The 71,657-nt window shown below is 43.3% G+C and overlaps 2 protein-coding genes across 3 annotated transcripts; one reads left to right on the top strand and one right to left on the bottom strand.

Moving 5' to 3' along the window:
- Positions 1–499: 499 nt before the first annotated feature.
- Positions 500–4,635, bottom strand: LOC127673553 (collagen alpha-2(I) chain-like). The gene is made up of 3 exons (XM_052169231.1): positions 3,867–4,635; positions 2,478–2,676; positions 500–1,465 (listed from the first exon to the last, which is right to left on the bottom strand). Exon 1 carries the CDS (start codon positions 4,583–4,585, stop codon positions 3,947–3,949), a length of 639 nt encoding a protein of 212 aa, XP_052025191.1. The 5' UTR covers positions 4,586–4,635; the 3' UTR covers positions 500–1,465; positions 2,478–2,676; positions 3,867–3,946.
- A 340-nt stretch (positions 4,636–4,975) lies between these two features.
- On the top strand, positions 4,976–52,269 carry Tab2 (TGF-beta activated kinase 1 (MAP3K7) binding protein 2). 2 transcript variants are annotated; one of them, XM_052169230.1, is made up of 8 exons: positions 4,976–5,068; positions 27,336–27,472; positions 32,969–33,156; positions 36,921–38,421; positions 45,893–46,053; positions 46,237–46,330; positions 47,278–47,358; positions 50,376–52,269. In XM_052169230.1, the coding sequence occupies exons 3-8, from the start codon at positions 33,055–33,057 to the stop codon at positions 50,516–50,518; spliced, it is 2,082 nt and encodes a 693-aa protein (XP_052025190.1). In that variant the 5' UTR covers positions 4,976–5,068; positions 27,336–27,472; positions 32,969–33,054; the 3' UTR covers positions 50,519–52,269. The 2 variants fall into 2 exon arrangements, with proteins under 2 accessions (XP_052025190.1, XP_052025189.1); XM_052169229.1 differs by lacking the exon at positions 27,336–27,472 and having other exon boundaries at positions 4,992–5,068.
- The last annotated feature ends 19,388 nt before the right edge of the window (positions 52,270–71,657 follow it).

The raw sequence follows: 71,657 nt of genomic DNA on the forward strand, positions 1-71,657 counted from the left end.
GAGCTTCTGTCACAATAGAGCGGTAACACTTCCTGGGGAATCCAGCTCTCCCTGCTGGAGGCTGCCCAGGCCTATCTGGTCTTTCAGAGAGGCGCCCAGAAGGCAAGCTTTAATCCAACTCCCCTCTCCCTTCCACTTGCACCCTTCCACCTGGCCAGACCCCCCAGATCTCTGTGGAAATCTGCAGGTGACTGTCTCATTCTGGTTGAGCCACATTGAGGTAGGGCTTTCCTCCAGTTAAACCTCTCGGAAACAACCCCCATAGAGATGCCCAGAGACGTGTCTCTTAGGTGGGTCTAAGTCACATCAAGCTGACAATGGAGATTGACCATCACAGGAAGAAAAAGGAGAGCTGTTTTGGAAAACATGTCCTCCTCTCGTTTCCTTCCCTTCCTCCTCCTCCTCCTCCCCTCCTAGACGCCTGCCACTAATAGGACATCTTCTTAGCCTGAAGATCCGAAAGCCCAGAACATCAGCGCAGGAATGGAAAGAACCCGGATGTTGATTGTATTGTTGAACTTGAAAGTCTTTCAGACTGAGATCTACCCTGTTTTGAAGTCCCCAAATCTGTGAGGTGTGGATTTTTATTTTATTTAATGAGATGTTTTGGGTTAGACTGCCCTCTAAGTCACCATGGAACCGGAACTGAGGATGCTGCCAAACGCCTGGCCAGTCTGCACCTCACAGGTGCGAGGATTCCAGGAGCGCACATCACAGCTCATTACTTACGCCATCTTATAAGTCAAGACTTGTTAAATGCCATTACAAATGATCATTAATAAATAACAGATCATGCCACCGCAACCGCTCAGTGCCTCTCACTTGGACTGCTGCACTGCTATATCAGCTGCGGCTCCACCCCTAATCCTGTGTCCTTGGTGGGGGAGGGGTCAACGCCCTGCATAGCTTACCAACAAACCCCAGGGGTCAGTCTCTCTGCTCCTCCCTTGCTTGGCTTAGAGACACATGCCTTATTGCCTCAGTTTTATTATGTGGGCCTAGAGATTAATCTTCAGGTTTGTCCAGCAAAAGCCGGGTGAGGTGTATGACAGCCGCAAGGACATCCATCTTAAGGAACCGTTTATTTAATCATGTCCTTCCTCTGCTCTAAACACACGTCGCTCTCATGGCCTGAAGAACAGGCCAGGCTCAGCATTTGCGGGTTTATGTAGCTCTGCCCCCTTTACATCTTTCGTGGCTATAGATACACCGAATCAAGCATTTCTCCCACGTCTCCTGCGTTGTTGAGGCTGCAGCTGCCTGGAACCCTCTGGCCTTGCCTCCATCTGCCACATGTAATCTTCCTCTTGAAACTTGCCCGTGTGCTTCTCCTGTGTTCACGCCCTGCAGAGTACAACCTCCTCTCTCTCCTAAGCTTCGATGGCGACTACCGCCGTCCACCCTGTGCAGATGCTGTTTATACAGTGTAATCTCGTCTGCTACCAGTTCTGTTGGACAGCATTTTCTGTAAAGGCAGAAAGCATGGTTTATTAAGCACTTGAAATGTGGGCAGTGCAACTGTGGGCATGAATTTTAATTTGATTTAAATAATCACAGGTAGCTAGTGCTCACTGAGTCAGAAAGCGCAAAACTACATTAAAATTTTTGAATGCCAAATGGGATTTTATCCAGTTTCCTGTAGCTACTACAGAGAATACTTGGAAGACAGTCCGCCCTTATTTTCAGTACAGTCTGTGGCTAAAAATGAGTATCCACCAACTCTATAAACAGAAATCATACTTATCAACAATATAAAGGTATTCCTAGCTATTTATGTTCCAAATCAAATAGATTGAAAATGTTAGAAAACATACCAAGATAACCCAAACCTCCAGTCTGTTTGTAGGAGAAAATACGAGGACGGATCATCTGTCTCAGCTCACTATACGCCTCCTCTTGCTGAGCTAAGGAATCCCTAGGAATTGACAGTCCTTCTATTCTGCTGTTAGTGCTGGGCTGAGGCTGAAGCCCAGGCCTCACACTACACTAGTCTCCAGCTCAGGTTGGTTTTCTAAAAGTCTTTGTTTTGTAATAATGTCATGCTTATCAGAAATTGCAAGGTCTTTTGGGTTTAAGTGATTTTGAGAACTGGACAGATATTGCCCGATAAAGGCCACACTCACAACCAAACTTTCAAAACATTTCAAGACACTACAAATGACCTAGATTCACCAAGTTTGACTTTTAAAATGCCTCTGATTGACCAAGATTTAAAACTTATCATCATTCTCTATGTGTACGGCAGATATGAAGTATACGTTCCTATAGAGATGGCATATAGAATATACTTTTTTCTGGGCCACTTGGGGGAAAGTTTTATACATTGTGTTCTTTTACCTCCTTAACACTGCAGTGTTAAGAATATTGCGATGCAGAACAAATTTCAGAAGGTTAAAGGTAACCTTTATGTCAACTAATACTATCTCTAGTCCATACCCAACTTTACCCAATTATCCCAATACAAAATACTTTGTAACCTTTTCTTTTCCAGAAAGAGATGAACGTTGGGGTTCCATGTTGCATTAAGATGTCGTGTTCTTCAGCATTTCATCTGGGGTCTTTGATTCTTACAAGATCCCCAGAGTATTTTTTTTAAAGGCATCAGTTCTTTCATAGAATTGTCCACTGCATAGCTGTCTGAGGCTTCTCTTCATTAGAGACCCAAGCTTTTAAAATCTGGGAAAGAATATATGGTTACATCTTCTCTTCCTTTACGCATACCCATTACATTTAAGTTTATATGGAAAATACTATATACTTCTATTAAAATGTGTACATTTCTTTTTTTTAAGGTTTATCTATTATACACTGTAGCTGTCTTCTGACACACCAGAAGAGGGCATCAGATCTCATTATGGATGGTTGTGAGCCACCATGTGGTTGCTGGGATTTGAATTCAGTACCTTAGGAAGAGTAGCCAATGCTCTTAACCGCTGAGCCATCTCTCTAGCCCTCATACATGTACATTTCATAAAACAAATTTTGAACAGAAACTATTTTTTACTTAACCCACTTCTATTATTTCAGCAGGATATGTTTGCATTGTGCCTCAGTTTAAGAGAAGTACAGTTTACTTAATAGTTTATTCAATTTATCTAAAATCATACTATGGAAATAATTCCTCGGAGGACTGTGTATATTAGGGTTCAATGACTTGTTACTGTGAATTAATGAAGACAGCATCTACTATGAGAATTATAATTTACTTTTACTTCGCACACACAAAAAATACTTTTTCAAAGCATATACTTTTATTTTTATTTTTTTATTTTTTTGTTTTTTTTCGAGACAGGGTTTCTCTGTATAGCCCTGGCTGTCCTGGAACTCACTCTGTAGACCAGGCCTGCCTCTGCCTTCCAAGTGCTGGGATTAAAGGCGTGCGCCGCCACCGCCCGGCTATACTCTTACTCTCTTAATGTCATCTCCAACCAAGAGAAAAATTTAAAAGTTCCAATGTAGTCAATCAGTAGCACTCTGACTTCTGAAGGGCTAAAAGTTTTAAAATTGGAGTTAAACCCCAATATTTCAGGTATTTTAAACTGAGTGTGAAAAAGGAAGTGAAAGGGTTATATTTAAGTGTTTAAAAAAGAGGCTTTAAAATCAATATGGAGGTTATACTGATAATAGAATAATAAAAAATAGTTCTTCAGGTTTTTCTCGGTGGTATGAATTTCTTCAAGGAAGAAATTGGTAGCGGCGACATGCACACTTTAGACAGGGTCAGGAACAAAAAAGCCTTTTTTTTTGCCATATGAAATTGCCAAATTTTTCTTTTAAAAATATTTTACGTTGTGAGAAACTTCTGAACGTTGACCACCACCACCACCCCGAGGGAAAACGGAACACATCTTTAAGAAGATAGAAACCTTAAGTGTCTTTGGCTCTGCTTCTAGGACTTCTAGGAACGTGCAGTCAAAATCGAAACAACTCCCTTGCATTATTTAGATCATTTTCTCTCCGGCCCCCGACTGCCGCTCAAGGAAAAGTCCAGCGCCCGAGCCAAACATCGGCTCGCGTCCCCGCGGCTTCCAGGACGAATCCCGCACCGCACCGCCCGGGCCGTCCGTCCCGCGGTCCCTCCCGGGTCACCCGGTAGCTCGCAGCCTCGGCGCAGAGCGGCGCGGCCCAGCCCAGCCCCCGGGCTCCAAGGGGGGTGTGTCCGGCTCGCAGGCCCCGCAGGCCCCGCAGGCCCCGCAGGCCCCGCAGGCCAGGCGCTTGCCTCCGCCTCAGGCCCACCAGCCCCGCGGCTCGCCGGGCCTGTAGGGTCCCGCCCGTCACCCCGAGCGGGGCCGCCGGTTCGCACAGCACGCCACCCGCTTCCGGACCCGCGAGCCCCTCGGCGGGGACGGGTGCACCCGTCGGCGCTCAGTTCCCCTCCCTCCGTCCCTCCAGCGCGGCCCGTCCGAGCGTCAGGAGACCCGCGCCGGGACACTTCCCCTGCAGCCACGGCGAGCCGGGCGGGCGTGGGGACGGCGGGTGCCGGAGGTGGGGCGTGGACAGAGCATCCCCGCCACCCGGCGGAGGGAGGCCTCGTCACGGCCGCCGCCTCAGATCTCGCGGTGTTTGCCGGCCGCCGCGCCGCCATATTGTGTGGCCGTATTTTGATGCGGACTGGGCTGGCGGAGCCGCGGCGCGAGCGAGCGAGAACTGGGGGGGTGGGGGGAGGGCAGGCGAGCGGCCGGGGGGTGGGGGCGGAGGGAGGCAGGGCGGCCGTGCGAGCCGGAGCCGAGCAGCGGGCCGCGGCGACGCCGCCCGGGCCATCGCTTTGATCCGCGGCAGGCGCCGGCGGCGGGGCGCCCCAGGCCGACCCCCTCCCCTCCCCCTCAGCCGCGAGCGGCGGCGGCGGCGGCCGGAGGGAGTTGGCGGCGGCGGCCGGGCGGAGGGGCTGAGCCGGGAGGGAGGGAGGGAGGGCTGAGGTGTCCCCCCTGCCGGGTGGAATCGGCGCTGGCGGCGGCCGCGGTGACGGAGGCGGCGGCGGCGGCGACGGGGGAGACGGCTGCCCAAGTGGGAGAGGCGGCGGCGGCGGCGGCGGACGAGGAGGAGGGGGAAGCCGCGGCGGCGGCGAAGGGTAAGTGGACGGCGCTGCGGGGCCTCGGCGGGATCCCCAGCCCCGCTCCCCGCCCCGGCGCTGGGGTCGGGGACCGGCTCTGCCCGGCGCGCGAGGCCCTAGTGGGGCGTCCGCGCCTCGCTCGCCTTCGTCCCCGCTCCGCCCGGGTCCTGCCCGCGGTGGCGAGGCGCAGGGAGGCCCCCCAAGTCCTGCAGGGAGGGTGGGGGCGGGGAGTCCGGGGCCTGGCCTGGGCTCCGGGGCGTCGGGGGAGGGGGACCGGGCCTGCCCTGGAGCCCGGCGCCGGAGAGAGCCGGGGGTGGGGGTGCCTTGCCCCCGGCCCGCCCCCAGGCCTGTGGTCTGGAAGTGGGAGGGAGGGAACCAGACGCCTTTGGGGGAGCCCAGGTCTGGATAACGATGACTTCGGGGCCCACGAGTTAAGGGAGAGCCGGGGAAGTTCAGAGCAGGGTAAAGAGGAAGCACCTCGGTCCCTTTCCTTTCCGAGTTTGCTTTTCTGCAGCCTTCCTCGAAATGGCCAGCACGCCCCGCTGTGAATAGGTGGCCCCCTTCGAGTCCACCGAGCTATTCTGATTTCCTTGGCCGATTGATTCACCAGGCCGACCATGAGATAGTGGTTGAAAGCGGGAGGCTTAACAAGGGTCTCTGGGTGTTGCTGACAGGTGACAGGTGGATCTGTCTGTTGCTGATGCTGTAGAATTTTTGGCTCAGAGTTGTAGACCGAAAGTGTCAGGGAGCGTGTGAGTTTGTATTTACGTGTTTGGCCAAGATTCATTCCATATATAGTCTATTCGAGATGCTAAGTTTCCACTCCAGTTAGCTTAATTGTTATGGAGGAATTCTTCAACTGGTTCTGATAAGAGGGTTTTTCAGGAGAGTGGTGGAGATTTGCAGCCACGTGAAGCTTTTATTCTAGTCTGGTGAAACTCCCCAAAGCACTGGAGGCTGTTGGTCGATGGGCTTTTATTCATTGGAAAGTTCTTGGACACAAATGCAGTATTGGAAGCAACAGCCAGGCACTCTAGCTTTGCATCCATTTTGTCAGTTCTAGGTAAGTTAGTAAAGTGCCAAACGTTAGGGTTAGGTTGATAGCCATTTTACAAAAGGAATTAGTTCATGTCCTAGCGTACTCAAAGAAGATGTTGCTCATTATGCAGGTTCAGATTTTGCCAGGAATTTCTCTGGGTAGAAATGAGGGATTTTTTGGGGGGATGGAGAGGAGGGGTGCTTTTAGTTATCACCATTTACCACACTTGGAACAGAAAGAGTTTTGACACCTTTTCAAAAACACCCTTAACAAGGTGAATCCATGGTTACTTTTAAAATTACACAATTTGACAACTTTTTGAAACCATACATATTTCTAATAAATGAACAGTTGCCTTTTCTTCTATATGCTTTAGTTAGCTACTTTAATTCAAATTCTTAGGAAAAAAATTTAGATTCATGAGTTGAGTTAGTATTTAGATAGTCCAGGAAGGATTCTGTAGCTTTTAAATCGTATGTGGAATGGATATGTTGAATGGTGGTACTATCTGTGTATTAGCAGGAAAAGAACAAAAATTCCAGTGATTCAGAACCTCTGCTTGCCTCTACACCAGTGTGTAACAGAGAGTGCTTTATGTTTTCAGTCTTAAAGAATCAAACCGAAAGCTGAGTATGGTAATTATTATGTTATCCACTGAATATATGCCATTGCTTCAACTTTCCTTTTGTCTTATCAAATAGCTTTTCCTGAGTTAGAATGGTTTCCAAAGGACACTGGGAAATATCACTATTCCTCTGGGACCTCTCATAACAGAACCTGTGTTTGTATAATTCATTTATAAGTAGATGAAGTGGTCAAAGATGCAAATAATACTGCTTCTCGAAGAGCAGATTTTAAGTCAACTACACCTGATTGAAGGAGCCACCTGTTTCAAATACTCTGTGGAAAGACGTGCTTACCTTTAGCTAAGGATATGCTAAGATGTCTAGTTACAGATACTATTTAAATGAGGCAAATTCTGCGTAGTTAGGTGGGCACTGCCCAGACTCCCAATTATGTCCTTACTGAGTGTTTTATACTCTGGCAAAGGTCTTAACATGATTGATTGATTGGCTTTGTGCCTTGATAGAAATAAAACCTTTATTCCTCTTTTATGTAAGGAAATTTCTCAAAAGAACTGGTTCAATGAGCCACCTTCACTTGGAGAAGTAAGCATATGTTATAGTATCATCGGTAAGTTTATGAATCTGTGATAGCAAAGCCCTGTAGGATGACTCTTCTGAAATTGAAGTTACACACACACACACACTAAATGCTTATTTTTATGAATATTACTATACTTTAGAAACGAAGTTTTGTTTTCCTATCTTTTTAAAACATTCCTGGAAATATAATATAGATTATAAATCATAGATTAAAGTTTTCAATTTCATTATATCTCTGCTTGGCCAGATTCACACGCCCCAGAGAACAGTAGTAACACTTTTGTTTTGATTGATTTATGCTTTCTTTTTTAATAAGAACTCTTTAAAATCAGGATTATGTAGTAACAGAGACAGGTCTGCCAAGGAAGATGCTAGTAGAGGGTTGGGTGAAGAGTTTGCAGGAATCTGGGAACGTGGGTAGCAGAAGCCTGCCTCCTAGTACAGGCCAGGGGCTGCTGCCAGCATGGAGGAGAGTGCTTTCCCTTGGTGGGCGCTCAAGCTGTGTTGTCTTCACTTAGCACTGTATTCAGATGGTAAGAAATTTGGAGATACTGAAGTAAAATGAAAATTAAATATATGGTTCACATTGTTGACCTGAAGCTTATGTCCCCCTAAGGATTTACCAGTATTTTAATACTTTATGTCCTGGTTATTCTGACTCTTAAAAAGTCAAGAACTCACACTTACTCAGAAAGGCAAATCCTAAGTCCTCTCAGAGTTGCTAGGTGCTGTGCATTCTCTTTGGTTAATCACTAAACTTAGCTGTGAGCTTGGTAACAGAGGCCAGTATTAGGGGAAGGCTCTGTCTTTCATTTTCTGAGTCCTCATCTCAGAACAGCCTGTTTATTACAAGTGGTGCTTTACCCACATTCACCCTCCTAGTTTTTGTTTTTTAAAGGAAGTGGGAGGGGAATTACATATTTCAGGTTAGTGTTTGACGATTTCTGTAAGATATTTTTTAGGTTCTGCCAGTTGAAAAGTACATTAATTCAAAATTTATTTATGTAGATCCTTACCTCCATCTTCCAGTAGTATTTGATAAAGTTTTGGCTGAATGTAACTACTTTATTAACCGTGTTTGTTTGTTTGTTTGAGATGGGGGTCTTGGTTTGAGCGCTGGCCTCAAACTCCCAATGCAATGTTTGCAGGTGCGTCCTGGCCTCCTTCGTGTTCATCAGCACTTCCATTTCAGAGTTTTTATTACACAGTGTCCTGGTTAGTAAGGAGAGCAGCTACTGAGTATTGAATTCCTATGGGATACCAAGTTCTCATTCACTTCTCAAATTTTTATTAAGTGCTACTTGGAGTGTTTGGGATACCTAGTCTGGAGATGCAGTACTGAACACAGACAAAATTGTCAGTTCTCATATAGTAGACAGTGTAAGAAATGTTCTCATATAGTCTATACGTTAGTAGACGATGTAAGAAATGTTCTCATATAGTCTATACGTTAGTAGACAGTATAAGAAATGTTCTCATATAGTCTATACTTAGTAGACGATGTAAGGAATGAGTAACATGTGTCTGGGGGAAACACAAGGAAAGAAAGCAGGGACACTGAGCTGTGGACACTGATTGACCTGAAATCTGCAGAGTACCAGTCTTTATTTCAGAAAATAGAAGTAGCCAGTGGCATTTTTTTCTTAGACTAAGAATATCCTTTATAACTTGGAAACAAAATTGTATTTGTGCTTCAGAATTACAAATTGTTACAGAGTTTCAATTAGTAGGGATTTCCTATTGTTAGTACTTGAGAAAGCTACTTTGTGACTCAGTAGAAAATTCTGGAATTTACCACCCTTGTTTGAATCCTAGTTTTGGCCACCTTCTGCTTTGCCACTTGATTTAGAGCCAGTTAGGATTTCTTAGCTTCTCTGAACCTACTTTCTAATCTGTAAAATATATTGGCTAAGGTTTCTGCTGATTCAGTGGTACATTAAATACATGTTCTATGCAGTGGAGTTACACGCAGTGGAGTTATATGCAGTGGAGTTACACGCAGTGGAGTGTGGATAAAGTGTGTTTGCTGCCTTTCTGGAGCACTGCACAATAAACATTAGTAACTGCAGCAAGTTCTGCTTGTGCCGTGTGGACACTGTTAAATCTCTGATTCATTTTCCTACTTACAGCAGCCCATCTGCAGTATGGTGTCACTGGCGCTTCCTGGAGAGTTGATTTGTATCATATCTAGTCTAACACAGGACATTACAGCTTTCTGGTGAAGGAGCATTGTGGGCCTGTCGTTCAGCTTGATAAACTGGATCTAAACACTGACAAATGGACAGCAAGAACTGAATAAAATGCCAGTTTATGCAGAGCAGACACTTGAGACATGTAGCACAGTGTATATATGGCACATAGAATTTCTCCCTTATAGAGTATTTCATACACCTCACAAAATATTAAGGAAAACATTTACAAAGGTGAAATGTGCAGCTTGTAAATGAGATTTTGAAGAAAAACAGAATAGCCATGCAAACTGCAAATCTTTGTAACCATGGGAGATGACTACATTGAGCTCCTCAGGATAGACAGAGCATGGCTTCCTTTCCTCTGCCTGCCTTCCTTCCTCACATGTTGGGGAGGGCATGCCTGGAGCTAGGAGTTCAGCAGGTGGATGCTGAGTGGTTTGTAATGGTTGTCTTTTGTTCCACCATTATTATTTGTATGTTTTTGAGATGGTGTCTCAAAAACTTAGGCCATCCGGCTGGTTTCGAACACACTAGATATCTGCCTGCCTCTGCCACCAGAGTGCTAGGATTAAAGGTGTGCTCTATCGTGCCCTGCACTGCTACTCTTTGTTAGCAAACTCTTGGTTCTGAAAGGTTATAGGTTACACTAGACATAAGGTTTTGAGTGTATGAGTTTTTTTTTGTTTTGAGGAAGGGGTTTGCCTTGTACCTTAAGTTGGCCTAGAGCTCACCTCAGTCCTTCCTCTCCAATGCTATGATGTAGATATAAGCCTGACTGAGCTTCTAGTCTTAATTGCATAGCTTAAATTGTTAAGTAAAATCTTATAATAACTCATTTTTTTAAGTCTAGCAAAACTTTTGAGAAAGAATGCTAGAAATCTAAGGAAATGGATTAATTATATTTGCAGCTAGGCTGGTTAACTCAGGCTGTTGACATGAACATGAAGTGGGGAAATAGTCCTCCTTTCTGGAGAGTCAAGTGGGGGGATAGTCCTCCTCCTGCCGCCTGGAGAGCCAAGCTCAGCTCATGCTAAGCAGTGGTCTACCACTAAGGTAGCACACCAATCTTGTCTTTGTTTTTTTGTTTTGGGACAAGGTCTAGCCAAGTTGTCCAGTCTGACCTACCTCTTAACTTGTACTTCTGCCCCAGCCTTCAAAGTACCTGGGGTCACAGACATGTGCTCCCACATCCTGTGGGATATAGTAGCCTTTAAAGGCAAAACAGAAAGATAATTCATGTATAATTCTATACCTTAACTAACTTAAAGGTCATTTATTTAATCCCTTTAAGGCAGTTGATCTGCACTCACTTTATGAACTAGATGGCCCCAGTCATTTGCTTCAACTCCTGACGTGAGAATAATGCTGTTTGCACAGAGAGGGGGAAATGCCCAGCACTCTCCAGCAGTGACCATTCTCTCAGTGTTCAATGTGGACACTCCACTTTCTCCTGAGGAAAGCTGTCCTTTACCTAGTGAATAATGATTCTAGATTTCCTCACATTTTAAAGCTGAATAGGCCAAAAATCCTCCAGCCATTTACACAAAGTATTTCTTGAATTACAAAAAAGAAAGAAAGATTGATGAATCTATCACTGGACCAGAGAGATGGCTCAGCAGGTAAAATTGCCACTGGCCAAGCCCAGCAGGCTGAGTTTGCTTCCATGGACCACCACAGTAGGAGGAAACCTAGTCCTGCGTGTTGTCTAGACCCTGACACACCAGGGTAGGTGCATGCACTCACAGACATGCCCCAGACAGCCTCACAGTTCGGGTACTTGTCTGTTGAAATTGGCGCACTATGCTCTTATTTGGGAAATAAATGAAGTGGCAGTTGAGTGTCTGTGATTCTGTTGTTGCTTGTCTGCTCATCAACTGTGGAGAGAGCTCCTGGGGCTCCAGGAAGAAAGTCTGACTCACAGATAGGTCCAGCAGAGGAGAGCAATGTAAGAACATGGATTCTTGTTATTTGCCTTATTAAAGAACGTGGCATTCTTGTTTCAGCCAACAACAACAAAAGTGACTGAATTAAAGGCCTTCTAGTTGACGTCCCAGAAGCTAAATACTAATGTAGAGTTGGGAAGGCCTGGAAGAGAGAAAAGGGAAGGCAAGAATGTAAAACATACGGGTTTTGTGGACCTGTATGAATGCTCATTATCAGTAAAAGAATTATTCCAAGGCATGGGTCCATTATAGAGTAATTGTGATTAGTAAGTTATTAAATAAGACAGTAACTTCAAGTGTGAGCATTTTACACACATGTATTTGCATTAATGACTTTTCATTTGACCTTTTATATATTAATGTTAACTTTATAGTTTCAGCAGGATTGAGTGTACCATGTTGGCTTCCTGTTTGTTAAGTTGTATGGTTCAAAGATACTGCTTTACCAGTGAGAGAAAATACTTTGGAATAGAAATAACAATTTCATCTGAACAGTTTGATCTTGCAGAACTAATCAGGGAGATTTTTAGGCAGAGAAACCATTGAAGTCTAAATCTAATAAGCTGACGTTACAGGTGTAGAAAATTAAGTCACCTGACTTATTCATCTCAGAAACTGGAGACAATGCTGCTTTTGAGTTGATCTGTTTGTTAACTTGTCAGATTGTCAGTCTCTGTCATAGCAATTAAGTACATTAATTTCAGTGTGTTGGGGGTTTAATTAAAAAAAAAATCTGGATTTAAGATCACCTGAGTCTAATTTCAGATTACTCAGAGATAGTAAATACTGTTGTTTAACTGTTATCACTGGAGTTCGGTTGCTGTTATTCAAACTTTTTAAAAGACTTCGTTTTGTATTATGTGTGTGTGGGGGGGTATACACAAGACTTCTCTTACAAAATGTATATTGTGTTGGCTAATTTACACAGTAATTGTAACTGTATTTTCTGTAATTGTTACATTACCTGGCACAGTATCTATCTGGAGCCTAGTTGGTGTCTATGAGTAGTAGCACCAAAACCATAAAATGAATCCTGTGCCTTTAAAAAGAACTCAACTGTACATAGCGCCTCTTTTGTGTGTGTGTGTGTGTGTGTGTGTGTGTATGTGTGTGTGTGTATTTGCTTCCATATTCTTTTTTTGGTTATAAGTCTAGCCTTTAAGGGAAATCATCTTTCCAGCACTACTTTATTCTTTGTGTTCTGTAGACTGTGTCTTTGTTTTTATTTTATACTAACATTTATGGATTATAGGTTTCTATTGGTGCATATAAGTAGGTATAGTTATAGAGAAGTAGGCAATATAGGCACAGTTTTGATTAAAAATATTTTTAAAGACTCTCTGTAACCCCACTCCTGGGGGTGGAGGCATGAGGGTACAGAAGTTCAAGGTCATCCTTAGCTTTATGGGGAGCTTGAGTCCAGCTTGGAATACGTAAGATCTGTCTGAAGAGGAAAGAAGGAACTCAGAACAGATCACATGTTCAGTTTAAAACCACTGAGCACAAACACATTCTGTGTGTGCACCGAGGGTAATGTTAGCGTTCGCTCTGCCCCTGGCACGTAGCACAGTGATACTCACTAAGTGCTAACCTGCTATCTTGATGATTTCCCAGAAAATGGGAAAATCTAAGTGGAAATGGGGATTTCAAAAGTAAATTTCCACTTCCTCATATGGTGATTCTGCTTTCTTACATAAAAAAGTCTACTCGCATACTTATTTTAAGCTGAAGTGCTTGGTTGCCCTGAGTGAGACATCCTCATTCTCTTCATGAGATTTTCCACTCATGAACAGTGCCATAGATTTGGAGGATGACTGTCATGCACCATTGTTGCAGTGTGGAAGTGGACCGAGAAGTACCTTTGAGAAAGATATCTGGTCCATGGGAAATCGAGTTAGTGATCTTATAACTAAACCTTGGTACAAATCAATGTGTTTATAGTGTCACATGACTAAAAGAACCAGAAGACCCTTCAGGGTTTATTTGTTCAGTTTCACACCTGTGCTAAGAAATCTTGGAGTTCTTCCATGGTGTCTCATTCCTATACTTTTTTTGAAAATATGTTACCCATAGATGTCTTGCAACTCCTTATATAATGACTAACTCAGTAGTTTTAGATTCCTGAGGTGCATCAGGTACTTACTAGGTGAAGGGGATGGAGAGATTACTAAAATGCCATTGTTCTAGAGATGTGTGCAGAAGAATGTGATACATTATGACAAATGCTATAACGGGGTTAAACAAAGCCCTTTAGGAATCTACAGGAGGGAATGCCTGATTCAGTAGGCAATTAAACAGGCGAACATAAAAGAGTTTGTACTTACTCTGAAAGACAAGGAGAGAAACACAGGTTGACGGTAGAGATTTCATTTCACATAGGCAAAGGTATGCCTTAAACATGGAGTTAGGAAGGTCTATAAGTTGTGTATAGTTCCATGATACATTAAGCTCTAATGGTTTGTAAGATGGAAAATTAGGAAGAGAACAGAAGATATTTGTGTACTCTATAAAAATGACTTTGGCTTTGTCTTGTTATTGATGGAACGCAGTACTAACTAACATTCTGGAAAGACTGGCTACAGTAGAGAATGAATGCTACAGTGGAGAGAATGAATGCTTTAGGTAATTGCTGGATTAGAGGGGAAAGACAGGCTTCGTGCTGTTTTATAGTTGACAGGTTTGAGAATTCAGATTGTGAAATTAAAGAGTGGGTTGGTGATGGACTTGAGGAGGGAAAACTGAGTGTGAAGTAGAGGTAGGGAGCACATGCATACTCCTGGACTGAGTCCTGGTGATCCTGCATCGTTCACCAGTACAGAACAGACTAAGCAAACAGTGACGTTTGGAAGTTGTTTGAGTTTTGTGTAATGGCCTTAAGACTCCTTTGTAGGGGAAAAAAGACATGATTTGTATTTACATGGAAGAAAACAGATTTTTGTGTAGATAGTATTTGAGCAGTATTTGAATATGAAATAATGAAGGTAAGGGTTTCCAAATACAAGATGTAGCAAATGCAGAGACCTGTGCATGGAAGCCTGTTTGCTATTTTCCAAGGAGCTGGAGCACCTTTAGGAACCTGAGTGAGGGATTGGGGAAACAGGAAATGGTATCTAAGTGTGTACATTCCCTGTAGGGCTTCTGACTATGGTAAGACTCGAGATTTTACCCAAGTTGAGATAGGAAGCAAACGAGTCTTAAGATAAAATTTAATTTGCTTTTCTTTACATCTTAGAACATGGTTTATTAATTGGTATTTGTGTGTGTATAGATATATACACACATATATATGTATATATAACATGTAGATTTAGGTAGTCATTATAGTTAGACTAATGTCAGAACAGAACTTTTTAATCATCATTAAGAAACTCTTTTGTCTTGTTCCTTTGTAGTCTAACCATTCCTTCAACTTTAACCCCTGATAAACACTAATTTGTTCCCTAACAATACGAATTTTATCACTGAGAGTTGCATAAATGGAATCATGCATTATGTTACCTTTTGCGATTAGCTTTTCATTTTGACTCTAGTATCCTTGTCCATGCAGATTGTTATATGAATCAACATTCATTCCTTGTTAGTACTGAAAAGCATAATATTGTTAGGATGTACTATAATTTTTTAAAACATTCATTAGTTTGAAGGACTTTGGGTTCTCCAGTTTGACATGATGAACAAGAGCAGGGAGTTGTGTGTTGGGTGTGCATGTGAATGCAACAGGGTAGGAATTGCTGAATCAGTATGGTTCTCACTTATGCAGAGGATTCTGAGGTTTCCTCTCTGTTCTCTGTGTTGCTGGACAGAAGTACCATTTGTTGCAAAAGACACCTTGCCTATTTCAACAGAAAAGACTAATGATTGCAAACGGTTTTTTGCTTCTTGAAAGTAGCCAGATTTTGTCTAGTTACTTGAGTGAGCAGGCCACTATTCTCACTAACAACGAGCTGTGGCCATCAGGTCATCCCAAGTCTGATGCTTATCTTATGTAAGGGCATGTGGACTGAATACAAAGAATGTGAGGGGGAAGCCATCATTAAGGCTTTTAACATTGAGTTTGTATATGAAATACAACACAACTCTCAGCTGAATATTTATAGCCCCAGATTAGAGACTCCAAAATCCTTCAGATTAGTATATGATTAAACTGTAGTACATCCAATAACAGTATAGCATCAGAATTAACAAGGAATAAATTATATGTTTATAAATAAAACATATAACAGTTTTGTTGGATCAAGGGAATTAGAAAATGCATAGAATAGGTGATTCTTCTTTGACCATTGTTTGGTATGAGCTCCTTTTGAAATGATGTTTCATTTCCTTTAGTTTCTAAAAGTAAAGATAGTTGGCTGGCTGGCTGGCTGGCTGGCTTGCTTTTTAGGGTTATTGTGCCAATTTACATTGCACTTAGAAATGTGAAAGAATCTGGTTACTCTGTGTTTTCACCAGCACTTAGTATTGTCAGTTTTTTCATCTCAGCCAGCCTAATAGGTAATATCTCATTGTAGCTTATTTTGTATTTCCCTAATAACTAGTTATGTAAATATGTTTTCGTGTGCTTCTTTGCTAATGATGTATTGTTGGTGTGGTGCCTAGATTCTATGTATATTTTATATTCTTTTACTGAGTTTACAGATTTCTTTATGCCATCCTGATCAAAGTGTCTTGTTTGGTGATTTGATTTGCAAATTTTCTCCTTCTCTATCCTCTTAACAGTGTCTTACATAGAAGCTTTTTTTTTTTTTTGATGAAGTCTAGATATTATTTCTATTCGTTTTATCTTCTATGGATTTTACCTTTTTTGCTAACTTACCTGTTCTCAAAGATTTTTTTCCTATTAAAAAAGTTTTCTAAAAGCTTTAAATGTATTTCATTTTTATATTAAGGTCTGATGTTTGGGTTGAATTTTTTGGCTTGAAAATAAATTGAATTGCTTTTACAACTTTGACAAAAGTCACATGGCTGGAATTGCAAGGGTCCATTTCTGGATTTTCTGTTCTTTTGTTCTTTGGATCTGTCCTTCCCACTAGTATTACACTATCTTGATTGCTGTAACTACATGGTAAATTGTCAAGCTTCTCTAACTTTATTCTTTTTAATTGTTTTGGCTATTCTGTTTCCTTTTCATATTAAAAATGTATCACGGATTTTGGTCATAATTACACTACACTTGTATGTCAGTTTTGAAGAAAATTTACATTCTTCTTTTATTAGCTCAGTCCACGAACATAGTATCTTTCTCTGGTTAGTTTTTTATTTCCTTCTTTAGCACTTTGTAGTTTCCAACATATGAATTATACACATTCTTGTAAACTTATACCTAAGCCTTACAAGCAGTTGTAAGTGGCTGTTATGTTTTAAATTTTGCCTTTTAATTTAACATATATCAATATAGTTGATTTCTGGGGATACACATTGTGTTCTGAGACTTTTGAAAACTGTTTAAATAGGTTCTGTGAGTTTTCAGTATACTTGTGAGCACAGTCCATTTTCATTCCTTTTCAGTTTGTGTGCTTTTCCTTGTTTTACTGCTCTTGATAGCTATTTTCAGATCTCAGGATGCATTCAGTTTTTTGATCTGGAGGATGTGCTGGCTGAATGGTTTTTGTAGGTGCTATTTATCAGTTCCTTTCTAGTTCTAGTTCTAGTTGATTAAAATTTTTTATCACGATTGGGTCTTGGATGATGTCATACTTTTTATACATCATTGATTATTTTATATATATATATATATATATATATATATAGTCTTCTTTAAACGGGTAACTTCCTTTTTACAAACATAACAGTGCATGGAATAGATTATGAAACTAGAACAAAGATGTAAGAAAAGAAAATGATTGGGAAAAAATCATTGAAAATGGTTGCACTGATCCAGATGAGAGGCAGTGGTGGCTGGCAGCAGGGTGATAACAGTAAAGGGTAAGAAAAGGTCAGATTGTGGATGTGTTTCAAGTCCTGTGTGGGCAGGAACTGCTGATGAATCAGTCGTATGTGAGACATGAAAGAGAATTCAGGAATGACTCCCAAGGGGTTAGAAGCATTGGAGCTGCTGTTGACTGAGTTGGGAAGAGGACGGCTATGGCGGGTCGAGACTTGGCTAGGTGATCAGGAACTTGCCTCTGAACACATCAGCTCTGAAATGCCTTCTAGACCGAGAATTCATAACATCAAGTAGGTAATTTATTCAATATTTAAAGTGGAATTTAGGGATGAGATTGAGGCTAGAGATAGAAGATTGTCAGTTGAGGAAATAGAGATTTGTTGTGAATTGTAATTCCTTTCTGAACTTTGTGAAAGTGTAGATTGATTCTACTTATCAACAAACAGTTGGATATCTAATATTAAGGATGCCAGGAATTGTACACTTGGGAGATTATTTTGAGGATGGATATTTTAAAGATTACATTTATTTTGAACCATACTTATTTGGTAGATGAGTGGTTCTAATATTAGTCATCTCATAATAGCTCTTTACTAATAATTCAGAGCTTTGTTCAAGCCTTTATAAACTGAAGTAGTCCTGTGAGTATTTGAAGAGCTTGACATGATCAGTCCTCAGATGGTATTCTCTGTCCTCATTTCTTGTCCATAAAACCATGCAGAGAGACAGTGAACCGGGGTGCGCAGTAGCTGACAAGGAGAGACGCAGCGCAGACTCAGCTGGAGAGCAAAGCAGGAGCCTTGCGTGGGACACCTTCTGGGTCCCACTCAGATTTGCTTTACACTTAACTAACTTCTGGAAAATATTTTTAAAACATCACCTTTTTCTGCTGTAACTAATCATTAGCTCTAATGATACTTTCTTATTGGTGATTTATATGTGGTTAACATTGCTTTATTTGTAGGATTTACCAACTTGTTATAATTGTCCTAATTTTTCAGTATTTTGTACTGAGTTGTTTTAAACATTTTCATTCGGAAAAGGAAAGCTCATTGGGTATACCGCAGGATATACCAGGATATACCGCAGGATATACCAGGCATGGTAGTAACAGGCCAGTTACTGTAACTGTCCAGTCATCCTTTAACACTGTAACACAGTGCTTTAGCACATAGGCTATTAGTAAATATTTGTGAATGAATAATGGACACAGGCTACCAAGGTTTAAAGCCTAGTAAGTACACTTCTTGACTTTGAATACAAATGGGACTCACTGATAAGTGGCTATTCGCCCAGAAGCTTGGAATACCCAAGACACGGTTCACAGATCAAATGAAGCTCAAGAAGAAGGAAGAACAAAGTATGGATACTCTGGTCCTTCGTAGAAGGAGGAACAAAATACCCACAGGCGGAGATACAAAGACAAAGTGTGGAGCAGAGTCTGAGGGAAAGACCCTCCAGGGACTGCCCCACCTAGGGATCCATCCCATATACCTTACACAACCCAGACACTAACGTGGATGCCCTCAAGTGCTTGCTGACTGGAGCTGGATATAACTCTCACCTGGGAGACTGGGCTAGTACATGACAAATACAGAGGGGGTCACTCAGCCAGCCATTCAACTGAGCACAAGGTCCCCAGTGGAGGAGCTAGAGAAAGGACCCAAGGAGCTGAAGGGGTTTGTAGTGCCATAGCAGGAACAACAATATGAGCCACCAAGTACCCCAGAGCTCCCAGGGACTAAACCATCAACCAGAGAGTACACATGGAGAGACCCATGGCTCCAGATGCATATGCAGCAGAGGATGGCCTTGTTGGACATCAGAGGGAGGAGAGGCCCTTGGTCCTGGGAAGACTTGATGCCTCAGGGGAGGGGAATACCAGGACAGGGAAGCAAGAGAGGGTTGATTGGGGAACAGGGGGAGGGGAGATGGATTATGGGACTTTCAGGGCTGGGGGCGGGGACCAGGAAAGGGGACAACATTTGAAATGTAAATAAAGAATATATCTAATAAAAAAAGAAAGAAAACAAATGCATTTAAGAGTGCAGGCTACACTTGGGTATCTTTCTGAGTAGGAGGACCTTGATGCATTTAAATCTGTATCTCACTGCTGGAGAATGCACCACAACACCTTCACCAGCCAAAGCTGGGAAAGCTTGTATTTTGCCTTGTGCTATCATTTTTCCCTAGTGCTAGTGGGTCTACAGATTCATCTTCGTTTTGGTCCAGAACATTGTTGAATGGATTACACATTGCTTATAGTAGCCTGGGCTCATTGAATATATAGGAGCATGTCTCTTAGGAAATGTCTGTGATCTACTTTCTATCTAGCCCTCTCTGTTTACAAAGGTGAGGATGGAAGTAGGTATAGGCTTCATTTTTCTGTTAGTATACTTACAAAACATTTACGTATTCTTTTTCATTTTGAGTTTTATAAGACAAAACCACTGTGAACCTTTACTGTTCTATTGTACATTTAAATAGCAGGAAGGTAGGTTATTTTTAAATACTATTTGTGCATGGGTGCAAATGCATATGTAGGCCAGAGGAACACCTCCTGTAAGGAGCCAAGATCTCTCACTGCCCTGAAGTTTACTGATTCAACTAAGCCTGGGGTTATACAGGTCACCACACCCGGCTTTTTAAAAAATATCTACTAGGGATCAAACTCAGGTCCCTCCAAATGAGCTGTCTACTAGCACTAAAGTATTATTTCCAGATGCTTAGTATGTATATGGAGTATACGTTTGTACATATCCTTATATACTCATATACAGATAAATACAGTCAGTCTATGACAAACCAATAGAATGTATATGATGCTCTCTGATACTGTTGACGCCAATATAAGAAAACTTAGTAACCTGGTTTAAGCACTGTGAATAAGAGAAAATAGCTATATTAAAAACTCATATTTGTTTTAATGATGTAAATGAAACAGTATGTGCTCACCTGAACCAAGTACCTGTTTTACATGATTATTGGCAGCATTAAATGAGCAAACACATTGTAAATCATTTAGCCCAGTTACCTGACACTGTTATTAAAGTTTTAAATTTTCTCTTTTCATTTGGCCTTCTTGGTAACTTTTTTTTTTTCTTTCTGAATAGCATCTTATTTTATAACCTAAGCTGGCCTTGGATTTTACAAGTGTTGAAATACAGGGATGGGCAGGTGGAGTGAGCTTGATGCCAGTTCATGTACCTAATTAACTTAGGGTTTCCATTGCTGTGAACAGACACCATGGCCAAGGCAACTCTTATAAGGACAACATTTCATTGGGACTGGCTTACAGGTTCACAGGTTCAGTCCATTGTCAAGACAGGAACATGGCAGCGTCCAGGCAGGCATAGTGCAGGAGGAGCTGAAGGTTCTACATCTTCATCTGAAGGCCACTAGAAGAAAACTGACTTCCAGGAAATTAGGATGAGGGTCTTAAAGCCCATGAGGACAGTGACAGGCCTACTCCAACAAGGCCACACCTAATGGTGCCACACCCTGGGCCAAGCATATACAAACCTTCACACTAACTTTCTTGGCTTTGTTTTATAAGTTCCCTTCTTACCTTTCCTCCTTTGCATTTCTTGTATCAGCGTCAAGGATGTGTACCCAAAGTCAATATCAGTCAACTATAAAATCCCTTCCTTCTCATAGGAACAATATGATATGACCCAGTTTGTATTTGGGGTAGTTAATAGGCCTGTTGCTATTATAAAACACAGCTCAGAAAAGCTGTTGATTAGGACAAAGTATCAGATAGGAGGTTGTTGTTGATAGGTTATAAAGGTTAACAGATAGCAGAACCAGAATATTAAGGTAGTAATAGAGAAATGAATGCAAGAAACCTTGGTGGTAGTGATCAGTGATACTTCGCCATTGATTGTGTTAAGATAGAGAAGAATCAGAGAGTACTCATGAGGTTCTTGGCTTCACGGCCACACTGCTTACAATGCATTTTTGGTTAGGAGCCAGTGAATTGAGTTTTAGTTATGTTGTTAAGGCTTGTAGTATGTGTGTATTGTCAGGATACTGGTTTACTTGTTCTAGACCCCCCCCCCCCTTTCTCTCTCACACTGTCAGAGTTCCATTGCTGTTAATCTAAGAGCTTCCCTTTAGGAGAAATTATGTTCTTTTTAGTCATCATAATCACCAGCAGAGCTTATGTGCGAAGAGCAGTATCTGATTTCCTCCCTCACTCCTGTTGTCCTCTCGAGGTATTCTCTGACCTGTATGAAGATGACTTGGTGACTATGCCAGTGCCATTACTGTCATCTCACCCCACTCCAGGCCATGGAGAGATTCGGTTTTATATTTTTATATATGAAATTAAGTTGTTAGAAAACTGCAACCACATGCTATGTTTACAATTCAAATAGTAATCAGTAAATCATGCATCATTTATATCACTAGGTAAAATTACTTGCATAATTAAAACAACCCTCAAATTTGTATTTATGAATTTTATATGTAGATTTAAACTACATCATGTATGTTATATAGATCTATATTAATAAATGTATATTTTAGTTCTAAGTCTATTTCTTTATATGTCATATTTCACTACCTTCTGAAATAAGAAACCTCATACACGTGTACCTACCTTGCATATTAAACCTTTTTGTAGAAGACAGAAACAGTGTTTGCTTCATAGCTTCAGAATGAGTCAAAAATCCAGGTTCTAATCCAAGGCCTGCCATTAAGAACTTAGTCCATAGAGTCTAGGTGTATGATGTAGGTTCTTAGTAGATACTTTAAAATGAAGTATTTTGTTCCTACTTTTAAGGTATTCCTTCCCTAATTTACTAACTTAATAAATTTATGAATTCCTTACTGCTCAGTAAATAAGTTTGTGCATTTTTAATGAGTATCTAGATTCTAATTGGGACTTTAGAATATCCATTTTAGCTGTTGCCTTAGAGGTTTATTGCTGTGAAGAGACACCATGACGAAGGCAACTCTTATAAGGACAACATTTCATTGGGGCTGGCTTGCAGGAGTATGGCAGCGTCCAGGCAGGCATGGTGCAGGAGCTGAGAGTTCTACATCTTCATCTGAAGGCTGGCTTCCAGGCAACTAGGATGAGGGTCTTAAAGCCCACACCCACAGTGGCACACTTCCTCCAACAAGGCCATACCTCTAAGTAGGACCACTCCCTAAGTCAAGCATATTCAAACCACCTCAGCTTCTTAGTGGACTTTTGGTTTTCCCAATGTATTATCTGGTATTTGAAATTACAAAACAAAAGTCTAATGTTTGATTTATTAAGAACATTTTACTTATTTTGTACACTTGATGTATCGATAATGCATATAGGCAGTGTCCTATATTTAAGCACATAGTCCATGTCACCAAAAACATAGAACAGTATAAGAAAAATGATGACTCGGGATGTTTATTGGTCCACAGGAGCATTAGTAATTCTGAGTATCAAGCCCATGAGGACTGAAGCAGGGGAGGATTGAAGAAGGAGCTCAAACTAGAGCTGATTTTGAAGAAGTAATTTTAATGTGTCAGAAGTGGAGAAATCGCATTCTAAGCAAGAACATTGCTCACCGAGAGAAGAAAGGGGGTTTGAATGTGTTCAGAAAGCCTGAATGGATTCCTACGGATATATAGACCGATAGGAATAAAAGTAGATCAATTTTAAGAAAACAAATAGTAATGAATGCTGGCGAGGATATGAGCAAAAGGAAAACCATATGTATACTGCTGATGGGAATGTGAGGTAGTCTAACAACTGTGAGAATCAATACGAAAGCTTCACAAAAACCTGAAAATAGATCTACCCAGTGACTCACCCTGACACTCTGGGATTTGCCCAGAGGCCTCCAAGTGAAGTTGCAGAGGTCCAGCAGAGGAGTGGAGAGGTAAGGAGATGTGGTACATGTCCACACGCGGGATGCTTTCCGCCCAGAAGAACACAGTGGATGGGAGTGAGTCAGGCCAGTCTCAGAAAGACAAATGCCACATACATTCTCACGTTTAGTGGTTAGACGTGATGAAAAGGTGTCAAACCATGTATTTGTATGTAACATAAAAGTAGATTAAAACTGTAGTGGGAGCAAAGAGGGAAGGGAAGGAGGGAGGCCTGGGATGTGCTCAGTGTTCCGAATGCACGTGTCTAACTGCCCTGCTCAGACAGGGCCGTGGTGGTGACTGCTCAGACAGGGCCGCAGCAGTGACTGTGCTCAAACAGGGCCGTGGTAGTGACTGTGCTCAAACAGGGCCGCGGTGGTGACTGTGCTCAAACAGGGCCGTGGCAGTGACTGTGCTCAAGGATTTTCTTTTTGAAACTTAAAAAAAATACTTAAAGTAAGCAAATGTGCAGTAGGGAAATGGCAGAGGTGGTAGAATGCTGACCTAGCTTGCCTAAGGCCCCAGGTCCCCATACCACAGCCATGCATGGTGGTGAACACCTGTAGTTACGCCGCCACTAGGAGGCGGGAGCAAGAGGCCAACCACCCAGAGCTTGAGGCCAGCTTAGGATATATGAGACTCCGCCTTTTTTCTTTTAAAGGTACATTTAATAGGTTTTAATCAAAATCACATGACCCTAAAGATACCTAAGGTTGTGTAAGTGAAGGTTGGGGTTTTACACAGCAGAGCACAGCCCTGCCCTTTTAAGGTAGCTGTGCTGCTTCTCGACCATACTTCCCTTACGTGTTTATCTTGGACTTCTACAACTTCCTTTTCACCCACTGACCGCTCCCCTCATCTCTAGTGTAATCACTGTTCTCTATTCCAGGCCGTATTGGGACTTGCCACATTGAACTTGACAAATTACATTTTCAAAATAACATGATCGTAGGTATCTTATGCATGCAGAACTGTAGCTTTCCTGACCTGCTGTAGAGACGCGGACTGGAGAAGGCGACCTGGAGTGGGTGTCAGTGGAGGGACAAGCAGGAACGGAGCCTGCTGGATGGCGGGTCTTACCTGTGCTGTTTCAGTTCTTACACACTGGCTGTGATGCTTCTTCTAGACTCAGGTGGAGAGGGCAGTTCCAGTAAGTTGCTGTGTGAATTAGTACTTGCTGAATGACTTTCAGACTTTCCTGGCAACTTTGGTGTATGCACGAGGCAGTGTGTTTAAGATGACTAAGACTTCTACATGTTCATACGTTAAAGGGAGGGAGGGGGAAGGAAGTGTGAAAGGATCTGGACTCACAAAATGCAGGTCTGGTCTTAAACATTCCCTACACAGAGTAACCAGACCTTGGGGATTTTAAACAGTGAATATTTTTTTTTAAACTTCAAGCCTCAGGTAACCATTTTACAACATAGAGAGGAAAAGGTAAACTGTGAGGTTTTTTCTTTTCACAAAGCTAAACGTACCATGATAGTAAAGTAGAATAAAAGTCTACAGACCAGTCTCGGAAAATTGGTGAAAAAATGCTTAATGAATTTATCAAGTGGACTCCAGCATTATATCACTGTAATAATACTGTAGATTAATTAATGTTAGGTGAACACTGGTATAGAAAACCTAAAGGATATCAAAAAGTGGAAGAGAGGAATTTCAACAGTTATGTTACTGAGAGTTCTTAGTGAAAGAAGAATAGAGCGCTATTCCTAAGTTTTCACATCTCAGACCAGAAACCACCATTTTGGTACTAGAAATGGTAAGATGCTAGAGTTCCCATTTTAGTATTTAGGAAAATGCCAACTTCCTATTAAGAAGTTATAAATCAGAGTCTATTGGGATACTGCCTATAGTTGCATAGGAGGCTGAGGCAAAAGGAGACTTGGCTGCGTCATGAGACCTGGCCGCCATCCTGCCTAGCCACAGCACTGTCAGATAACGTTGTCCTGGCGTGTTCCATAGAACAGTTAGACCAAAAGTAAGTAAATAAAACGGGGCGTGGCGGGGGGGGGGGCTGGGGGCGCGGCAGGCTTACTATCATAGTGTTTACACATGGAAACAAGCTGAAATGTGACTGAGTAATGAGATTTCAATATGATAGCTAATTATAAAATTATATTGATTTATCTACAGTGCTTTCTTTCCCTCCATGGTAGTCTTTAATGAAAGTTCTCAAGGAGTTGGTGACGGGGCCCTCTCATGACTTCCCCTGTCTGAGGAATAGACAGATGAAGTCCTGCCTGAGTGCCACGCCTCCATGTCAAGGTTTACAATTGTTCTGAAAGAAAGTTGGGGCATGAATACATTCTGAGTAACTGTAAAGAAATGTTTTCTTAAATTCCTTGTGGCTCGTGACACTTGCTTTGTACTTGGTAAATGGCAGAGGAGTTGTAATCTGATCTTAAAGCCATATTTGGTAAATAATAATTATCTGTGGAACCCACTGTCCTATCAGTAAGAGGGAAATTATTACCCATATGTGGTAGAAGGCTATTCTTTTCTTTAACTCTATAAGAATCATGTTATATCATGGATTAATTAGTTTCCTGGGTATTTTGTTATTGTTTTAAGTTCTGAATCCTAGAGTTAAGTTCTAACAAGACTGTTGGTAGACCTATTTTCTACTTTCCTGGAAAGGGAAAAGAAAATCTTGTTTTCTACCAACTATCTTTGTATCCTTAATGTAAATTGTTACATCTTTGTTTATCTAGAGTGTGAGAATTGAACTGTCTCATATATTCATTCTTGTAGTTATTCTGAAGCCAGTGTGATAAATCACTTACATCTCTTAGATTGTGATGTACTTGTACTACACCTAAAGCTTATTAAACATGGCTGCTGCCTTAGTGTTTATGAAAATGAAAGCTTAAGTTTACCTCCATGTTAGAACAGAAATAACGCAAACAGAAAAGGATATGTTTCATTTTTTAGTGATGCAAAACAATGTATTGGAAACTTAATATGTGCTTTGTGTACACAGTGAAATTTCAAGGCAGCCCAGTGAAATGAATAGCTAGTTGTCTGCCATTTGCTAGACCAGAAACTTTGGGCGGGAAAATTTTAATTCAAGGCCATAATGAAGTGAGATTCAAACCAAGGTCCCTGGCTTCTAGGGCTCTTTTCTCTACAACGTGCCATCACAATGGTGTCCCCGGGTTGGACACTATCTTTTACTGTGTTTTTGCTAGATTGGTTTGTACTAGAACTGCAAGGGGTTTACTTGTTCAACCTGTACTGGCGCTCGTTCACTGTTTCATCTTTGTCAGTTATGTTTGATAGAGCAGAGATTTCAGTGACTTAGTGAGTGTGGGATTCACTTTTCAGAGGAACTTCTAAAGGGGCCAGCCTACTGAGAATCAAGCACAAGGACATCCTTCCTGATCCCTAGAAACTTAACTAGTACATTGGCTACCACTTTTAATAGCCTACTGTTTGTCTAACTTCTAGAGTTACCAGCTTGTTTCTGTTTTAATATGGGCATAGAAATGTTTTAAAGCAAATGACTCCTTTTTGGTAACAGAAAAACAGTTTTCAATTGGTTAAGAAGCACATCTTATGACTGTCATCTGCCACTCCCTTTAAGCATTGGAACTTGAACCAGTGTCTTTAATCCTAGCCTTCTAGAGGCAGAGGCAGGTGGATCTCTGAGTTTGAGACCAGCCTGGTCTACAGAGTTCCAGGACAGACAGGGTAAAGAAAACCTGTCTTGAAAAACAACAACAACAACAAAAGAAAGTTGGAACTTGAAATTCATTTCATTGCTTGACTATATTTAAAGTATTTTCAAAGAAGTTTCCAACCTTGGGAAATAGAGCAGTTAAAAGATGACAGGAAACACAGTATATTGAGAGGGAAGAGTAAATAATAACCTGGAAATGAAGACTTTATAACTCCAAGTTGATCAGTCACAACAGGCCGTGCAACTTCCCTGTTACAGTGTACACTGCTCTCAGACACTGGCTGCTGTTAGGAACCATTAGAGACTTCTTAAAGGCTCCTTCCCACCTCCTGGGGTGGGGAATCCTGAGGCGTGGGCAAGCAAAGACTGAAGCAAATGGCTTTCCCTGGAAGCTGTGTGGAAGAAGCCCTTCTGCTTGAGGCTGTGAGACTACTGCTTTCAGACCTCCTGCCTTCTGCTCCACAGTTCCTATTCTGCCTACCTCTAGGTTTACTGTAGTTTCTCTTCTGCTTTCAAGACTCCAGACCCAGTTCCTGGACCTGCTCTGGAAAAGAAGTATCCAGTAGAGATGAGCTCACTGCAGTTACTTAAACATTTGTAAACTGCAAACGAGCCAACCAAGGACAGCTACAGTTTGAATTTTTCTATTTCCAGGTATGCAAAAGTCGGGGCACTCAAGCTTAGGCTGTGTGATGTATAACAACACCCAGTTCCCAGCTTACCGTTAGTTCCCTTGCTTTCACCTGGGTGGCATGGAAATCTCCCTAACATCCAGTAACACACGGCTAGCTAGCATTAACTTGTAGCTTAACTTTTGCCTGAGTCTTTCCAGTTTAGCTTGTTTGCTAGTAGTGGCAAACTACTGCAAAAGCAGAGTAAGAGGAATGGTGTGGAAGGGCTGTAGAATCAAGTCCTGCGACTGCAGAATAGCAGCACACTGTCTCCATGGAGCAGTACACATAAACACCATCCTTCTCCAGGATCAAGTGAGTGAAGCAGGACCCCCCCCACCCCCAGTGTCCTTAACTGCTCTGTTTTCTACGTGCACATGAAGTTAACACATTCTCCAGTCATTTGAAATGATAGGGTTTGTTGTTTATAGATAAAAACAAGTTCTCTATTTACATGGTATATTTACCTGAATTCAATTGTGTTTCAATTAACTTGCATATATATGCAAATATGTATCACTTGATTGCTTGAAAGAAGCCACAACAAATGTATAGTATACATGGACTCTGCATCTCGACATTCTCCATCAGTTTCTTGTATTTAGTAATTCGATGTCTTATTCTGCTAAGAAACAGCTCATGATTTTCCTTAATGTGGCAATGCAATAATTTATTTCTCCTTGAAGGTGATTATTGTTTGGAGTGAAGGGGAGGGGCATTGCGATGACTCTGTAGTTAAAGACAGGCCCTTGTCCCCAAACCTGATGATAGAAGTTTGATCACAGAGATCCAAATAGTGCAAGGAGAAACCAGCTCTGGAAAGTTGTCATCTGACCGCCATGTGCTAATAAATTAATATTCAACTTAGTCATAATTTTCATGTATTTCATCGGGTTAATTCATTCTGTATAAATGTTTATGGTTGTACTCTAAGACCAGGACATGAGTTTTTCATTTCTCTCTTTACCTATAAATAAGGATTTATTAACATGCTTAGTTCCTGTTTTCTTTTAAAAATATTTATGATCAGGATAGATTATCCAAAACATTAAGTGAAAGAGGACCCTGGGAAGTAACTTCGTTTCTATAGTACAATGCTAACATATTGGAAAATAATAAGATATGAAGTGGAAGATACACACAAAATAGTCAATTATATAATATGCTTGTCTCAGATTTATTGTACTTTCCTTAATCCTTAGAAAATGGCAGCATCCACCACAAAGCCACAAAACATCAGCTGCCAACTGTGTTCCTTTAAGAAAAACTTGTGGTGAGGCAGAAGCAGTGGTCAGCACTCATGTCCTCGGGGCGCTGCACTTCATGGAGACTTTGGGAAGGGGTTCTGTTCTCTTGGTTGCTTTTGGTTTTTCAAGATAGAGTTTCTCAGTGTAACCCTCAGACTATACCTGGAAAACTTGCTTTGTAGATTAGGCTGGCCTCAAACTCTCCCCACCTCCTCATCACTTCCAGGGCCGACCCCACCTACTTGATGGTCTTGCTTCACTGTGACGTCATGCACAGGCTGTACGTTATGAGTTTCCAGCTCCCTCAGTGAAGATCCCTTTGAATACACACAGCACAGTTTACCCAGCAGCCTCTGAGAGCTTGGGCCCAGGCTCACGTACTGATGGGCTCTGCAGTTAGCTGTCGCAGATTTTCTAACGTTCATCAATCATTTGTTCTATGAAGACTGAAAAGGAATACCTTAAAGATTAGATCAACTTCAAAATTGTGCAGCCAGGGTAGCATGAAGCCCTGATTACTAAAATGTGGCTCCTTCCTATCTTGTGAGAACCCACAATATTCAAAATAAATAATCATTATTGCTACCTGTTTACACTTTTTTGCTTTATGCTAGAGAGGCTTAATAATATAATTAACTTACACTGTGTAATCTTATAAACTCCTGAGTTGTTTGTCTGTTCTATAAAAATAAAATGATAGTATTACTGTTTTATTGATATTTGGGGTTTTTTTTTTTGTGTGTGTGGTTTTGGTTTTGGTTTTTTTAGCTGTTGTTAAACATTTGATTAACATTTGATTCTCATGATAGTTGAATCCTGTCATCATTTTATACAGGAGGATAACTGAAGTATTGAGATTCAGTGATTTGCCTAAGAGGACATTTCAAGAATCCTCAGAGTTTTTACTTAGCAACTACTGTATGTTAGATATATGTGTTCTATATACGTTGTTACTTCATTTAGTTTGAGGTGAGATAGTGTTGGTTACTTCCATTTTTAACTATTAACATGGTTTTTTTTCTTTCTGTTTCTTTACCCTTTTTAACTAAAAAAAAAAAAAACAACAACAAAAAACCAAAACTTTAGAAACTAACTTGACTAAAGCTGAATATTGTTTCTTTTACTCTTAGAAAATTCTACTTTTTAGGAAAGTTTGTGTTCTTTTCTCATCTACCATTGTTAGCTTTTTTATTGCTTTAATAGAAAAAAATACTTGTCATGTTACATTATGTGTATCTCTTAAGAATTTCACAGGAGGAACCTTACCATTTCCTTTTTTGTTTTTTTTTTTTTCCGAGACAGGGTTTCTCTGTGTAGCCCTGGCTGTCCTGGAACTCACTCTGTAGACCAGGCTGGCCTCAAACTCAGAAGTCCACCTGCCTCTGCCTCCCAGAGTGCTGGGATTACAGGCGTGTGCCACCACCGCCCGGCTACCATTTCCTTTTATTTAAGGCTTTTAGGCTTGTTGGGAGCTTGGGTGGGTGGCTCCGTCTGAGTTCAGTACTAGAGCGCATAGAAACGTGTAGACTTGCTGGTGTGGACCTCACCCCCCAGTGGTGGGCAGCAGATAGCAGGGCTCCTGGGCTCCTGGCTAAGCTCCACTGACCGAGAAGCTGCATTTCAATTGGCCTGTCAGTATGGCAGTATTTCCCTTGGGTGTCTCCACAGAAGATAGATACCAGTGTATGGTGGTGCTCCGGTGAATTCAGGAAAATTCTGTGTCTTGTTTATCACTGCTGCCTGTGTTTTATACTACACATTACAGTAGTAAAGGGACCCTCAAACAGCATTCCTTGAATATATTCCACCAAAATCTTACTTTCCTGCACAACAGTAATATTGCTGAAATATACTTAAGAGCCACCTGCCACGGAGCGCTGGGATTAAAGGCGTGCGCCAACATGCTTGCCCGACTCAAATAGATGTCTTAAGATTGGAATTACTGAATTTGTTGTTGTTCCTCCTTAACTCGAGCATAGTACCCTCGGTGTCTTAAGAATTCTGTATGCTCTGGGCAGCGCATGCCTGTAATCCCAGCACTTGAGAGGCAGAGGCAGGCAGATTTCTGAGTTTGAGGCCAGCCTGGTCTACAGAGTGAGTTCTAGGACAGCCAGGGCTACACAGAGAAACTCTGTCTCAAAAACAAAAAACAAAAAAACCCAAAAAGTCCTGTGTGCATATCTCCTGCTCACCAGAGGTCATGGTTCCTCCTCTTTGCAGCACTGCTCTTGACTGTGTGTTTTAGATAGAACTGAGACAGGAGGATTTCCCCAAGTTCAAAACTACCTTGGGCTAGATCGTGAGCCCTGTCTATAAATAGGCTGTTTCACTGGCCTTAGGTATCTTTTCTCCAGTTGTGTTTAAGATTTCTTTCCCTGCTTTATATCAGTTAGACAATATTGGGCCTTTTGTATGATTTTCCTTGATTCTGTAAATTTGCATCATTTACTAACTTGAGAAAAATGTAATCACAATTGTTTTTATCCACCTACTTACATGTGTCCTGGTTTCTGGTCTCTAATTACAAAGACATTAAAGCTTTTGGTTCTTCCTGCTGCACCCCAAGGGTCTGGAAGCCCCATTCCACTTACAGCTCTGCCGGTCCTCCACACTGCTTGAATTTTCTTCTCTTCTACTCTAGATAAGCATGTCCAGTGAAGTTCTGTTTCACATATTTTAGTTCTTAAATAGAAAAATGTTATATACAAATTTCATATATATGAATACAAAAATATATTCTACTTATTTCCTGAGAAGTCCAAATATATTCACCCTTGCATCCATGAGATACTTTCAAGTCCATCTTGCTCATTCCAGGTCATTTTGGGCCTGTTCTCCATTGGTGGCCTTCTTGTAAACTATGGATTAGTTTTTCCCTATTGATTTTAGTCATTTAGGATATAATTACGTGCAGGGATGGCATGTAGGAAGTTGGGTTCTTTCACGTTCCCTAGGGGATAGTGACACTTTGTTTAGGAGACAGTTAGCTATGCTGAATCCAGACTCTAAGCCCTAGAATCTCAGGTGAGTCATTTCAGCCTGAACCTGGCTGTTCCAAGTGTCTCGCTCACATATGTAGTTGAGAGAACAAACCCAGTGTACACAAAGTACACAAGATTAGCCTTCCGATTCAGGTCCCGCTGTCTCCATGATCTGCCCTGTCCTTTCAGAAAGTAGGCATAAGGTTTAGTTGCGTGTTTGAATAATGTTTCTCATTTGTGTCCTCAGTGTCTAAAAAGGCAAGCCAGTGGTACACACTGTGTGTGCTTTAATAATGGAAGAGATTAGAATTTGTTTTCATTCTTCATCTTTAATTAATTAAGGTGATTCTCATTTAGATGTTTATTTTCCTATTCCTAATATTGCATGTAAATTATTTTTCTAAGTTTAAGTCATTTGAAATGTGCTTTAGAAACTGTAATGGAAAAGAAACTTAAAGTAAGACTTTGATCTAGTGATGTTGCATCTTTTGTGAACCTAGGTTTGGTTTAGTCTTGGGAATATAGTAGTTAATCTCAGAGGAAAAAGTAGGCAGGGAAACAAACTGACACAAAGAGCAGAGGTAGAGACGGGACCATTAGGAAACTCAACAGCAATCGCTAAGAGGAAGTAAGGTGGCCAGAAAAAAAGCAGTAGGGGTGAGAAAGAATTGTCAGATACAAAATACTTTTGCAACTAAGCACAAGACTTGGTGGTAGATGACCGTGGAAGAAGAGAAGGACCTATGTGAACAGCAGCCTGCCCATGTGAGTGGTGACAGGGCTGACATCCAAAACACTTAGTGATTTTGTGGAGAGGAGTTGATTGTGCATTTCACAACTGAATATAAAGCAATATATAGATAGTAGCAGTAAGTTTTCCATAAAATCCACATGGTCTTTTAGAGCCACATTTATACTCTTAAAGGTTTTAAGTAAAAAGAGGAAGATTGTGTGCCTAAGACTCTCCTGTGTGTTCATTAAGAAAGGTTAGGGGTTTCTGGTTCTCCCTAAAAGATCGAGAACAAGACAACCTCACAGCAGTTTCCTAATTGGATGCATCTTCTGCCATTGTAGAGCATACAAATACAGAGGAATTAGATCATTTCAAAATTATCTGTTAGAAAAGAAAGTATGTATAGCTATATGAAAATCATTAAACGTAAGTAACACATTTATTATAGTTAGGGGCTGTGACTATAAATCCATAGCAACATTCATTCTAAAGACAGTTCTCAATTTTTTTTTTCACAGAAAATGCTTGGCCAGAAGAGATGAGTACTAATTCCACTGAGGCCTAGAATTGCCCATTGACATAGTCCTGAGCAGGCGACATACGAATGGCCCAAGGAAGCCACCAAATTGATTTTCAGGTTTTACATGACCTGCGACAAAAATTCCCTGAAGTGCCTGAAGTTGTTGTATCCAGGTGCATGTTACAGGTTAGTGTTCAATGATTTCTAGATTTATTGATACAATACAATTTATAATATTAACCTGCTGTTTTTTAGATATTGCAGAAAAACTCTTTGTTAGTATTACTGTGCTGTAATGAAAAATGTTCTTTGGTGTCTCATAGTAACATGACCTCTGCCAAAATGGGGCTCTCTCTGCCTGCCCGTAACACAGGTCTTGTCTGCCCTATAGACAGGGGTTCTTCTTGCTATGATCTTGTCCCCTTTTCCTCATCCTCACCTGGTTCTTTTATACAGTGGTTAAACGTGTGTTTTAGAATAAGCAGACTTGAGTTCAGGTTTTAATGCTTGCCAACAGTAACATCTATGAGCCTCATTTTTACTTCATTTCTTTACTGTTCAATGGGAATAAAAATCTTCACAGAAAAGTATAATCCAGGTAAATTAACTAGGATGCATGACTCGCAGGTCTAAAGAATAACAGTAATGGAAGTTCCCCATTATAAATATTTGATGAATGAATCAGTAGTTAGTTCACATTTATCAATGTAGAATGTAACGGGGGGAAAAAAGGAGAAAAGGGAAGTGTCTTAGGGTTTCTGTTGCTGTGATAAAGACCATGACCAAAAGCAACTTGGGGAGGAAAGGGTTGAATTGCGTCTTACACTTCCAGATTAGTCTGTTACTGAGGGAACCAACGGAAGAACTCTAGGCAGGAGCTGAGGCAAATCCCATGGAAGAGTAATGCTCACTGGCCTGTTGGTTTTTAAGATTGCTTCCTTAAGCCCTGTAACCACCCACTTGCCTGGGTCTGGTGCCCTCCAGCAGCAGCCATTAATCAAGACAATACCCCATAGACTTGCCTACAGGCCATCTGATGGATTTGGTTCCTTAACTGAGGTGTCCACTCAGATGTCTAGGTTTGTGTCAAGTAGACAGAGACTAAGCAGCATAAAAGTAATAGAGTAGGAGTCAAAGTATTAAGGAGGTAGGAAAAGAGGAGAAACCAGGAAGAGGGGTACGGTAAGCCAAGGCTTAGAACCCAAGTGAACTTTTTTAATTAAGTAGATGGTAGAAATTTGTAGGAAAATAAAACTATACTAAGGGTGTTCAGGGAGACATTGAAAAACTAATAGAAAAATAATGTAATTTCCTTAATAAATTTCACAGACTTGATATTGAAAGAACTATCTAGAACACTTACAGCTCAGTGATTTTTTTTTTTTTGAGACAGTTTATGTAGTCCAGGCTGACCTCAGACTTAAGAGATCTACTTGTCTCTGCCTCCTGAGTGCTAGAATTAAAGGCATGAGCCACTGTACTGTTATATTTTAAAATCAGTTAACTAGGAATGAAACATAAAGTCTTTTAGAGAACTGCTTAGGGTATTTTCAAAAAATAAAGAACTCTTAATGTATGGAGCTGGAGAGAGGGGTCAGTGGTTAAGAGCACTGCCTGCTCTTCTGAAGGTCCTGAGTTCAAATCCCAGCATCCACGTGGTGTCACACAACCATCCATAATGAGATCTGACGCCCTCTTCTGGAGTGTCTGAAGACAGCTACAGTGTACTTACATATGGTATAAATCTTTAAAAACAACCAAACAGCTCTGATGTATACTTGAGTGTAATCTTAATGTATTGAGAAGACAAGCCAAGCATTCCAGAGGCAGAAGCACTGGGGAGGGGGTGGTATGTCAGCCATTTCCTTCTTCTTGCTTGTTCTCCTTGTTCAAATGCTATGTGTGGACCTGCGTTTCCCAGCGAGAGTTCCGGAATGATTTATCTGACTGCTTGTAGACATTTTAACGCCTTGATATCTTTCTGGCTTCTTATTTTCCATCCAGTGCTCTGATTTTTTTTTCTCCCATGTCTAAGTTGTGTTAGTTGGTCTCTTGTTACTTGCGTGCATTATCAGATAGTATTGCCTGCCTTCTAACTGGCTGCTTTGTCGAAAGAATATTTATTTCCTTACATCTTATTTATTAACAGAATTGTCTTCCCCAAATACTCTCGTTGCTACTTCTCTGTTGATCTGTGTTCAGGAGCACTCTCAGCTGCTTATAATAACTGTAATGCTGTTCAGTTCTTCAGATCCTCCATTACTGAAGCCCAGCCTTGCCTTTTATGAAGTTCCCACTGTGAGCCTTCACTCCAGCTAGAGTTGCTTCATTCACTGGGTTTGGAACATAGTTCACCTAACTCTTCCATTCCCTTCACCAAGAACCTAGGGTTTCTATGTTAGTTTTGGTTTTGTTTGGGGGAGGGTTGTCTGTATTCTCCTCATCCAACTTGTGTGTGCCCTGTGAACCATCAAGCTATATCTACTTCATTAATCCAGGTGTGTGTGTGTGTGTGTGTGTGTGTGTGTGTATACGTACATTAATGTGTATAGGTGCAAGTATGCGAACACATGTGCATCAGCAGGGGCCTGAGATGAGAGAAACCTCTACTGTTGTTTTCTGGAGCTTCCATATTGTTTTTTTGGAACAGGTCACTAAGCTAATTTTAGTCTTGCTCATGTGTTTACATGTGTTTAGGACAACCACTTGGAATTGAAGTCTCCCTCTCTCGGCAGCCACTGTCTGCCTATAGCTCCTCATCTAGGAATGGGGCCTTATATAGCTTCCCTGCCAGTGCTGACGTGTTAACTAGTGTTGTTATTGTGCAGCTTTTATTTAGACAGCCATATTGTTAGGATTTCATGGGCAGCTTCCCTGTCATTCCAGAAGACACTGTCTCACACAGGCATCCAGGTCTGCTGGCTCCTAATATCATCCTCTCTTCCACGGTGTAGAGGTCGGGTTGTAGATGTGTCAGCGATGCTGGGCACCCCATAGTTGATTAGTCTCTGCATTTTGACAAGTTGTAGATTTCTATGATGGTCTCTGTCTGCTGCAAAAAGAAACTGCTTTGATGGAGGAGTGAGAGCCAAGCCTGTCTATGGTTTTGTATAATAGAATTTAGCTGAGGTATTGTAAACCTAGCTACCTGTCCTTGGCTGGAAAGGTCATAGGCCTGAGAGAACTGACTACTGCCATTTCCCAAAACTGTCCACCTGATGGCGTTACAGGCTCTTTAGTGTTCCGAAAGCTCACTTTTATTTGTCATTAAGTCTTCCAGGAGCTCAGAGATTGCTGCATATATGATTGGTTTCCAATAAGTATTTTTCTGGAGAATTTATGACCAATAGTGTGGTACTTTATTTAAAAACACTTTGTTTTGGGTTTTGCTTTGTCTGCATGTTGCTCTGGAGTGGGTTTTTGTCATGCTCTGTTAAAGGCAGAGGCATGGACTCAGTTCTTTTGTTGGCTACTTCGAGCTTATATTTCATTTGTGGAGGCACGAGGAAGCATATGTAGAACTGAGATGATAAGATTCCGTGTAGCAGTTGGCTCTATAGATACTGCCTCTTTTCTAAGTGCTTTGAAGAACTTTGCATTTTATCAATTCACTTTTAAAAGAAATGTAATTATACCTTATATTCTGACTACTTTGTTCATTGTAAAAATTGTATTTTTAATTAGGCTGCATTTTTACTGTATTTGGATGAGTCCATTTTACAAAGTGGCTTCTTTGACAATGATTTGGTTTAAATGTATCTGTTACTAGTAAATTTTTCCATTATACTAATAGTGAGAATTAATAAACATAATATAGTTCTCAAGTCAAAGCTCTCTTTTATGAGTATGTCTTCTATTCACGAGTTAGTGGGGTGGGATTTCTGTGTACTGATAGTCTGTGCAGTTACTTCTCATGACTAAAATGAACCTGTTGTTCTTCTGCTCTGTAGAACAACAACAACCTGGACGCCTGCTGTGCTGCGCTCTCTCAGGAGAGCACAAGGTATCTTTATGGTGAAGGAGACCTGAACTTTTCAGATGAGTCTGGAATTTCTGGTCTACGCAATCACATGACTTCTCTCAACTTGGACTTGCAGTCACAGAATGTTTACCACCATGGAAGAGAAGGAAGTCGAGTGAATGGAAGCAGGACTTTAACACACAGCGTTAGTGATGGACAGCTTCAAGGTGGGCAGTCCAATAGCGAACTGTTTCAGCAGGAACCACAGACAGCACCAGCTCACGTTCCTCAAGGCTTTAATGTTTTTGGAATGCCCAGTACATCCGGTGCTTCAAATTCAACACCACATCTTGGATTTCACCTAGGCAGCAAAGGGACATCGAACCTCTCTCAACAAACTCCCAGGTTTAATCCTATTATGGTAACTTTAGCCCCAAACATACAGACTGGCCGCAGTACCCCTACATCTTTGCACATACATGGTGTACCTCCACCTGTACTGAACAGTCCACAGGGAAATTCTATCTATATTAGGCCTTATATTACAACTCCTAGTGGTACAACTCGACAGACACAACAACATTCTGGCTGGGTATCTCAGTTTAATCCCATGAACTCTCAGCAAGCCTATCAACCTTCACAGCCTGGACCTTGGACTACTTATCCTGCATCCAGTCCTTTGCCACATACCTCAACCCAGCAGCTGAGTCAGCAGGGCCATCAGACCTCTCATGTCTACATGCCTATCAGTTCGCCAACTACTCCGCAACCGCCAACCATTCACTCGTCTGGTAGCTCTCAGTCTTCTGCCCATAGCCAGTATAACATTCAGAATATTTCAACAGGACCTCGAAAAAACCAGATAGAAATCAAACTTGAACCCCCACAAAGAAACAGTTCTTCAAAATTACGTTCTTCTGGACCTCGAACTGCCAGCACTTCCTCATTGGTCAACAGCCAGACCTTAAATAGAAATCAGCCCACTGTTTACATAGCTGCCAGTCCTCCAAGTACTGACGAGATGATCTCCCGTAGTCAACCCAAGGTCTATATTTCAGCCAATGCCACCACAGGAGATGAGCAGGGCATGCGGAATCAACCGACACTCTTCATATCTACAAACTCTGGGGCATCTGCAGCCTCCAGGAACATGTCTGGGCAAGTGAGCATGGGCCCGGCCTTCATCCATCACCATCCTCCCAAGAGCCGAGTACTAGGCGGCAACTCTGCCACCTCTCCTCGAGTGGTGGTCACTCAACCCAACACAAAGTACACTTTCAAAATTACAGTCTCCCCCAACAAGCCCCCTGCTGTTTCCCCGGGGGTGGTCTCCCCCACCTTTGAACTTACAAATCTTCTAAATCATCCTGACCATTATGTAGAAACAGAGAACATTCAGCACCTCACAGACCCTGCTTTAGCACATGTGGATAGAATAAGCGAAGCCCGGAAACTGAGTATGGGATCTGATGATGCTGCGTACACACAAGGTAATGCTGATGTTCCAATGTCCAGGGGGTGGGCGGTCTCCATGCCGCACTCACTGTACTGTGACCTCACGGCGCAGTGGGCATTAGCCCGCACGCCCGCGCACCTGCCCGCTGATCTGTTTAATTTGTTTTGCAGTACTGGCCTTGCTAAGTGTTCTTCCACTTGGCTGTAGCCCTGGCCCAGCTCTTTAAATGTCTCGAATAATAGTATTTTAATATTTGAAAATGTTCATGTAAATTTTAATATGGTTATAATGTGGAGTTGTTAGCACTTCAGAAAGTCAACTTGGCTTGTTTTTAAATATTTGTCTTTATTTTGTTTCACAGTTTGAATAATGTTTTGCCTACCTCTGTGTCTTTGTACCATATACTTGCCTGGTACCCACAGAAGTCAGAGGAGGCCATCATATCCTCTGGAACTTGAGTTAGAATGGTCGTGAGCACCATGTGGGTCCACTGTGAGATCAACAAGTGCTCTTAATCACTGAGCATTCTCTCCAGCCCCTTAATCCTTTTCTGATACACTGACTTTATTACTAAGTTTCTTTTTTTATTGGCTATTTTATTTATTTACACTTCAAATGTTATTCCCTTTCATGGTTTCCCCTCCGTATTCCCCTTGCCCCTCTCCCGGTTTCTATGAGGGTGCTCCCTTAGAGCACTCTGACTCTTTGGTCTTGTTTTGTTTTAAACTGATGAATATGAAGTGATTCTTCTCCCATGCTTGGCTATGGTATTTTTCCATTCCATAATCCTGTATAGAGATTTTAAAACATCAGGTGACCAGGGCCCAGCTTAAATTTTCCGCAGTTAGCATCTTGGTATAGTAAGCTGATGCACATGTGTGTTGTAGAGTAATTCTGTTTGTACTAGAAATTATGTTAAAATTGATACCACCCCAATACTGACTGAAACTGGTTCTCCGGTGCCTGAGTCTCGGTAACTAAGTTCTTCCATCGGTCTTAGTTGCCTCTCCTGGCAGAATGGCGGTCTCTCTATGTTTGAGCATTTGCTGATTCTTAAATGTGGAGCAAAGTTCTTATGATGATAAAATACAATGAAGTAGGCATTTGCATTTAACTGGACATTTTAAATATTAGTTATTTGTATTTAACTTAAACAAGAAAACAAAATTTTCTTTAAATACACTGTCTCCATATTTTTCTTCCCGTTCTCTCTAGAATCTACTACAATCAAGTTTCCCCCATTGCAGTCACCCAGAAAACTACTGTCAAGGTTTTTGGTGATGGCATTGTTACATCCTCAGTAGACCTCTTTGAGCCTTCTCTCCGTTCTCTGGAGATGAGCCACCCTCTTATCCATGAAGCACTGTTTCAGTGTCCTCCCTGCCTTCTCCTGTGGAGTCTCCCCCTGCCTCTGCTCAGTTCTTTGCTCCTCCTCTTCTTTGGTTCTAGTGAGACCAGAGTCTCCTGGCTCACAGTTAATAAAATTCTTAACCTCTTTTCCTATCTGTTCTTTGAGTATCTCATTTGATCTCTTGATTTTTGTTATTTATTTAGTCCAGTTTTGCCAATGACAAAAATCTTCTGCCTCAGTTTCCCGAGTGCTGGGATTATGGGCCTCTGCCACCATGCCCAGCTCCGGCCTTTTATTTTAAATAACATAATACATTCCTTAAATTGGTAACTCTGAAGCCAGACTTCTTCGCTGAGGTGAAGGCACGTTGTCTGCGCAGCAGCCCTGCGTTGGGATGTTTCGTGGGTTTCTCAGCGTGACCAATTCGTGAAGCAGCCTCTGACTTTGCCACAGTTTCCTTTCCCTTAGATGCTGGCACTTGAGCTTTCTGACGATTAGAATAACCTTCGGGACGTACTTGACGCCTTTATTTCACATCCACATCTGTCACGTCTCCTCCTAAGTCTCTCCAGAGTCCTGTCTTCCCACTCACATAGTCCCTGTCCTCATACATGCCACCACCTCTCAGTGTATTAGCACCTAGCCCTCACCCTTGCCTCCTTGTGGTCTACGTGCACCCAGCAGCCAGCAGCCGGAGAGATACTGTTCAGAACTACGTCAGGTCCTGTCACTGCAGGTGACAGCTGTCTCTCCACAGTGAAAGCTCTCATGCCTGCCTTGCCTTCTCATCTACTTTTTGGCTTTTTCTTTTTTTGCATTTATTTAGAGTATGAGTATGTGTGGTTAGGAGTATGTTTATGTTCACACATGCATACTTGTGTGCTTCCATATGTGGGTAGGAATGCATGCACTGCAGCATTTGAGTGGAGGTCAGAGGTCACTCAGAGTCAGTTTCTCCTGTGAACTTCACAAGGTTTGTGGGGATCAGTCTCAGGTTATCAAGTCATGAGTGCCACAAGTGCTTTGCCCACGGAACTGTCCTGCTGCCCTCAGCCAGCGCCTCTCCTTGCAGCCAGTACCTCCTCTGCTCTGTTGTCTAGCTCCTCTGCTCTCTGCAGGTTGCATAGAGGAGAGGCCCTTGGTGCCCCTGTACTTACTACTGGTCCTGTGCCTGGCTTTGCTGAGAGCCCCTGAGCCATAAGCCACATTCCTCCTCCCTGATGGAGAAGCTGCTGAAGCCGGGGCGCGGCCTCCTCCTCCCCGTAGCGGCATGCTGTCATTGGCTGACACTCCTCAGTAAGGCTGTTGTCACAGAAGCCAGGGCTCAGCAGATAGCACTCAGCCTCTCTTCTCCAAGCAACCTCTCTAAGAATGATTTGGATGGACACACACAAATTATATTTTAATAATTTCAGTGTCATCTCCAGCCATATTTGTGATTCCGTCATCTTGTTAATACCAAAAGAAGCATTGATTTTACTGAACTATTAATTGCCTGACTTCAGCCTAAAATAGAAATTCAAGTTAATAACCTTATGAGTTGAAAAGTTTATTGAGTTTTGTGTTTCTTATTCCTTGTCGTTTCTCATGAGCACTTCCTTACAAGTCACAGCACTCCTATGGAGAGCTAATAAAACTCTGGTTGTGATACAAATTCAGTGATTTTTTTTTTCAAAAGGAAATATAATTTAAATTACAGTTTTTAAATTAGTTTAATTTTATGAAGTGCCTCCCATAGAACTTTGTTTTATGTTCATTGTAATCACCTTAATAAATAATCCTCTCAATAATTGCAAGTTGATATCAAATGGCTTATGATTTTTTTTTTCAAGTGAGTCTCCCACCTGTCTGCTCTTCCATTCTTAAAAGAACTACTTGCTAGTTTGGTGTCACTCTTTAAGACACTCCTTAAGTGTGCAGCACTGTATCCAGGTTAGCAGTCCACCTCCCTCCCCATCCTGCGCAGTAGACAGTGATTGCAGATCTGTTAGGAGCTTCCTTCCAGCACAGCATGGTCCATCTTTGGAGCGCTCTGCCTAGCAAGCTAGCTGTGTCTTAAAACCAATGCCTTGATGGGCGTTGGTTGTGCACACCTTTAAAATTCTAGCACTCACGTGTGGATAATTATGAGTTACAGAACAGCCTGGTCTATACAGTGAGTTCCAGGATAGCCAAGGCTACACAGAGAAACCCTGTCTTGAAAAAAACAAAAAGAAAAATGATATCTTAAAAGTATTACAAAAGTAGTTTGCAAATTTAAAAAGATACAGTAAATAGGTCTCCACCTCTAACCAGTTAACTGTTAAATACAATCTCTATTAGCAGTCTTTCTCCTTATAGTCACTCATATATAAATATACATACATAAAACTACATAGGCACACATATAAGCACATTTTTAGTGCACACTGTACACATGGATATCTATAAATATATGGGTTAAGTCACATCTAACCACAGTTGATAAATTGGACTTGTCAGGATTGCATCTAGACTGCAGGCATACAGACTTACTAAACAGTACAGTATAACTGCTGTTTGTGTAATGTTTATATATTAGATATTATCACAAATAATCCAGAGATGTGCTTATGCAGATGTTAACATTTTTTCTTTTTCTGAGCCAGGTCCTTTCTCTATAATGCCCAAATAAGCTGTGACTTGAAGCTCCCTATCGCAGTTGCTGTGGCATCACCAGATTAGCTGGTGGGCTCTGTTCTGCACCAGCCCTACCCAAGAACCAGATAGCAAAAGTTCATCTCTGCTCTGTGACGAGAGAAATGCTAGCAGATGATCGGTCACACTCCTGGGGCGGGGGGGGCGGGGGGGGGGGTGGCGGCGGCGGCGTCTTTTGATAAAGCAGGTCCCATAGTCAGGCCCAGCTCTAAGTAGACTGCAGTTCTGCGTCCCACCATGTGACTGCCACAAGAAATGTGGCTGCTCCCTGTGTGAAGTTTTGTAGACCTCTTGTACTAGTCCGTGTGCCCCATTTATGAGCAGAGGGCTCTTTCACAGTAGTGTTCACAAGAGTGTTCTTCTCCCTTCTATCAAGTGAATAAGGAAAATACTTCCTTGTTCTGTCACATAGAAAGGTGCTGTGTGGAGGTTTTTAGCTTGTCAGTGAGGGAGCACAGGTGTCTTCAGGAGGCACCGTGGTTCTTAGTATGTGAAGTGCCTGCTGTTAAGGGACTCAGTCTGCTTTCCTGTAACCTGCTGTGCCGCGTACTGTGCTCACTGATGTCTTAGATGCTTTACTTTTGTGTGTTCACATTGGCCGGTCTCTTCCCCTTCTAGTTTCTGGCATTTGTATCATGATTAGAAAACCTTTCCTGTTCCACAGTTAGGAAAAGCAGACAGCAGCAGTGCTGTCCTGTTTCTCTCTGGTTATGGTGAGACTCCTTGAAACCACAAAGGACTGTCTTCATGACGTTGCATCACTAACGTGAAGACTGCCGTGTGTCTCCTTCTAACGCAGAGCTCTGTGTAAGCTGTAAGCAGGCTCTGAAGCAAGCTTTAGACGGTGTGTGTACCTCTGTGCTGTAAAACTGCACGCAGAGCCTTGGTTATTACAGATAATGCCAGCAAGTGAGTCCCTGGCAGAGGCCACAGCAGTTGTGTTAAGACTCACCCCCGTCCTGTCAGTGCTGAGTGTAGAGGGTGTGCATGGCTCAGTTTCCTTGTTGTTTGATGGCAAAACAAATGAAAACAGGAAGCTTTAAAAAGCTGCCTGCCATCTTTGGGTCTTCTGTGATTCAGTCACCAAGTAAATGTCTATTAGTGATACAGCAATCACTAATACAGAGTGATACAACCTCTGCTGCCAACACATTGGAAGTGAGAAGAATTTAGGTTTATTTTAAAAGCTGACATTGTACTTTCTTCACTCTAGCTTGAATATGGCTTAGTTATATCCCTAATTTAGGCACATTAAATCATATAAATTTTAAACGTGAGAAATAAGGGCTTACTACATTTTAGTGACGAAAAGTATCTAAAATCGTTATCACCTAGGGGAAATTTTACAATGGATAGCCTTAAATAAGTGCATTCTCTATTAATTTTGAGTTTTGTGTTTCTATAAGAACTAGATATTATTTACATTGTGTAAATGTATTAAAATTAACACTGTCTAGAACTTGAAGTGTCTTTACAGTTTTTAATAAAATTAAGAAACATTTGTGTCCATCCAAATCTGGCAGAGGTTGAGTCAGGGCAGCTTCTAAGGACTGCTGGACTCCAGAGCAGAGTCGGGAGCCTGGTAACCAGCAGCTTCCGTTGGGTGGGTACAGCAGCAGGAGGGGTGGGGTGCTTAAATTACTTTTGTCCATTAATTTTGACAAAAAGAAGCACTGAATGTGTTAGTAACGCGCACGCACACCCTTTCACCTGTTTAAGGCTCTCTGGAGTCCTGGTGTTGCCGCCCTCTTGCCCTAGTCACCCGTTACTGTGCGCTCCACAGGCTGAGGAGCTGCCTTTGCTTTTTGTCCCTGGGTTATTACAGTGTAATCGCCTCTCAGCTTGTTAGAAGAATGAGGGAGTGGAATGTTTCTGTTACAAACAGCATAGGTCTTAGTTTGTAAAATCTCTTGTGGACTGGAGAGGTTGCTCAGCAGTGCTGTTAAAGAGGACTTGGATTCAAGGACCCGCACCCGCATGGAGGCCGCAGCCATTCCGGGGGCGCTTCACCCCTCTTCTGACCTCTGCAGGCACAAGGCTCACTGGGTCGGGCATTCTTTCCAAGACCCTGACCCTGGCGTGCGCCTCGGATGTCGTCCTTCCTAAGTCCCCTCTTTCCTGGTTCTCGAGTGTCACTTTGCATTCACCGTCTCCCGCGTTCTCTCTCACTTTTAGAGAGAGAGAGTCTTTGCCTTTTGGTTTTCTCTGTAGACAGCTTTTGTCATTTGTCATTATAGTTTCTTTATTTCAGCAGCTGCCTGGTGCCTGTACATTCTCCCAGACTTTGCAATGTGTTTATTCATCTGTACTCTTTGATGATTTAGTTAGGTGAACAAATTGTTCCATGATCTTCTAGAGTTATATTTTCTTCTTCAATTTGGGGACATTTTTAACCAGTATTCTTCAGATCTTGGCTTTTCTCCGCACACTCTGCCTGCCCCTGGAATTCCTTTTTAAATGAGCAAGTAAACAACATTGAGGAAGTAGTCCAGTCTGAACATGTGCCATGTAGCCAGTCCATTTATCATACAATTACCATGGCGTGCCCAGACCAATATGGTAACGCTACTGCAGACCTGGACCTGGTGACCTGCTGACTGCGAGGTGTAAACCTATGCGGCATGTCACCGTACTGGGTATTTGGGACAGTTGTGATACAGTGCTAAGTATCTGTGAGTATCTGTGTGTATCCAGACAAAGGGAGCACTAGAAATACTGTAGGCCTGAGGTACTTCACATCAGTTTATTTTCTGGGTAGCGTCATCCCAAGGTGTCTTTCCAGTCCAGTGTCCTAAAAGACAAGGTTTCCGTTTTTCAGAACTGGCTCCCAGGGATATATATACAGCTCGACGATCTTCCAGACCGCTCAGCATTGAGGCCACAAGATGTATTGCTTCTTTTAGAAATCCTGCTAAAGTGACTTCACAAACTGGTCTGAGAATGTGAAAATAAAGTATTTATCTAAATGACACTTTTTAATTTGAAGTTTGAACAATTTGTTAATATTCATGTGGTTTGAAGTCATTTGTTATAATCAAAATTATTTGTCCCATTCCATATTCCTGTATACAATGTCTGTAAAATTATCATGTTAGAATATCTCGAACATAGGCTGCGGTGTTGCCCTGGAGGAACGAGGGTTGTCCTGTCCACAAGTCAGATGTGAACTACTGAAGAGCAGATTAGGTTAGTGTAGTAAGCTAGAACCTTTTAAAAAATAACAGACTCTGCCTTCAGCCATAATCAAATTCAAAGCCATAACGTACATTCAAACCAGGAAAAAATTTTTAGGTGTGCAAAATTTACTTAAATAATTAAAAGTTTCCAGGTCAGTCAAAATTTTTGAAAATTTAAGTAAGTGTATCCCAAATATTTTGTTGTCGTGTAGCTCTTGTCTTAGCAGGCTGTCACAGAAATGCTTGTGTGCTGAAGAGTTGTGTGCTGGAGTGGGAGGGCCTCACACTGTGCTCTGTTGCAGCGCTGCTGGTACACCAGAAGGCCAGGATGGAGCGGCTTCAGAGAGAGCTCGAGATGCAGAAGAAAAAGCTGGATAAACTCAAATCCGAGGTCAATGAGATGGAAAATAATCTAACTCGAAGGCGCCTGAAGAGATCAAATTCCATATCACAAATACCTTCCGTAAGTCTTCTGCAGCTGCTGTGGCCTGCGCGTGCCCAGGAGAGCAGGGAGTCGGCTGTGGTGCAGAGGCCGGGCCTCGCGCTCTGCAGACGCTGGCCCTATCCATGCTGGTTTCCATCCTCCCCCCCCCCCCAACCCCACAGAAATTCAATACAAACCTTTTTACATGGCATTATTTTTCAGCTCGAAGAAATGCAGCAGTTGCGAAGTTGTAATAGACAACTCCAGATTGACATTGACTGCCTAACCAAAGAAATTGATCTTTTTCAAGCTCGAGGTAAAGTTTAGTGCATTCTTAGCTGAAATGCATTGAATTGATCTGCTGAGTCTTTTCCTGTGGCTTACCAGTCACTGTCTCAGAGTGTTTAGCTTTGGAGCCAGTAGGCTTTTCAGCCCTCTTCCCTCAAGAAGCAAACCAGGAAACCAGAGACACGCAGTAGCGCAGCCTTTAGCTGTAGCAGTGGCAGGGGAAGACGGTGGCTGTATTTCTAGCTGCATGTCAGAAGGTTGGCTTCTGGGTAGAGGCTCCGTCACCGTGTGCCCGCTCGCTCTCCCCCTTCCCGGTGTCCTTTCAAGAATGCATGTCCTCATCTCATGGCTCTGCCGTGGTCGATAGAACAGAAAATGACAGAAAGTATAGTTCTGTTCTGTGGACAGCGATAGGACTGGATACTTTCCAAGCAATTAGTAACCAGCATTCATTTTTTATTGTAGTAAAAAGGATTTAACTTCGTTCCATAGAAAACATAAATAAAATTTTATCACTGAAACCTAATTCTGAAGTGGGCAGGGGTAGGGAGGGCATAGAAATAATACAAAATTTAAAGACAAAAAGGAAACTTAGCAAAGAAGTCTTGAATCCCATTTCTGTGTTTAGTCCAGCATCCATTAAACTGAAGGGGATGGCTTTTCTCAAATCGGCGTTAACATGCCGGTAAGCTGTCATTTTACCTTGTCACCTAGAGCCAGGGGTCTGCTCCTGATCTTCCTTACAAGTGTCACCTGCACTTCCTCCCATTTTATCACTTCCTCTGTTTATGAGTACTATCTTATATCTGTATTTTGAGATATGTTTTTGAAGTCTTACATATAATTTGAAATTAAGAGGGTATCATTTAAAGCATTTCTTCTGCTTATTTTTAGAAAGAAATGCTTACTTTAAAAAGTAAAATTAAGTATTTCTGAGCTATAAATATTGATATGTTTCCTTTTTATATATTTCAGGACCACATTTTAACCCCAGTGCTATTCATAACTTTTATGATAATATTGGATTTGTAGGCCCCGTGCCACCAAAACCCAAAGGTTAGTGCATCCATTTAATGTGAGACTGTTACATTTGGAAAGCAAAATCTTAGAAAATTTTTATTTTTATTTTTTCAACCTTCCACTTTGGGAGTGTTCCCAGCGTTGGTGTTCTGGAGTGGACTCATCAGGAAGGCGTCTGCTTATTTTTATTTACGTTCTGGGCTTTGGGGAGGATATAAAGATGTGGTGTATTTCACTTTTTAGACTATGTTTGAGACCTTAGTAGCCATTGTGTACTCCCAAAACAGAAATTTGTGTTTAAAACAAAGTACAAAGATGTTGTGTCTTTAAATTTGTGAACAGTGATAAGGCCAGCACTTTAGAGAACGTCAGTTTTTTGAGAACAGTGTTTTGTATAATTCTGAGTACTCATATATCCTGAATTCCAGGTAAATTTCAAAAAAGTATCATCTAGTAACATTTTATAGCCTTGAAAGTAACAGAATATGTGTGTTAAGCTAAGACATGAAATATGCCTGTGTATTTAAGTCAGGCTTTAGGATATTGTGTACAAATGAAATTGTGTACATAAGTCTGACTGGCTGAAGTTAAATATACAGACCTGACTATTTGGGTCACTATTTTCACTATTAATTATGATACATAATTTGCTTTTAGCCCTAAGAGAAGTAAAATAAATAATTTGTAAATGAATGTACAGTATTAAGAAAGCAAATTCTGACTATAAGAAACGTAGAATGGCAAGGTGGACTACAGCAGGTAGACACCAGCTGAAGAAGAAGCCATGTCGTGTCACATGCACACAGACCAGGGTGAAAGTCTGTCCGCTCAAAGTGGTGAAAGCATAAAATCGCAGCCGCATTAGCGGGGACAGGTGCTCCTGGGAGCCGGGTCCCCGGACTCCGGCAGGGGAGCGAGAGAACTGAAACACACACACACACACACACACACACAAATAAAGAGGAAGGAAGTCAATAAGCAGAAGGAATTTAACCTCGACATCAGAGATGCCATTATCAGAACCACACAGATGACGTGATGGTGGGGGAACCGGAAGCCCACAGGTGGGACAAGACAGGAGTCCTCAGTTTCTGCTGCTTTCATTGGGGTGCACTGCCCTCGCCTGAGCAGTTATGTAAGAAGAAGAAGAAACAGAGGCGTCCCTACCAGAGTCCCTCGCTGCAGAGAAGATGGCCGTGTGTATCTCCAGCTGCAGCTGCGGCTTTGTTTATTAGTTAGCCACAGAGAAAACAGTATCAGTATTAGTTATAATTCAAGCATTTACTGTTAAAAACTACTTAGTGAATTCATTAATGTTGCAGTATATAAAATCCCACAAAAAGTTACATTTTTTGTACAGTTTTATGTAAAAGAAATTCATAGATATCAAAAACGTTTCATTCACAGTAACAATCAAAATGTTAAAATAGGAGTAAACTCTACCAAGAGGCAGAAGAATTTTATACCAGAATTATAAACACTGAAAAAGGAAATTGTCAGAAAAATTCATGTTCATGGATTTTAAAAATTATACTGTTGAACTACCTACAGTACCCAAGATCTACAGTTTTTGTTTTAATGTGATTGGTGTTTTGTCTGCCTGTGTCTGTGTGAGGGTGTCAGATCTGGAACTGGAGTTACAGACAGTTGTGAGCTGCCATGCGGGTGCTGGGAACTGAGCTTTAGTCCTGTAGAAGAGCAGCCAGTGTGCTTAGCTGAAGCAATCTCTTCAGCCCTGATCTACACATTCTGTCAAAATTCCAGTGACATTGTAAACTTCAGCTAGGAAGTTGACGTAGGAACTAGCACCTTGCGTGGGGAGGGAGCTGGAGCTAGCCCACTCCTGCTTCCAAGCGGATGGCAAAGGCACCGTGGTGAGAAGAGGGCAGGACTGACGTGAGCATGGCCCCTGACATGCACAGCAGAGGGACAGAATGGGACAGGCGGGGTCCTCACCCCTACCTTCCAGGGGCTGTCAGTGAAGGAGCTGGGAAGCCGCGCCTCCATATCTGGAATGATGGTGCTGGCCAACCAGTGACCAAAATTCACTCCCCGGGCCGGCTGCACATGGCAGAAAGAAAGAAACAACTCCCTCAAGGTGGCCTCTGTGTGCATGCTGTGTTACGTGCATACTCACACATGACATACACAAAATGCATAGGTGTAAAAAAATTAACTAGATTATACATTTAATTACAAGCCATATCGTGGTAGATGGAAGCATTTGGCATTGTCAGGGTGGCGAGTGTTTATATGGCAGCCGAGGGCCTGCCGAGACCAAAGGGCTGAGACTGCACACGGCTCCCCACTGGTCTAAACCAGACTCGGGGCTCTCATACCGTGTCTGAGTTTTAAAATTGCAACAAGAAAATGGGATGATTTTTTGACTCTGTCTTTTTCAGCATCTTACAGCTATAAGTGTAAACCATAAGTGTTAGAAATTAGCTGTTTAAAAACAAGAGTTGTAGCACACACTGAATCCTGATATCCAGGAGAGTGAGGCAGGAGGGCTGGTGCAATTTAAGGTCAACCTGAGCTACAAGGTGGGACCCAGCCTGGGCTACAAGGTAGGACCCAGCCTCAAAAACAAAATGGGAGAAGGGCAGAGCTGTGTGTCCTTTGTGTTACAAAGACTTGGTTTTTTTCAGTAAATTAAAACAACATTGAATGGAAAGTTGTATTCCTAGTAAAAAAAAAATATATATATATATATATATATATATATATATATATATATATATATATATATATATATATATATATATATATATATATATAAACGCAGCTGGAATGGGCTGGGAACCCAGGGTCACACTCCGCAGTGTGTGACAGTCAGCAGGGAGGGTGGTGAGGGCTTACCCTTCCTTCCGGCTCTTGCACTGGGAACTGTGAGGCCGTGTCCTCCTTAGCCGTGGACGCCTTTGTGTTGAGTCACGTGGTTCTTCCCCAGACGGGAAGCACCCTCAGTTCAGTATTTCATCTGCTCACCAGTTTGGTAGACTTTGTGATTTTTTTTTTTAACTTAAAATTGTTTTTTCTTTCCTTCCTTACAGATCAAAGGTCCACCATCAAAGCACCAAAGACCCAAGACACAGAGGATGAGGAGGGCGCTCAGTGGAATTGCACTGCATGCACGTTTCTCAATCACCCGGCCCTAATCCGCTGTGAACAGTGTGAGATGCCGAGGCATTTCTGAGCCAAAGGCCCCGCCCTCCTCTGAAACCACATCTAAAGTTCACAAATGTCGCCTGTCATGGGGAAGTGTTTCACTGCCACACGGGACTTAGTCCAGTTGACGGTGTGACGAGACGCTGGTGTTCTGTGTTGAGTGTCAGCCCACAGAGCTAAAGATACCTCAGTCTAATGTCACAGGCAGTGAGGTTCATCATCACCTGAAAGGTGACCTGAGAGACCTGGCCACCTGCTGCCTGAGCATGTCCAGTGCCACCGTGTCAATGCCTAGGCGTTCCCAGGACTTCTCCCTCTTGTCACTCCTGATCTTGACGGGAGGAAGGAACAGGGTGATCGCTTTTTGTGTTTTTAAAGCTTTTGGTGAAACACTACATACACAAAGAGAAGGAACAAGATTTGACTAAAAACTCTGCTGCCACATAGTGCCAGTAGATGTGGAAATGTCACAAATCTGTGGTACTTTTGGCCTTGTCCTCTGTCTTCTCTGAGGACGCCTCTGTGAAGCCAGCATCTAGGTGTGAGAGGAAAGGAAAGCAGTGTGTCTGTCTGTACGTCCGCAGTGCGCTCCCCGCCGTTCCTACTGTACAGATCTCTCACGTCTGCCTGGAGTTCCCCAGTATCTTCTTATATTTCTATATGTATAGTGTAATAGATTTGTTAACTAATGTTCTTTTTCCCTTTTAGTAAGCACGATCATGTTCTTTTTAAGCCTTACCTGAGAAAAGCAATGCCGTAAGATAGAGAGCATTAAACATGAGCCTGTGCACAGCAGAGCTCCCCCTCCTCCTTCCCCTCCTCCTTCCCCTCCTCCTTCCCCTCCTCCTTCCCCTCCTCCTTCCCCTCCTCCCCCTCCTCCCCCTTCCCCTCCTCCCCTCTGTTCCTTGGTGCCAGTGCTCTGAGAAGACATGCAGGTGCTGCATGTGAGTTGCAGGAAACACTGCAGGCATGTCAGACGGTCACGCTGTACACTGACTTCAGCAGTGGGTGACCAGACTGTCATCTTCTCTTCTCCAGCAGCTTAAAGCAAACAAGTATTTACCACTGCCGTCTTGCCCCATCTGTGTGGTGTCCCATAGAACTCCACGGGAGGTTCCTGTTGGCAAAGTATGGTTTGAGAAGCAGCCGTTCTCAGCCGCCGCTCCCGCAGCCGTCCTCCCGGGAAGAGGGTCGCTGCCGAACTGCGACAGCCGTGTATTTATAAAACATAGTCATGTTAGGACAACTGAAGAAAAGCTGGAAAAAAAGAAAGAAAACAAGCAGACTTGAACACTGAAGCAACCTCAGACATCTCTTTATTTTGATGATATATTTTTGTAAGGAAAATAAATATTCATATGATCAGGAATGTATATAACTAAATGAAATCAAGAAAAAATAACAGTATGCATTTTTAAAAGAATTATAAAATTATCAGTGCTTGGAATGGGGCTAAGGGAAGTGCTGAAATATAGCAAAAAAAAAAGGAAATAATGTAGATTGTCCCACTGTAAATGTTCACAGGTGGCTATGTTTTAAATAAACAGGATTATTACAGATGAGCGTTACAAAGGTCAGAGCCTTGCCTCCAGGCTTCGCGCCATCAGTATGGAAAGATACAGCACCCATGGGTCACTAGTCAACACCCCAAAACCGTACAGTGATGCATTGTGTTTTAAAAGCAGGCCTTGTTTTTCAGCTTCCTCTGCAGTTCTATGTGAAGATTGATAAATCAGTTTTTACTTGTTTTATTAATAAAACGTAATTTGGATATCTTGAGTTGATGGTTTTGTGATTTAGCTGGGTAAACTATCTTTGTAACAGATAAGTTATTTATAAAAATTAAAAAAACTTATATTCTAATGTGGATTTTGTGGCTTGTCTTTGAAGTTTGTGGGACAGTTTATACCCAGCATAATGCCCCCCACAGTTGCCCGAAGCCTGGAGCAGGCAGCCCCTCACTGTCTCTCAGGAGCTCCCAGCATGCCGTCTGGATCCTGCAGTTTCTGCAGGCCGGCTTCTTTGGGGTGTCTCGATTAGTTAGTTGCCTGGTTTGTTCTTGCAAGCTGAGTCTCACTAGATAAGACCATCCAATTTGTAGTCCCCCTGTCTCAGCCTCCCTAACCCTGTGATTCTGGGCATGCACCACCATGTCTGGCTGTTAGGCAGTTTTGAACTGATGAAAGCAAGCAGGTTTCACCTGAGCCAGGTGGATGGGAGCTTCTTTTCATGGTGTACTTTAGCTGTTTGTTTCTCTTTAATTTTTAAAAACTCTACCCTGCTGTTCAAAACACATGTGACTCCTTTGGCCCTTTGGCCTAGGAGTCAGTTCATGTTGACTGAGCCCCGTGATGTGTACAGTGGTGCTTCTCCTGAAGGGAACTCTCACAGTCGGACTTTGAGACAAGCAAAGTCATGTATGTCTGCTGGTATCTTTGACGTGTCTCTGTGTGAAGACTCATGTTGAGTTTTTTCTATCCTAGTGACAGAAAATTTTTCTTTGCCAAAGAATAAGACGACAGTGGTCTGGAAGCCAACTTCAGAAATGACTGTTTTGAAGAGTGTCACACCTGAGAGCCTTACATATGCCACCATCCTTAAGACACTGATGCGCTATTCCAGGTTAGGGGAACTTGCTGAAACCTTAGCCAGGGCCAGTGAGGTGGCTCAGCAGGCAGAGTTGAGTCCCCAGAACCCACATGGTGGGAAAAATGACCAGTTCCCAGTAGAAATCTAACTACCCTGCATGGGTACGGTGTACTCACAAGCACACACACATACACACAGTTAAAGGCAGTGATACCTTCTGTTACCATGTCTAATACTCAGAGATCCACATTGTAAGTTTTTGTAAACAAAAGTAAAATTCTCAAGTCACCATTTTTATTGTTTAGGTTTGTTCTTTTCCAGACAGGGTTTCTGTGTAGCCCTGGCTATCCTGGAACTTTGTAGATCAGGCTGACCCTGATCACAGCTCTGCCTGCCTGTGCCTCCCGAGTGCTGGGGTGAAGGATGTGCACCAGCACAGCCCAGCACTGCGTAGCTTTTTCATACAGACTCTTGCTCATAGTAGCCTAGGCTAGCCTTAGACTCCTTGTCCTGCCTCAGCCTCCCAAGGGCAGGAATTCCAGCCTGTGTGCCACTGTACCCAGCTATTGGCTTCCTTTTATTACGTGTAATGTGTGTCTGTGTGTGGTGGGTGTGAGCAGTGCCCACAGAGCCCAGAGGGATTGGGGTCCCCGGTGTGAGCTTCCTCTGCCTTTCAAGGCCTTTTTCTCCACAGCACAACAAACAGGTGAGATGCCCTTCATTCTGTCACTTGCTTAAGGACATCTCCATGGATCCGTCGGTGCTTCAGTCACGGAGGGAGACTGAAGTCGGCACAGTGTCAAAGGTGGGTTGCTGTGTAGAGATTGGGGTTGGGGGGGGGGATGTACACAGAGGCCAGAGGACAATGGAGCCTCAGAGATCCACCCACCTCTGCTTCCCTAGCGCTGTAAGTGTGGACCACCACACCTGGATGCGGGGTGGGGGCTGGGGGACTGAATTTGGGTTCTCTTACTTGCAAAGAAACCACCTTACCAACAGCTGCCCTCCAGCCTGTTTTACAGAGTTTTGTTTTTGTTTTTTTTAATGTCAGGCCGGCCTTAAGATCACGTGTGTTTCTGTTGCTTGTCCAGCTGTTTAGGAAGTCTGTGTTTTCTAATAAGTATAACAAATTATTTTTTCCAGGGTGACAAATGACAAATTCAAAAGACACTCTGGGGGTTGCCCATTTGCAGTTTTGTTTTGTTTTTTTGTGGCCTAAAATCCAACAAACACTCCCTTGCCTCTTGCTGCAGATTTCCTTACCTCCATCCGCTGGTCCCACCTGGGAACCCAGCCACCATGGCTTAGTAGGCTTGTGATTGGCTCCCTACTCCACGGCTGGGCCTTAAGCTGCTCCAGCATTGTAGTGAGTTACAGAACAGGCTGAGCGAACGCCTCAGCCTCATCCGCAGGCTCCGATCCAGCAGCCCTTCCTGTCCTTGGGTGATCACTGGGCCTTGCCACCTCTGCTGGATGATTCCGTAAAAGCCTCTGACATCCAAACTGGCCTTGTCGCTTCCCTAAGAGACCTGGCACCTCCCCACCCTGCTCTGCCCTGTTTGCTTTCTCCGACATGGGCTGGCTGTCTCATTCAGATTGAATCAAAGGTTGGGCTGACAAGATGGCTTAGCAGGTAAGTCACCTGCTGCCAAGCCCGGGCACTTGAGACCAGTCCCTGGGACCCAGATGGTGGAAGAACACACTGATCCCCTAAAGCATTCCTCTGACATCCACATTTACATCACGACAAGTGCACACACACACCACATGAAAGTTTTTTTAAGTGGTGAGGGCCTTCCATATTGCACCTTCCCTCCTATCCCTGAAGTGTTCTGACAACTTCATTTACATGTATTCTGATATAGTACACGCACACGCACACACGCACATGCATGTTAAGAGGTCAGCTGGATATATAATTAGTGATGTGCCCACCAATGCACAAGACCCTAGATTTATTCCCTGGCAGAGTAAGGGACATTGAGACTGGCAATTGTTGATGGTAGTGATTCTTTCCTGTTTTAAGTTTTCTGAGACAGAGTTTCTCTGTGAAGCCCTGGCTGTCCTGAAACTTGCTCTGTACACCAGGCTGGCCTCGAACTCAAGAGACCAGCTGCCTACGTCTCCTGAATGCTTGGGGTTAAAGGCGTGCGCCAACTCTCTCTGGCAACGGTGATGATGGTTAATCTGAGAACCAAGTAATGTTTCCAACGTCTTCAACGTCATCAGTGAGCGCAGCCTTTTGGAGCTTCATGTATTTTCCCATAGTAGCAATCTTATAAATGATAGGTTCCCAGGCTAGACCACTAATGGAATGTTGATATACACAGAGTGGGATCCATAAGCGTACCAATGGCATTCGTCAGTAGTTAATAATTACTAATTATTAGTTGATTATTAGTGTTGTTACATGGCTTGTGACTGTGAGAAGTGCATGCCTGTGGGCAGTCTAAAACAATCACGAGGTGCCATTTGGAATTACGGCCCCGAAGTCTGGTTATGTCTAATTGATTCTATTTCAAAACTGGAAATTTGCTTTTTTGTGGATGTGTGTTTGGGAGGCTTCTTGTGTTTTGGATATCATAAGGGTTTTTTAAGAAAGAGGAGTAAGGAGAATTAGAGAGGGTCAGGAGAGGATATTTTTACAAAGAAAAGTGGTCAAGAAAAGAGAAGAAAAAACTGAATGCCAAGTGTGTGATAACTTGTGTCCCAGGAAAGACAGACAGATGGGTGTCAGACAAAAAGCAGCAACCACAGGTGGATTTGTACACTGAGTTCACGTATCCAAGACTCCATGTAATATGTGACATGAAACAGGCCTGCGGCTTATTATAGCAGTTGGCTTGAAGTCCTAATTACTACCTCTGTGGTTTTAATAAGTCTTTCCCATGGCCTTGTGCAAAACTGCCAGAGTCGTCTCAGAACAGGGCAGCACATACGTATGCATTAGGCACTCGCGAATCCGGAGAGCCAAGCTTTGCTGAACTAGTGAGAGGCACACCTGGCATTTCCCTGCAGCGCAGAGTAAGGGGATTTTGTCCAGGTCATGAGCGACCTGGAATGTGAGCTGCTCTGTTTCTAATGGCCAGAGTACAGTAGGCTTTCCTGTGTATCCCCGGTAACCACAGCCTGTCCCCTCTCTCCGTCCCTAGTCAACAATGCACTGGGCAGAGAGTGCTGGCTTCCTGGTTGCATTCTGAGAGGCCAACTGCGATTCCCCAGCACAGGAACCTGACGACCCTAGAATGAGATTCTGGCAGGGCCTTGCTGTGCCTAGCGCTTGCCCGCTCGCTCGCCATTCCCTGAGCAGGCTGTTTGATTACCTAATGCCTCACTAGCTGCTCTTCCAGGATCTAATAAGCAAGACACTGAGAGTCCAAGAAAAAGCTCCCTTTTATCCTCAAAGAATATAATTTAGTGGTAGCGTTTTCCTTCTTCCTACTCTGGACAAAGCAACTTTGTCTTCCCGAATACAATCCGCTCTCCATTTCTGAGGGCCCAGCTGCCCACCACATCTTATAAATTACCGCTCGGCAAGGGATTCAGGGTGTGCTGGTTTACTAGGGAAGCAGGCTACAGCTTGGTTTCTGGACTTGTACGCTGTGTGCTTCTGATTCCTTGCTACAACATACGGGAGCTGTTCTACCAAGGGACATCAAATAGTGTTCTGCCTGGCCTTCCCGTGGGTGCCATGGGCCTGGCCTTCCCGTGGGTGCCGTGGGCTCAGCTGGCCTCCAGTTACCCTGTCCATGGTTGTCCAGTTGTGTTTCTTCTTCTTAGCTCCTCAGTCAGTACCTTTAACTCCAGGCTATTTACTCTGACTGCTTTCAGTTAAGCTTCACTCTTTTTTTGGTGTGAATATTCCATCCTGCAGGGGCTCTCACCAACACACCTGAGACTCGATTTCCTCTCTGCCTGTGTTGCCCACAGGAGCCAAGCAGAGAGAGCGGTGCTGCCTCTCACGTGGCATGCAGTGAGTGACAGTCTTGGCACTGATGCGGAAGAAACAGCTCTGCATCTGAGTTCACTTTGGGGTTTCTCACCTTGCAGCTGTGTCTAGCCTGGGCCTGCAGGCCACATGAACCCCAGGATAACTATGAATGGCAACCAACACAAAATTGTAAACATATTCAGAACATTAGGTGGTTTGTTGTTTGTTTGTTTTGTAACTCAGTTTAGGTTTCAGACATGAACTTTGAACTTTGTAGATGACATCATGTCGAGATGCTGACAACTTATAAAGTGGCTGTGACCTCAGTTGCTTAGTGACCCCTGAGCATTCCACAGACCTCTCTCTCCACCAAAGCAATCACATTGGCCTGATCTCATCAGCAGATAAGCAGGGCACTGACTGGAGCTGTGTTAGGTACTGACTGATGCCTCACAGATATTAGCTCATGTAATCTTCAAAACTCAAAGAATGGGGCTGGAGAGATGGCTCTGGGGTTAAGACTGCTCTTCCAGAGGTCATGAGTTCAAATCCCAGAAACCACATGGTGGCTCACAACCATCTGTAATGATATCTGATGCTCTCTTCTGGTGTGTCTGAAGACACCTACAGTGAACTTATATATAATAAATAAATCTTAAAAAAAAAAACAGCTCAAAGAACAGACAACATACAGAGTTGAAACCCAGAGGGACTAAGATCCCAGCTTATAGCACCTGGACAAGAATTTAAAGTCAACTGGCTCCACCCAAGCCTTCAACAGCTGGTAGGCGCTGCCTTTGAAGAAATGAGAGCGTGCTGCCCAAGAGAGGAAAATATATCAGCTCAGACACAGACTCACACAAATGTCAATAAGCACTAAAAATTAGAAATGAACCAAATGTCTCCATCAAGAGGCAGGGGCAGGCGGGTAGATTCCGAAGCATCCTATACACTGGAATGCAGCTGGCCTTACAAAGGGCAGAAGACCCCATCCTGTCTAGTATCATCGGAGGAAAGGCCGAAGCACTCTACGGTGGCAGCAAGCAGAGGCTAGAAGACAGGACTCCCTGCAGAGGGAAACACACCGACGTTGGAGGTGAGTAACATGGGCTGCACTGCACTGGACTTGCTCTGACGACTGAAGTCAGTCTCCAGTGCCCACTCGTTGCAAGAGCACTGACTCCCTCTGTGATGTCGTGGTTAGGGTTTCTATTGCTGTGAAGAGACACCATGACCAAGGCAGCTCTTACAAAGAACAACATTTCATTGGGGCTGGCTTACAGGTTCAGGGGTTCAGTCTGTTGTTGTCAAGGCAGGAACACTACGGCTGCATCTAGGCAGGCATCTCAATGGAGGAGATGAGAGTTCTTTATCTTGTTCTGAAGGCAAACAGAAGACTGGCTCCCATGTGGCTAGGAGGAGGGTCTCAAAGCCCACCTCCCACAGCGACACATTGAGTCAGCTATTAGCTTGATTCTGGGCTTTCCCAAGCTTCTAAAACTGTGAGAAATGTTATTTATTGTGTTAAAGCACATGGAATGGACTCTATATAAAAACATATACTCATGCAAACTGTATATCCTCCAACAAGGCCACACCTCCTAATAGTGTCACTCCCAGGCCAAGTATATACAAGCAACCACTCAACACACACACACAGTGCAATATTAAAAACATGTAAACCTCACGGTGAGTACATACTATTGTATATAAACTACACAGTTTATATACAAGCCCAGGACCAAGATAATGGCTGACTCAAGTTGGGTAAAGACGGTACCAGAATCATAGACTCTTCCTGCTGTACCCTCATAGGGAGGAAGTCAGGCTTCTGGGCCTCTTTTATATTGTTTTACTCTGTTGGTCTTCCTATGTAGCCCAGGTTGGACTCCAATTCGCTATCATCCTTAGCCTGCCAAGTGCAGGGATTATGCATTTCTGATGCCAGGCCCCTTACAAGGGCACAATCCCATTCACTCAGCCCTGTGACCTAATTACCTTGCAAAGGTACCCCGGGAGCCCTGGTGATCAGATTCCACAGCCTGACTTACAATAGAGACACAAACATTAATTCATAATGTACAGAACTTTAAAACCATAAATATTTTTTAAAAGAAACTTTAGCAAAAGAATTGTTTACTATGCAGAACAAACACCCATGAGAAAAACACACACACAGCACCCCCAGGGGGTGGGCGGCTCAGAAGCATACAAGTCACCAACCAGAGATCCCAGAGGAACCAGCCAATAGAATAAGGCCCCATTCCGTGGACAACTAGAATGCACGGCCACCGTCCTGCAGAGGAACAACCATGATCTTTACTGTCGCTAACACGTCTTATGTAAAACTTCACTTGCGTTAGTATATAGTAGTATATAAACCACCCCCTCCACTGTGTTTACATGAGTTATATCCAGTTTCTGGAACTGTCCATATGAATATGGCAGCAAATACCCAGACCCTTGCTCTCCTAGAACCTTAGGCTTCAGCTCACACAGGATTGCTCTTTTAAATCGGTAGGAGGAGCCTCATCACCCCATTGTGTGTACAAAAACAATTCTAAGTTTTCCTTTCTGAGCCCCAGCTCCCAGAATGACTACTCTGAGACTAATTATTTATTTATAAATGCCTAGGCCATAAGCTTTTTGACTCATTCCCTGACTAGCTCATAATTTATTTAACCTATTCAAACTATTCTATATCTACCACTTGGATAGTTACCTCTCCTCAGTCTCTGCCCCCCTTCTCCCTTCCAGTCTTCCCCAGCCCCTGGCCTTGCTCCAAGCTCCACCCCTCCATCTATCTCTCTATGCCTCTCCTTTTATTCTCTCGCTATTTCCCAGAGTCTTCTCTGTTCCTGCCAGTGTCCCACCTATTTTTTGTTTTGTTTTGTTTTTGTTTTTGTTTCTGTTTTTTGGATTTGATTTTTTCGAGACAGGGTTTCTCTCTGTAGCCCTGGCTGTCCTGGAACTCACTCTGTAGACCAGGCTGGCCTCGAACTCAGAAATCCCCCTGCCTCTGCCTCCCAGAGTGCTGGGATTAAAGGCATGCGCCACCACCGCCCGGCTTCACCTACTATTTTCTGCCTCAGCTCATTGGTCGTTGGTTTTTTTATTGACAGGTGATGCTCACTAGAGCTGTGCTCGTGGCCCTACACAGCCAGTCTTGGCTCTCCCTAGGGAGGGATATGAGCGCTGGGCCAGGCATTCTCAACGTTCAGATTCTCTTCACAAAGCTGTTTCTCAACTTTAGCTGTTCTGTTTCCAAAGTCCTTCCAAAACACAAAAATCGGTCAATTTTTCTATAGCTAAAATACCACCAGCTATGTTCCCTAAATAATAGCATGGATGCCTGCCCAGGAAGTTCCCAACCACGAGCAGATGAGATGTCTCAGCTCACTGGAGTTAAACCCTCACTTAGAACCGCCACTGCACAGTGATTCAAAGTTGCAGATCTAGGGGCTAAGAGGCTGTGATTCTAAACACATCGTCACCTCCTGGGCGTAGCCTTGTTGGGCTAACGTTATGCCACCCACTTTGTGAGATTCCTTGTCTCTGAATTGAAAGAATTCAATTTGAAATTAAAAAATGCGTCTTTATGCAGCTGAAGTGGTACCCACCTTTAATTCCTGCACTGGAGATACAGGGGCAGGAAGGTGAAGACTTCCAAGTCATCCTTGGCTACTTAAGGAGTTGGGGGCCATGCTAGATTACACGAGACTGTCTCAGCGAAGAACTCAAATTCAGAGAAAAAAAATATACAATTCTAAGTGTGTGTGCTTTTAATGGGGAAAAACAAAATAAGACAACAGCAACAAAGAGAAACCTCTTTCGAATATTTTAGGTGTCTATCTTTTGTGCTATAGAGACCCTGAGGCTCATAGTTAAATGCTCAAGAATTTAGTCTTAGTCACCTTGGTTCTAGTTTTAGCTGGACACTGCTGAGGCTGTTGCTACTGTAGCTGAAGTAGGCTGGAAAGGGGGCGCAGGCAGATTCAAAGTCAGGGGTGCCTCAGTGCCCTGAGGGCTGGAAACTTTGCCCCAGATGGGCTGCCTCTTCCGCTGTGGTCTGCCTGATCGTACCTGCCTCCTGCCTCCCACTTAAGTTGGATGGAGTCCTGCAGCTGACATCACTTCCCGTTTCTCTCTCTTGAACTCTGTCTGTGTGCCCTCTAACAGGCAAGGGGGAGAATACAGCACCTCAGCCGCGGGGAGGACATGGTGCCTGCGCTCTCCCTCCACACTCTGAGTCCTGGCTTCCCCCACACACCCGCTGCTGTCTTCCAACCGTGGCTGGGTATTGTGGCCTGAGCCCCGAACTGCTGACTAAACAGAACGGAAGTCGAGCAGGGAAAAATTCAAAAGCAGACAGCATAATTACAAGGGAACATTTTATGTCAAAAACATTGCTTGGCCGGAAAAATTGAAAGAGAAAAACTTGAGCAAGTCCTTCTCAGTCCGATCTCCAAAAACATCGTCTTACAAGGTCAATATTGCTACGGTCCAAAAGCGGAGGGCTTCCATTAGAGCGGAGGGTTTTCCCTACTGATCCACTCCAAAAAACAGCATCAGCCGACTCGAGGAAAAGATCTCTGGGAAGAGGTTGCACAGCCCTTCCTCCGTTGTACGTTCTGGGGAGTGAAGGGATCTGAGTCTACACTGTACCTATGGGGCCATGCCAGAAGCCACAAGGTGAAAATCGAAACAGAGCTGTTCCCTGGGCTACAGGAGACCGAGATCCTTCCTCTCCAACCTCATGGCTATTCCAAGGCAAGGGAGCCTGAGTTAGACCTTCCTTGCTCAACTTCCCAAAGCTGTAATGAGAAAAGTGCGTACCAACCAGAGCAGTCTAGATTCAAGCCTGGCCAAAATAAAGAAAAAGAAAAGCTCTCCTGACCAGCGGCAGAGAGTGCTGGGGAGCCAGGATAGCTCCGAGGCCTGTTTCACACCGGCCGCTTCAGTCGCCCCTGATCTGTAACTGCTTTCTGCCCCGTAATCTAGAGAAAGAAGGCGATGTGCGTGGTATATAGAATTTCTCTGAGTCTGAACTGATGTCTAAGGTTTTAATAGACCCTCATCCACTAGAGACATCACCAAAAAGCAGAGAATCGGAGTGGAAGAGGCTTCTCTAGAGCACCGCTGTGCACCAGCCTGAGTCCGGTTGGGGGAATGGCAAACCGAATGGTGGTGGTACATTAATCACAGCACTGCAGAGGCAGTGGCAGAGGGGCAGAGGGGCAGAGGGGCAGAGGGGCAGAGGGGCAGAGGGGCAGAGGGGCAGAGGGGCAGAGGGGTAGATAGGCAGAAGGGCAGAGGGGCAGAGGGGCAGAGGGGCAGAGGGGCAGAGGGGCAGAGGGGCAGAGGGGCAGAGGCAGAGGGGCAGAGGGGTAGAGGCAGAGGGGCAGGGGCAGAGGCAGAGGGGCAGAGGGGCAGGGGCAGAAGGGCAGAGGGGCAGAGGGGCAGAGGGGCAGAGGGGCAGAAGCAGAGGGGCAGGGGCAGAGGGGCAGAGGGGCAGAGGCAGAGGGGCAGAGGGGCAGAGGCAGAGGGGCAGAGGGGCAGAGGCAGAGGGGCAGAGGGGCAGAGGGGCAGAGGCAGAGGGGCAGAGGGGCAGAGGGGCAGAGGGGCAGAGAGGCAGAGGGGCAGAGGCAGAGGGGCAGAGGGGCAGAGGGGCAGAGGCAGAGGGGCAGAGGGGCAGAGGGGAAGAGGGGCAGAGGCAGAGGGGCAGAGAGGCAGAGGCAGAGGGGCAGAGGGGCAGAGGGGCAGAGGCAGAGGGGCAGAGGGGCAGAGGGGCAGAGAGGCAGAGGGGCAGAGGCAGAGGGGCAGGGGCAGAGGCAGAGGGGCAGGGGCAAAGGCAGAGGGGCAGAGGGGCAGGGGCAGAGGGGAAGAGGGGCAGAGGGGCAGAGGGGCAGAGGGGCAGAGGGGCAGGGGCAGAGGGGCAGGGGCAGAGGGGCAGAGGGGCAGAGGGGCAGAGGGGCAGAGGCAGGCAGATCTCTGAGTCTGAGGCCAGACTGGTCTACAGAGTGAGTTCTAGGAGCCAAGGGTACAGACAGAAACCTTGTCTCAAAACAACAATAAAAGAGTTGGGGAGATGGGCCTGGAGAGCCACTCGGGGGTTTAGAGCACTTGCTATTCTTGCAGTGGCTTGAGTTCCCAGCATCCACATGGTGGTTCACGGTTTACAGTTCCAGGGGATCCAGTCCCCTCTTCTGAGTGCGAGCCCAAGTGAAGAGTGTTTTTAAAAGCAAGTCAGGAGAAAACCCACAGTGTGGTCCCTTCGTGAGGGGAAGCGGGGCAGGGCTCCCCGTGCTGCACCACAGCCCACTATTGGTTTGAAATGTTCTTGTTCTGGCTCTTTGAGATTACTATGTAGCCTGAGCTGGCCCGGGGCTCACAGCAATCCCCCTTCCTCAGCTCTCCAAGTGTGTGATTACAGGTACAAGCTGCCATGCTTGGCTGGGAGAGGGTTCCCACAAGTCTCCCAACCCTCGTCTTTCTTGTCACCCCGATCTTGTCTTGGTATTGGCATACAGACACCCGTTTCCTTGCCACAGTTCCAAGCTTGCACACCGTCGTACTTCCGCTTAGCCCTTCTCACTGTCTTTCCCATCCTATCCACGCCCGTCTTCCTAGTCCCTTCTGCTCTCGTGACACATAGATTTTATCACCTCCCCTTGTCCCCCACTCCCTTTTCTTAAATCTCTTCCTCCCCCTCATAGTGTCCTTTCTACCTTCATGTCATATGTATTTATATACATACACATGCATCATATACATAAATATACACCATATACAAACATGGGTCCTCCAGACAAACACTCCTTTTGTTGTTGTTGTTGATGATGATGATGATGATGATGATGATGATGATGATGATGATGTTGTATGGGTGTTTTGCCTACATGTCTGTGAGCTAGTTGTATGCCTGGTGCCCACAGAGGCCTCTGGAACTGGACTTACAGACAGTTCTGGGCCACCATGCAGGTGCTGGGAACAGAACCTGGATCCTCTAGGAAGAGAGCATCAGGGCTCCCAAGCACTGAGCCGTCCCTGCCGTTTCCCCTAGTTTTACTCTTGTACACGTGGCTAACCAGTTCCCTCCACATGGCATCCTGATGAGGCCCTCGGTTCTCCAGTGGACACTCTTGGCGAGATGAGGTGCCGGGAGCCGTGTGCACTCATTCCCGTGGCTCTACACATCTCTGTGTCCCAATCACCTTACAAAGAGCAGAGGTGAAGTGACAAGGCCCAGACATCACTCTGCACAGTGCTGCGACTCGGTGAGCGTTCAAGAAGCTCCAACAGGAAGGCGTTGGCTGGTTTCCTGCGTTCCGGTCCTCGCTCCCAGCTTCCTAGCTCATTCCTGCGCGGGATATTTACTCCAAAAGCCGCTCTCCTGTTTCTCCCTCACACTGAGTCTTCTCTTATCTGGTAAAATTAAGCCCCGCCCTTTATCTGCTGCTCTGTCTTTGCTCTGTCTGGGAGAAGTGGCAGTCGCAAGGTGTTCTGGGTCAATCAGTCCCACTGTCTAAGAACTAGTCCCGTGATGCCCGGGACTAATGAAAGTGGCCCCCAGACCAGCTGTGTAGCGTGCAGCTTGAGGGAGACTTACTGGCAGAAGCTCATCTTGGGTGGCATCAAAATCAGATCAACCCTAGCGAGTGAGCACAGGAATGTCAGCATGAAGAAGGGTCAGGACACACGGAACTACGTTAGCTGGCATCCCTGGTTTGTCCGAAGCTGACTCCTTACTCTCTTCTGGCAGGGAGAGCAGCACACCCCACTTCCGGGTTTATCCTTGACAGCGTGCTGAGATCACATTGGGAGAAAATTCAGCAAGCATCCTTGGGAGTGGGCAGGCAGTTAAGGGTCAGCATGGCCAAAGCATTGGGGTTTTTGTTTTCCCTTTTTTGGTTCTGGCTTTTATTTAATGAAAAATTTTGTATACAGCATATCCTGATCACAGTTCCAGGTGGGGTCCAGGACCTTTTCACCTCCACACTCATCCAACGTCACACTTTGTCGCTTTAAAAAACAAACAGGCAGGGCTGGACAGATGGCTCAGTGGTTAAGAGCACTGAGTGCTCGTCCAGAGGTCCTGAGTTCAATTCCCAGCAACCACATGGTGGCTCACAACCATCTGCGATGGGATCTGATGCCCTGTTGTGGTGTGTCTGAAGACAGCAACAGTGTACTCATATAAGTAAAATAAATAAATAAATCTTTAAAAACATAATAAAATGCAAGAAAAATAAACATGGCACCTGACCCATGTCCCCCACATCGATGTACATTCAGAAGCATCTGCATGCATATGTATGTATACAATGAACAAACACATATACAGCCCCCACAGGTGCAGAGGGCTGGAGAAATGGCTCAGTAATCAGGAACTCATACTGCTTTTGCAGAAGACACAAGTTCAGCTCCCAAATTCCAACAAGTTGTCTTCTGACTCTACTACTAAGGTATGCGGATACCGTCTTGTGCCTCCTTTGACAGACACCTAGATACATGTACACACGAACACATGTGCACGCACGTACATACACACACATAGTTTAAAAAAATACATGCACCAGCCAATAAATAAGTACTCAGAAGGGAAGATCTGTGATGACAGAGAGGCTCTTCCCAACAACACAGTGTTGGTTTTTGGCAAAGGCAAAGTCAAATCACAGCTGGTCGTCATGGTCCATCTCCTCAGTCCCAGCACTCAAGAGACAGATCTTCATGAGTTTGAAGCCATCTGCCTACACAGCTACTTACAGAACAGCCAGGACCAATACAGAGACCTTGTCCTAAAAAAGAACAAAATAAAAAAAGCAAACAAACAAGCAAAAAAAAAAAAAACCAAACAGGCAAATCCATAATCATCATAACAATAATCATAACAACAGAATTTTTTGAAGCACAAGAAACACACACACAAAAACAATACTTATAAAACCACAAAATCAGAAACCTTTGTATACTAGCAAAGGCTAATATTTTTTTAAATGGATGAACAAAAAAATATGAGAACAACAACAACAAAAATACCGTGGAGTTTGTTTTGTTTTGGTCAACTCTGCATGGGGTCTGCCCTTAACTGGGGTTTCTATACCCAGGAAGACTCCACTGAAGAAAATTAATGTTTCTTTTACAAGCAGATGTCCACTGGAGCTAGCTTCTTGGTTAAGGGTAGGAGGGCTTTCTCTCTCACCACTGGGGCCCGTCTAGCTTGAACCTGGGCAGGCCTCAGGGTTTCTCTGTGTAGCCTGGCTGCTCTGGGGTTCACTCTGTAGGCCAGGCTGGCCCCAGACTCACAGAGCTCTGCCTGCCTCTGCCTCCCAAGCAGTGGGAATAAATATTTTTATGCCTACCATTTTATGTAAAATTTTCCAATTTTAACATGTTTAGCTATATAATTCTTCAATTTTATCAGAGATATTTTCCAGGTAAATCTTGAATTTTATCAGAAACTGTTTATAATTCTACTTTCAATCAACAACAATAGTCTATGCCTACCATTTATCTGTATAAATTTCCATGATAATCTTCCATTTTAACATGTTTTTCTATATATTTCTTCAATTATATCAGAGATATTTTCCATGTAAATCTTCAATTCTATCATAAAATGTTTCCACTTCCTTTTTCAGTTAATTTAGCAATATTCTTTATGTCTACCATTTTACTCTTCAGTTTTCCATGAAAATTGTCAATTTTAACATTTTTTTCTTTATATTTTTTCAATTTTGTCAGAAATATTTTCCATGTAAATCAATTTTATCATAAAATGTTTTTACTTCCTTTTTCAATAAAAATTAATTAATTAATTAATTAAAAATAAATAAATAAAGGCGTGTGCCACCGACGCCCGGAGCCACCGTGGCCCTTAAGCTCTGTAAATTGCCTTCCTTCCTATGCCATACCTAACAACTGCAGGTCCACTGCAGACTTCGACTTCAGTCAGTCCCAGCAGAAGCCCACGCTGAGGAAACGCGTTTGTAAATTGTGTCTTTGGTTAGCACTGAGCAAGAGAGGAGATGCCAGCCAATTCTGACCCACAGCTCTAGGTTTCAACATATTCTCAGCAACAGAACTCTTTTTTTTTCTCTCCAAATCTTAACCTTTAACATACAAGCGCAGAGGAGGGGGCTTCTGGGGGCTTCGTGAGTGAGGGTCCGGCCGCTTCCAGCCCCGGCCTTCTCCTCTCCCCATGGCCTCTGGGGGCTCTGACGTCACTCAGTCTTGTTGCAGAGCCTGAGGCTGCTTCCCAGCTTCCTTCAGGCCGCAGTGTCCTCTTTGGGTGATACCAAGCCCATTCCATCAGGACATTTGGAAATGGAGAGTGAGTGGGGCTGGGAGAACAAGACAGTCGGGGCTGTGGACTTGAAGGAGCTGTGAGGGAGGGAAGGGAGGACTCTTCAGGGAGCACAGCAGCCAGGCTCCAGGACTCCCCTGGTCAAGAAACCTATACACATAGTTTTTTTTCAAGACAGGGTTTCTCGGTGTAGTCCTGGCTGTCCTGGAGCTCACTCTGTAGACCAGGCTGGCCTCGAACTCAGAAATCTGCCTGCCTCTGCCTCCCAAGTGCTGGGATTACAGGCGTGCACCACCACCGCCCAGCAACACATAATTTTTTAAACTACATTTTTAATTTTTTTCTTGCGTGCCGCTCGGGTGCTAACGTGGTTTGCGGTTTGTTTTTGATACAGTCTTGCCAACAAAGCGCTGGGAAGGTGGATACCTAGTGACAGCTGGGCTTGCTTGTCACCAAGCACTTTGGCAAGAGCATCAGGGCCCGTAAAATAGGAGTTACTTTGCTTATATCTAACAATTTATTTTGGGTGAATTCCAGAAAGTTTTAGGCCAAGATATTTTTATGTTCTTGGCCTAAAGAAGGGAAAATAAATAAATAGCGTGCAACAAATTAAGTAAACTTCTGTCTCTCCACGGGGAAAATGGAGTTCTAACCATATTGTGTTTGTAATCTCTATAGAATGGTAAAAATACTCATATGATATTATAATAAGAAAAAAAAGGAATTTTAAAATTATACCTGCGCAGTGACTTTAAGCATGCTTCAAAAAACGAAGCGCCTCACATCTTTTTGAACGTCAGAAGAAAACACACAAAATATCATATCATTCCCTTGTTGCTTCATTTCTTGGGTTTTCTCCTCTAAAACATGGATCCCGTTGTTAGGTTCATTTGGCATTTATTTATTCGTTGATGGCAGTGTGTGTGTATGTGTGTGTAAGTCAAAGATTCACCCGTTGCTTCTTACCTTCTACCTTTTGAATCTTGAGGATGAAAACCAGGTCTTCCAGCTCACACCTCTGTGCATGGAAGCCATCTTGCTGTCTGTAGTATTTTTTTCACATTCAAATGTGTGGATTTTCTCTTTGAAGAAAGAAATGGGAGGAGTTTTTCATTCGGAGTATGTGTGTGTGTGTGTGTGTGTGTGTGTGTGTGTGTGTGTGTGTGCGTGCGTGCGTGTGTGTGTGTGTGTGTGTGTGTGTGTGTGTTGTATGCATGTGTTTGTGCCTGTAGATACACAGATAGGGAGGGGGTAATTCCCTTAAGAGAGGACGACAGAAAGGCCTGAGGCTTCTTCTCAATGTCAGCACCAGTGACTTTTTACAATTCCCTGGGGAATCTGCAGTCTTGACTTCTATTTTCCAAGACAGAAAAACAAACCGGAAAGAGGCTCAATAAACCACCAGCAGAGAACCCCTTTGAGTGACAGGAACAGAGGAGAAAACCTCTCTCGGGACACACTTCAGCCACAGCTGGGCTTTGCAGAGACATCCTCTGTCAGACACAGCAGCCAGGAGTCACATGGGACTGTTAATGTGTATACTCAACTTAAATTAAATAAAGATTAAAGTTCAGTTCCTGGGTCACACTACTCACATGCCCATGTGTGTCTCCCAGGGAATATGGTGGAGGAGAAACTTCCATTGTCAGTGTCGATGAAGAATGTTCCTTCCTGATTCGGCCTGCATTCTTACACAGCCCAGGACTGCCTGCCCAGAGGCGGCACCCCACACGGTGGTCCAGACTCTCAATCCACAATTGAGAAAACATCCCATGTACCCGCAGGCCAATCTAATGAGGGCAGTTCCTCGCCTGAGGTTCTTATTCCTCAGTAAGTCAGCTCGGTAGCCAAGATTAGCCTCAACGATGACGAACTGAGCCCTGGAATCCAAGATTTAGTCAAACAAAAATCAGTGTATGGGCAATAAACAGTGAAAAAGTATGAAGGAAAAAGAACACGCTTATAATAATGATATGAACAATAATAGTAATAAAAAAAACTGTGAGGTATCCAAGAGTAATTTCATTAAAATGTGTATCAATATCTGATTAGAGAAAATTATAAATTATTAGTGGATTAAATAACTGAACTCACGTGTGGGAGATCATAAGATTCCACTCAAGCATGTAACTATATTCTCTCGAGTTTTCTATATGTTTAAAGTAGTATAGTTTGACTTAAGATATAAAATGAAAATGTATTTAGTTTGCCTTTCTAGTTATCCATGATATCCATGCTGTACTGTATCTGTCAGGAGGTAAATGTGGCTTTACAATCCATGTCCAGTCATCAACTGCTGTCCAATCATCAAGTCGCTGCCCCGGGAGCCCAGGGAGGTGCAGGAAGGGAGGCACCCAGGTCTACGAGCCATGCTGCAACAGCGACACCTAGTGGTCCTAACCGCGATATTCTCCCTCCTTGCTCCAGCGGGAACTGCAGGAGCTAGGGCAGATGTTATTTTTATATGATCTGTCTTTTGAATTGTACGTTTTCTAATACATATGTAGTAGTTTCTCATTAAAATTCCGCCAGAAACTAAGAATACTGAGCACCTTTTCAAACGCATGGCCAGCAAAAACGTTTTACTTATTTTTGTTTGTTTGTTTGTTTTTTCAAGACAGAGTTTCTCTGTGTAGTCCTGGCTGTCCTGGAACTCACTCTGAGGACCAGGCTGGCCTCGAACTCAGAAATCCAGCTGCCTTTGCCTCTCAAGTGCTGGGATTAAAGGCGTGCGCCACCACTGCCCGGCTTGTTTTCTTTATTATGCTGGAGCATACCACCGAGTGCTTGTGGAGCCGGAAGGACAATTTGCTGGAGTCAATACCTCCTTCCACTTTTGTGTGTATTCCATGTACCGAACTCAGATCACCAGGCTTCCGTGGCAAGCGCCTTTTCCCTGATGAGCAATTCCACCAGCTCATATCTTTTCTTAAGCTTTTTATTACTTTGTATGTATTCCTGTGTATGTAAATCTGTATGGGTTTACATACCGGGGGCATTGGACACCCTGGAGCCTGAGTTTTAGGCAGCTGTGGGTCGGTCACCTGATGTGGGTGCTGGGGACTGAACTCGGGTGCCTCGCAAAAGCAGCAAGCGCTCCTAACCACTGAGCGATCTCCCTTCCATATTTTCTTAAATAAAGCAATGTATTCATGTTTACATTAGTTTAGTGATTAGTTTCCAGGGGTTCTCTGTGTATTCTTACAAATGTGTCCTCTAACGAATACAGAGGATAAAAAAGTGTTTTTCCCACTCGTGGCTTGTCTTGTTTTCTCCACACTGTCTTCCAGAGAGCAGGTCAGGTTATCACATTTCGTGCACTAGACCATGCCGTTGGTATTGTGGTTTAAAGTCTTCAACTCATGGTCACATCTTGGGCCCTTCTTTTTTTTTTTAATAATACCATTTTATTATAATATTGATTTGCTACTATATACAGGCAGTAGCTGTATTTTAGTCATCTGAACACAATATTGCTTTCTTTTAGATCTCATTTTTTATAAACTAATAAAATTTATTTTAAAATATACAACTCAGTATTGCCGTTTTAAGTCATCAAAATAATTTATAATAGTTAAATGCCTCTTAAATATAAATGATATCTTCTGAAGCTAAAAGCAATATGCAGTCAGACAGTTCTTAAAATTTATTTGGAACATTAAACACGATAGTAGGAAAAAAAAATCTCTTATGAGGTCCTCTATGAAAGGAAACTGTGACAAGTTACTGATTAGACAGAAACTGTTCCATCTCCAAGGGAGAATACACAGCACAACTGTGGCTTCATAGAATGAATTGAGTAGTGTTCCTTCTGTTCCTATTATGTGGAATAGTTTGAAGAGTATTGGTATTAGGTCTTCTTTGAAGGTCTGATAGAATTCTGGTACTGGGTTTATTTGTGTGTGTGTGTGTGTGTGTGTGTGTGTATGTGTGTGTGTGTTTTGCTATTTTGGTTGGGAGACTTTTAATGACTGCTATTTATTTAGGAGTTATGGAACTGTTTAAATGGTTTATCTGATGGTATTTGTTATCTGTCTAGAAAACTGTCCATTTCATGCAGATTTTCCAGTTTTGTTGAATTGTAGTAGGATCTGATGGGTTTTTTTTTTATTTCTCAGTTTCTGTTCTTATATCTCCATTTTCATTTCTGATTTTGTTAATTTGAATATTATCTTTGTGTCCTCTGGTTAGTCTTGCTAACAGTTTTTCTATCTTGTTGATTTTCTCAAAGAACCAGGTCCTGGTTTTGTTGATTCATTGTATAGTTCGTTTTGTTTCTGCTTGGTTGATTTTAGCCCTGAGTTTGATTATTTCCTGCTGTCTAATCCTCTTGGGTGTATT

Source organism: Apodemus sylvaticus, chromosome 23 (assembly GCF_947179515.1).
Source record: "Apodemus sylvaticus chromosome 23, mApoSyl1.1, whole genome shotgun sequence".
In the NCBI taxonomy this organism is placed as follows: Eukaryota; Metazoa; Chordata; class Mammalia; order Rodentia; family Muridae; genus Apodemus; species Apodemus sylvaticus.

Excerpts from the sequence above, each read along its gene's own strand:
- LOC127673553 (XM_052169231.1), bottom strand. The coding sequence starts at position 4,585 with ATGGCGGCGCGGCGGCCGGCAAACACCGCGAGATCTGAGGCGGCGGCC.
- Tab2 (XM_052169230.1), top strand. The coding sequence starts at position 33,055 with ATGGCCCAAGGAAGCCACCAAATTGATTTTCAGGTTTTACATGACCTG. Across the intron at positions 38,422-45,892 it reads TGATGCTGCGTACACACAAG|CGCTGCTGGTACACCAGAAG; the intron begins GTAATGCTGATG and ends GCTCTGTTGCAG. Across the intron at positions 46,331-47,277 it reads TGATCTTTTTCAAGCTCGAG|GACCACATTTTAACCCCAGT; the intron begins GTAAAGTTTAGT and ends TATATATTTCAG.